Source organism: Rattus rattus, chromosome 13 (assembly GCF_011064425.1).
Source record: "Rattus rattus isolate New Zealand chromosome 13, Rrattus_CSIRO_v1, whole genome shotgun sequence".
Classification (NCBI taxonomy): domain Eukaryota; kingdom Metazoa; phylum Chordata; class Mammalia; order Rodentia; family Muridae; genus Rattus; species Rattus rattus.
Window position 1 is genome coordinate 28,542,280 of NC_046166.1, and position 72,089 is coordinate 28,614,368.

Consider the following 72,089-nt stretch of genomic DNA (forward strand, 5'->3'; position numbering starts at 1 on the left):
ATGGCACATTCCTTGGCTAATTCTGTTTGTTCCAAGTTGGAAAAGCTTGTAGGAAGTTGACTTTGAAGATAAACACACAGCTAGTGTTGTGCAAAGTGAATGGCTGTTACTTGGCGAATAAGCTTAGTTTTAAGTGGTTCGAAACGGTAAAAAGCATACTTTTCTCTATAGACAAAACATGTGTTTCCCAGTCTGAATCACACATTCTTTGGCGAATTCTGTTCGTTCCAAGCGGGAAAATCTTATAGGAAGTTGACTTTGAACATAAACACACAGCTAGTGTTTTGCAAAGTGAATTGCTGTAACTTGGCAAGTAAGCTTAGTTTTAAGTGGTTTGAAACAGTAAAAATTACATTTCTCTATAGACATAACATGGATATCCCAGTCTGAATCGCACATTCTTTGGCTAATTCTGTTCATTCCAAGCGGGAAAATCTTATAGGAAGTTGACTTTGAACATAAACAGACAGCTAGTGTTTTGCAGAGTGAATTGCTGTTACTTGGTGAATAAGCTTAGTTTTAAGTGGTTGGAAATGGTAAAAAGCATACTTTTCTCTAGAGACATAACATGCATTTCCCAGTCTGAATCGCACACACTTTGGCTAATTCTGTTAGCTCCAAGTGGGAACATATTGTAGGAAGTTGACTTTGAAGATAAACACACAGATATTGTTTTGCAAGGGAATTGCTGTAACTGGGCGAGTAAGCTTAGTTTTAAGTGGTTCGAAACAGTAAAAATTACATTTCTCTATAGACATAACATGGATATCCCAGTCTGAATCGCACATTCTTTGGCTAATTCTGTTCATTCCAAGTGGGAAAATCTTGTAGGAAGTTGACTTTGAAGATAAACACACAGCTACTGTTTCGCCAAGTGAATTGCTGTTTACATGGCGAATAATCTTAGTTTTAAGTGGTTTGAAACGGTAAAAAACATACTTTTTTTATATAGACAAAATATGCATTTCCCAGTCTGAATCGCACTTTATTTGGTGATTCCTGTTCCTTCCAAGCGTGAAAAGCTTGTAGGAAGTTGAATTTGAAGATAAACAGAAAGCTAGTGTTTTGCAAAGTGAATTGCTGTTACTTGGCAAATAATCTTAGTTTTGTGTGGTTCTAGACGGAATAAAGCATACATTTTATATACAAAACATTGTTTCCAAGTGAATCTCACATTCTTTGGTAATTCTTTTTTGTTCCAAGCAGGAAAATCTTGTAGGAAGTTGATTTTTGAAGAAAAACACAGCTAGTGTTTTGCAAAGTGAATTGCTGTTACTTGGCTAATAAGCTTAGTTTTAAGTGGTAGTATACAGAAAATAGCATACTTTTCTATATAGACAAAACATGTGTTTCCCAGTCTGAATCGCACATTCTTTGGCGAATTCTGTTCGCTCCAAGGGGTAAAAGCTTGTAGGAAGTTGACTTTGAAGGTAAACACACAGCTAGTGTTTCGCAAAGTGAATTGCTGTTACTTGTGAACAAGCTTAGTTTTAAGTGGTTCTAGATGGTAAAAAGCATACTTTTCTCTATAGACATAACATGCGTTTCCCAGTCTGAATCTCACACTCTTTGGCGAATTCTGTTCGTTCCAAGCGGGAAAAGCTGGTAGGTAATTGACTTTGAAGATAAACACACAGCTAGTGTTTTTGCAAAGTGAATTGCTGTTACTTGACAAAAAGCTTAGGTTAGTTTTAATTGTGGTTCTAGACTGAATAAAGTATACATTTGTATATAGACAACACATGCGTTTCACAGTCTGAATGGAACATTACTTGGAGAATTATGTTCCTTCCACGTTGGAAAAGCTTGTAGGAAGTTGACATTGAAGATAAACACACAGCTAGTGTTTTGCAAAGTGAATTGCTGTTACTTGGCGAACAATCTTAGTTTTAGATTGTTCTACATTTAAAAGCATACTTTTCTATGTAGACAAAACATGCGTTTCCCAGTCTGAATCGCACATCCTTTGGCGAATTCTGTTCGCTAAAAGCCGGAAAAGCTTGTAGGAAGTTGACATTGAAGATAAACACACAGCTAGTGTTTCCCAAAGTGAATTGCTGTTACTTGGCGAATAAGTTTAGTTTTAAGTGGTCTTGAAGGTAAAGAGCATACTTTTCTATATAGACAAAACATGCGTTTCCCAGTCTGAGTAGCACTTTATTTTGGGATTTCTGTTCGTTCCAAGTGGGAAGAGCTTGTAGGAAGTTGATTTTGAAGATAAACACACAGCTAGTGTTTTGCAAAGTGAATTACTGTTTTTTGGATAATTTTAGTTTTAAGTGGTTCTAGACGAAAAAAGCATACTTTTTCTATATAGACAAAACATGTGTTTCCCAGTGGGAATCTCACATTCTTTGGTGAATTCTTTTCATTCAAGGTGCGAAGGGATGGGAACCTTGTAGGAAGTTGACTTTGATGAAAAACACACAGCTGGGGTTTTGCAATGTGAATTGCTCTTACTTGGGAATAAGTTTAGTTTTAAGTGGTTCTAGATTGAAAAAGCATACATTTGTATATAGAAAAAACATGAGTTTCCCTGTCTGAATAGCACATACCTTGGCGAATTTTGTTCCTTCCAAGTTGGAAAAGCTTGTAGGAAGTTGACTTTGAAGAGAAACACAGCTAGTGTTTTGCAAAGTGAATTGATGTTACTTGGCAAATAAGCTTAGGTGTAAGTGTTTCTAGATGGTAAAAAGCATCATTTCTATATAGACAAAACATGAGATTCCCAGTGTGAATCTCACATTCTTTGGTGAATTCTTTTTGTTCCAAGTGGGAAAATCTTGTAGGAAGTTGACTTTGAAGATAAACACACAGCTAGTGTTTTGCAAAGTGAATTGCTGTTACTTGGCAAACAAGTTTAGTTTTAGGTGGTTCTAGACTGTAAAGAGCATACTTTTCTATATAGACAAAACTTGCGTTTCCCAGTCTGAATCGCACTTTATTTGGGGATTTCTGTTCGTTCCAAGTGGGAAAAGCTTGTAGGAAGTTGATTTTGAAGATAAACAGACAGCAAGTGTTTTGCAATGGGATTGGTTGTTATTTGGCAAATAAGTTTAGTTTTATTTGGTTCTAGACTGAATAAAGCATACATTTTTATATAGACAAAACATGTGTTTCCCAGTCTGAATGGCACATGAATTCTGTTCCTTCCAAGTTGGAAAATCTTGTAGGAAGTTGACTTTGAGAAAAATCACACAGCTAGTGTTTTGCAAAGTGAATAGCTGTTACTTGACAAATAAGCTTAGGTGTAAGGTAAGGTGTAAGTGGTTCTACATTGCAAAAAAGCATCATTTCTATATAGACAAAACATGCATTTTCCCAGGGGAATCTCACATTCTTTGGTGTATTCTTTTGGTTCCAAGTGGGAAACCTTGTAGGAAGTTGACTTTGAAGAAAAGAGACAGCTAGTGTTTTGCAAAGTGAATTGCTCTTATTTGGCGAATAAGTTTAGTTTTATAAGTGGTCCTAGACAGTAAAAGCATACTTTTCTATATAGACAAAACAAGGCGATTCCCAGTCTGAATCGCATATTTGGCTATTCTGTTCTTTCCAAGTGGGAAAATCTTGAAGGAAGTTGACTTTGAAGATAAACACACAGCTAGTGTTTCGCCAAGTGAATTGCTGTTTACTTGGCTAATAAACTTAGTTTTAAGTGGTTCTTGAAAAACCATACATTTTATATAGACAAAACAAAGTTTCCCAGTCTGAATGCACATTCCTTGGTGAATTCTGTTCCTTCCAAGTTGAAAAATATAGGAAGTTGACTTTGAAGATAAACACACTAGTGTTTTGCAAGTGAATTGCTGTTATGACAAATAAGCTTATTTTAAGTGGTTCTAGATGGTAAAAGCATCATTTCTATATAGACAAAATGTTTCCCAGTGGGAATCTCAGATTCTTTGGAAATTCTTTTTTCGTTCCAAGCTGGGAAAATCTTGTAGGAAGTTGACTTTAAAGATAAACACACAGTTACTGTTTTGCAAAGTGAATTGCTGTTACTTGGCAAATAAGCTTAGTTTTAAGTGGTACTAGACAGAAAAAAGCATACTTTTCTATACAGACAAAACATGCGTTTCCCAGTCTGAATCACACGTTTTAAGGCGAAGTCTGTTGTTTCATAGCAGTACTATTTTGTAGGATGTTGACATTGAAGATAAACAGACAGCTAGTGTTTTGCAATGTGAATTGCTGTTACTTGGCAAATAAGCTTAGTTTTATTTGGTTCTAGACTGAATAAAGCATACATTTTATATAGACAAAACAAAGCGTTTCACAGTCTGAATGGCACATTCCATGGCAAAATTCTGTTCCTTCAAGTTGGAAAAGCTTGTAGGAAGTTGACTTTGAGGAAAACACACAGCTAGTGTTTTGCAAAGTGAATGCTGTTACTTGACAAATAAGCTTAGGTGTAAGGTGAGGTGTAAGTGGTTCTAGATTGTAAAAGCATCATTTCTATATAGACAAAACATGCATTTCCCAGTCTGAATCGCACATTCTTTGGCGAATTCTGTTCGTTCCCAGCGGGAAAAGCTTGTAGGAAGTTTACATTGAAGATAAACACTAGGTTAGTGTTTTGCAAAGTGAATTGGTGTTACTTGGCGAACAAGCTTAGTTTTAGGTGGTTCTAGACGGTAAAAAGCATACTTTTCTATATAGACAAAACGTGCGTTTCCCAGTCTGAATAGCACATTCTTTGGCGAAATCTGTTCGTTCCAAGCGGGAAAAGCTTGTAGGAAGTTGACTTTGAAGATAAACACACAGCTAGTGTTTTGCAAACTGAATCTCTTATACACATCTGATGTGTATAAGCTTAGTTTTACAGGTCTCTTATACACATCTAGATGTGTATATAGGCAAATCATGTGTTTCCCAGTCTGAATCGCACATTCCTTGGTGAATTCTGTTCCTTCCAAGTTGGAAAAGCTTGTAGGAAGTTGACTTTGAAGATAAACATACAGCTATTGTTTTGTCAAGTTAAATACTGTATACTTGGCGAATAAGCTTAGTTTTAAGTGGTAGTATCCGGAAAAAAGCATGCTTTTCTATATAGATAAAACATGCTTTTCCCAGACTGAATCGCACATTCTATGTCGAAATCTGTTCGTTCCAAGCGGGAAAAGCTTGTAAGAAGTTGACTTTGAATATAAACGCACAGCTAGTGTTTTGCAAAGTGAATTGCTGTTTACTTGGTGAATAAGTTTAGTTTTAAGTGGTCTTGAAGGTAAAGAGCATACTTTTCTATATAGACAAAACGGCGTTTCCCAGTCTGAATCGCACTTTATTTGGCGATTTCTGTTCGTTCCAAGTGGGAAAATCTTGTAGGAAGTTGACTTTGAAGATAAACACAGAGCTACTGTTCCGCAAATTGAATTGATGTTACTTTGTGAACAAGTTAGTTTTAAGTGGTTCTAGACAGTAAAAAGCATACTTTTCTATATAGACAAAACTTGCGTTTCCCAGTCTGAATCACACATTCTTTGGCGAATTCTGTTGTTTCGAGGCAGGAAAATCTTGTAGGATGTTGAATTTGAAGATAAACAGACAGCTAGTGTTTTGCAAAGTGAATTGCTGTTAATTGGCAAATAATCGTAGTTTTAATTGGTTCTGAACGGAATAAAGCATACATTTTTATACAGAGAAAACATGCGTTTCCCAGGCTGAACGGCACATTCCTTGGCAAATTCTGTTCCTTACAGTTGGAAAAGCTTGAAGGAAGTTGACTTTGAAGATAAACACACCGCTAATGTTTTGCAAAGTGAATTGCTGTTACTTGACAAATAAGCTTAGGTGTAAGTGGAGGTGTAAGTGGTTCTACCTGGTAAAAAACATCATTTCTATATAGACAAAACATGTGTTTCCCAGTGGGAATCTCACATTCTTTGGTGAATTCTTCATTCAAGGTGCCAAGTGGGAAAACCTTGTAGGAAGTTGACTTTGAAGAAAAGAGACATTAGTGTTTTGCAAAGTGAATTGCTGTTTATTTGGCTTAAAAAGTTTACTTTTAAGTGGTCCTAGATTAAAAGCATACTTTTCTATATAGACAAAACGGGATTCCCAGTCACATTTTTGGCTAATTCTGTTCTTTCCAAGTGGGAAAATCTTGAAGGAAGTTGACTTTGAAGATAAACACACAGCTAGTGTTTCGCCATGAGAATTGCTGTTTACTTGGCTAATAAACTTAGTTTTAAGTGGTTCTAGACGGTAAAAACCATACATTTGTATATAGACAAAACATGAGTTTCCCAGTCTGAATCGCACATTCCTTGGTGAATTCTGTTCCTTCCAAGTTGAAAAAGCTTCTAGGAAGTTGACTTTGAAGATAAACACACTGTAGTGTTTTGCAAGGTGAATTGCTGTTACTTGACAAATAAGCTTAGGTGTAAGTGGTTCTAGATGGTAAACAGCATCATTTCTATATAGACAAAAAATGCGTTTCCCAGTGGGAATCTCAGATTCTTTGGTGAATTCTTTTCGTTCCAAGCTGGGAAAGCTTGTAGGAAGTTGACTTTGAAGACAAACACACAGCTAGTGTTTTGCAAAGTGAATTGCTGTTACTTGGTGAATAAGCTTAGTTTTAAGTGGTACTAGACAGAAAAAAGCATAATTTTCTATATACACAAAACATGCCTTTCCCAGTATGAATCAAACATTCTTTGCAGAATTCCGTTAGTTCCAACTGGGAAAAACTTGTAGGAACTTGAATTTGAATATAAACAGACAGCTAGTGTTTTGCAATGTGAATTGCTGTTACTTGGCAAATAAGCTTAGTTTTATTTGGTTCTAGACTGAATAAAGCATACATTTTTATATAGACAAAACAAGCGCTTCACAGTCTGAATGGCACATTCCATGGCGAATTCTGTTCCTTCAAGTTGGAAAAGCTTGTAGGAAGTTGACTTTGAGGAAAATCACACAGCTAGTGTTTTGCAAAGTGAATAGCTGTTACTTGACAAATAAGCTTAGGTGTAAGGTGAGGTGTAAGTGGTTCTACATTGTAAAAAGCATCATTTCTATATAGACAAATCATGCGTTTCCCAGTGGGAATCTCACTTTCTTTGGTGTATTCTTTTGGTTCCAAACCAGGAAACCTTGTAGGAAGTTGACTTTGAAGAAAAAGAGACAGCTAGTGTTTTGCAAAGTGAATTGCTCTGATTTGGCGCATAACTTTACTTATAAGTGGCCCTAGACGGTAAAGAGCATACTTTTCTATATAGACAAAACGGGCGATTCCCAGTCTGAATCGCAGTATTTGGCGATTTCTGTTCTTTCCAAGTGGAAAAATCTTGAAGGAAGTTGACTTTTGAAGATAAACACACAGCTAGTGTTTTGCCAAGTTAAATACTGTATACTTGGCGAATAAGCTTAGTTTTAAGTGGTTCTAGACGGTAAAAAGCATACATTTGTATATAGAAAAAACATGAGTTTCCCTGTCTGAATAGCACATTCCTTGGCGAATTTTGTTCCTTCCAAGTTGGAAAAGCTTGTAGGAAGTTGACTTTGAAGATAAACACACAGATATTGTTTTGCAAGGGAATTGCTGTAAATGGGCGAGTAAGCTTAGTTTTAAGTGGTTCGAAACAGTAAAAATGACATTTCTCTATAGACATAACATGCAATGTGAATCACATTCTTTGTCTAATTCTATTTCAGTCCAAGTGGGAAATCTTTTGGGAAGTTGACTTTAGAGATAAAAAAGCTACTGTTTTTCTAGTGAATTCTGTTTACATCCGAATAAAGCTGGTTTTAAGTGGTTCTAGGAAGTAAAAGCATACTTTGTATATAGACAAAACACAGCTAGTCTGAATCAGAAAGTGAATTCTGTTCCTTGTTGAAAAAGCTTGTAGGAAGTTGAAGTGTTTTGCAAGGTGAATGCTGTTACTTGACAAATAAGCTTAGTTTTAAGTGGTTCTAGATGGTAAAAAGCATCTTTTCTATATAGACAAAAATCGTTTCCCAGTAGAATCTCAGATTCTTTGGTGAATTCTTTTCATTCAAGCTGGGAAAAATTTTTGGCTAAAATTGCTGTTACTGTTGAACAAATAAGCTTAGTTTTAATTTGGTTTGGTAAAAAGCATCATTTCTATATAGACAAATCATGTGTTTCCCAGTGGGAATCTCACATTCTTTGGTGTATTCTTTTGGTTCCAAACCAGGAAACCTTGTAGGAAGTTGACTTTGAACATAAACACACAGCTAGTGTTTTGCAAACTGAATTGCTGTTACTTGGCAAATAAGCTTAGTTTTATGTGGTTCTAGACTGAATAAAGTATACATTTCTATATAGACAAAACAAGCGCTTCACAGTCTGAATGGCACATTCCATGGTGAATTCTGTTCCTTCCAAGTTGGAAAAGCTTGTAGGAAGTTGACTTTGAGAAAAATCACACAGCTAGTGTTTTGCAAAGTGAATAGCTGTTACTTGACAAATAAGCTTAGGTGTAAGGTGAGGTGTAAGTGGTTCTACATTGTAAAAAGCATCATTTCTATATAGACAAATCATGCGTTTCCCAGTGGGAATCTCACATTCTTTGGTGTATTCTTTTGGTTCCAAACCTGGGAAACCTTGTAGGAAGTTGACTTTGAAGAAAAGAGACAGCTAGTGTTTTGCAAAGTGAATTGCTCTTATTTGGCTAATAAGTTTTAAGTGGTGGTCCTAGACTGTAAAAGCATACTTTTTATATAGATAGACAAAACAGGCGATTCCCAGTCTGAATCGCAGTTTATTTGGTAATTTCTGTTCTTTCAAGTGGAAAATCTTGAAGGAAGTTGACTTTGAAGATAAACACACAGCTAGTGTTTCGCAAAAGAGAATTGCTGTTTACTTGGCTAATAAACTTAGTTTTTATGGTTCTAGACGGTAAAAACCATACATTTGTATATAGACAAAACATGAGTTTCCCAGTCTGAATCGCACATTCTTTGGTGAATTCTGTTCCTTCCAAGTTGAAAAGCTTGTAGGAAGTTGACTTTGAAGATAAACACACTGTAGTGTTTTGCAAGGTGAATTGCTGTTACTTGACAAATAAGCTTAGTTTAAGTGGTTCTAGATGGTAAACAGCATCATTTCTATATAGACAAAACATGCCTTTCCCAGTGAAAAACATTCTTTGGTAATTCTTTCATTCCAAGGGGAAATCTTGTAGGAAGTTGACAGATAAACACACAGCTAGTGTTTTTTGGTGAATTTGTTTTGACAAATCTTGGTTTAGTTTTAAGTGGTTCTGGCATAAACCATACATATAGACAAAACATGAGTTTCCCAGTTGAAGACATTCTTTTGGTGAATTCTGTTTTCCAAGTTTAAAAAGCTTGTAGGAAGTTGTTTTGCAAAGTGAATTGCTGTTACTTGGTGAATAAGCTTAGTTTTAAGTGGTACTAGACAGAAAAAAGCATACTTTTCTATATACACAAAACATGCCTTTCCAGTATGAATCAAACATTCTTTGGTGAATTCTTTTCATTCCAAGCTGGGAAAAACTTGTAGGAACTTGAATTTGAGTATAAACAGACAGCTAGTGTTTTGCAATGTGAATTGCTGTTACTTGGCAAATAAGCTTAGTTTTATTTGGTTCTAGACTGAATAAAGCATACATTTTTATATAGACAAAACAAGCGCTTCACAGTCTGAATGGCACATTCCATGGCGAATTCTGTTCCTTCCAAGTTGGAAAATCTAGTAGGAAGTTGACTTTGAGGAAAATCACACAGCTAGTGTTTTGCAAAGTGAATAGCTTTTACTTGACAAGTAAGCTTAGGTGTAAGGTAAGGTGTAAGTGGTTCTACATTGTAAAAAGCATCATTTCTATATAGACAAAACATGCCTTTCCCAGGGGGAATATCACATTCTTTGGTGTATTCTTTTGGTTCCAAACCGGGAAACCTTGTAGGAAGTTGACTTTGAAGAAAAAGAGACAGCTAGTGTTTTGCAAAGTGAATTGCTCTTATTTGGCGAATAAGTTTACTTATAAGTGGTCCTAGACGGTAAAAAGCATACTTTTCTATATAGACCAAACCTCCATTTCCCAGTCTGAATTGCACATTCTTTGGTGAATTCTGTTAGTTTCCAGGTGGGAAAATCTTGAAGGAAGTTGACTTTGAAGATAAACACACAGCTAGTGTTTCGCCAAGAGAATTGCTGTTTACTTGGCTAATAAACTTAGTTTTAAGTGGTTCTAGACGGTAAAAACCATACATTTGTATATAGACAAAACATGAGTTTCCCAGTCTGAATCGCACATTCCTTGGTGAATTCTGTTCCTTCCAAGTTGAAAAAGCTTGTAGGAAGTTGACTTTGAAGATAAACACACTGTAGTGTTTTGCAAGGTGAATTGCTGTTACTTGACAAATAAGCTTAGGTGTAAGTGGTTCTAGATGGTAAACAGCATCATTTCTATATAGACAAAAAATGCGTTTCCCAGTGGGAATCTCAGATTCTTTGGTGAATTCTTTTCGTTCCAAGCTGGGAAAGCTTGTAGGAAGTTGACTTTGAAGACAAACACACAGCTAGTGTTTTGCAAAGTGAATTGCTGTTACTTGGTGAATAAGCTTAGTTTTAAGTGGTACTAGACAGAAAAAAGCATACTTTTCTATATACACAAAACATGCCTTTCCAGTATGAATCAAACATTCTTTGGTGAATTCTTTTCATTCCAAGCTGGGAAAAACTTGTAGGAACTTGAATTTGAGTATAAACAGACAGCTAGTGTTTTGCAATGTGAATTGCTGTTACTTGGCAAATAAGCTTAGTTTTATTTGGTTCTAGACTGAATAAAGCATACATTTTTATATACACAAAACAAGCGCTTCACAGTCTGAATGGCACGTTCCATGGCGAATTCTGTTCCTTCAAGTTGGAAAAGCTTGTAGGAAGTTGACTTTGAGGAAAATCACACAGCTAGTGTTTTGCAAAGTGAATAGCTGTTACTTGACAAATAAGCTTAGGTGTAAGGTGAGGTGTAAGTGGTTCTACATTGTAAAAAGCATCATTTCTATATAGACAAATCATGCGTTTCCCAGTGGGAATCTCACATTCTTTGGTGTATTCTTTTGGTTCCAAACCAGGAAACCTTGTAGGAAGTTGACTTTGAAGAAAGAGAGACAGCTAGTGTTTTGCAAAGTGAATTGCTCTTATTTGGCCAATAAGTTTACTTATAAGTGGTATTAGACGGTAATGAGCATACTTTTCTATATAGACAAAACGGGCGATTCCCAGTCTGAATCGCAGTTTATTTGGCGATTTCTGTTCTTTCCAAGTGGGAAATCTTGAAGGAAGTTGACTTTGAAGATAAACACACAGCTAGTGTTTCGCAAAGAGAATTGCTGTTTACTTGGCTAATAAACTTAGTTTTAAGTGGTTCTAGACGGTAAAAACCATACATTTGTATATAGACAAAACATGAGTTTCCCAGTCTGAATCGCACATTCCTTGGTGAATTCTGTTCCTTCCAAGTTGGAAAAGCTTGTAGGAAGTTGACATTGAAGATAAACACACAGCTAGTGTTTCGCCCAGTGAATTGCTGTTTACTTGGCGAATAAGCTTAGTTTTAAGTGGTTCTAGACGTTAAAAAGCATACTTTTCTCTATAGACATAACATGCACTTCTCAGTGTGAATCGCACATTCTTTGTCTAATTCTGTTCAGTCCAAGTGGAGAATCTTTTAGGAAGTTGACTTTGGAGATAAACACACAGCTACTGTTTCGCCAAGTGAATTGCTGTTTACATGGCGAATAAGCTTAGTTTTAAGTGGTTCTAGACAGTAAATAGCATACATTCGTATATAGACAAAACATGAGTTTCCCAGTCTGAATCGCAGATTCCTTGGTGAATTCTGTTCCTTCCAAGTTGAAAAAGCTTGTAGGAAGTTGACTTTGAAGATAATCACACTGTAGTGTTTTGCAAGGTGAATTGCTGTTACTTGACAAATAAGCTTAAGTGTAAGTGGTTCTAGATGGTAAACAGCATCATTTCTATATAGACAAAAAATGCGTTTCCCAGTGGGAATCTCAGATTCTTTGGTGAATTCTTTTCATTCCAAGCTGGGAAAAACTTGTAGGAACTTGAATTTGAGTATAAACAGACAGCTAGTGTTTTGCAATGTGAATTGCTGTTACTTGGCAAATAAGCTTAGTTTTATTTGGTTCTAGACTGAATAAAGCATACATTTTTATATAGACAAAACAAGCACTTCACAGTCTGAATGGCACATTCCATGGTGAATTCTGTTCCTTCCAAGTTGGAAAAGCTTGTAGGAAGTTGACTTTGAGAAAAATCACACAGCTAGTGTTTTGCAAAGTGAATAGCTGTTACTTGACAAATAAGCTTAGGTGTAAGGTGAGGTGTAAGTGGTTCTACATTGTAAAAAGCATCATTTCTATATAGACAAATCATGCGTTTCCCAGTGGGAATCTCACATTCTTTGGTGTATTCTTTTGGTTCCAAACCGGGAAACCTTGTAGGAAGTTGACTTTGAAGAAAAAGAGACAGCTAGTGTTTTGCAAAGTGAATTGCTCTTATTTGGCGAATAAGTTTACTTATAAGTGGTCCTAGACGGTAAAGAGCATACTTTTCTATATAGACAAAACGGGCGATTCCCAGTCTGAATCGCAGTATTTGGCGATTTCTGTTCTTTCCAAGTGGGAAAATCTTGAAGGAAGTTGACTTTGAAGATAAACACACAGCTAGTGTTTCGCCAAGAGAATTGCTGTTTACTTGGCTAATAAACTTAGTTTTAAGTGGTTCTAGACGGTAAAAACCATACATTTGTATATAGACAAAACATGAGTTTCCCAGTCTGAATCGCACATTCCTTGGTGAATTCTGTTCCTTCCAAGTTGAAAAAGCTTGTAGGAAGTTGACTTTGAAGATAAACACACTGTAGTGTTTTGCAAGGTGAATTGCTGTTACTTGACAAATAAGCTTAGGTGTAAGTGGTTCTAGATGGTAAACAGCATCATTTCTATATAGACAAAAAATGCGTTTCCCAGTGGGAATCTCAGATTCTTTAATGAATTCTTTTCGTTCCAAGCTTGGAAAGCTTGTAGGAAGTTGACTTTGAAGACAAACACACAGCTAGTGTTTTGCAAAGTGAATTGCTGTTACTTGGTGAATAAGCTTAGTTTTAAGTGGTACTAGACAGAAAAAAGCATACTTTTCTATATACACAAAACATGCCTTTCCAGTATGAATCAAACATTCTTTGGTGAATTCTTTTCATTCCAAGCTGGGAAAAACTTGTAGGAACTTGAATTTGAGTATAAACAGACAGCTAGTGTTTTGCAATGTGAATTGCTGTTACTTGGCAAATAAGCTTAGTTTTATTTGGTTCTAGACTGAATAAAGCATACATTTTTATATAGACAAAACAAGCGCTTCACAGTCTGAATGGCACATTCCATGGCGAATTCTGTTCCTTCCAAGTTGGAAAATCTAGTAGGAAGTTGACTTTGAGGAAAATCACACAGCTAGAGTTTTGCAAAGTGAATAGCTTTTACTTGACAAATAAGCTTAGGTGTAAGGTAAGGTGTAAGTGGTTCTACATTGTAAAAAGCATCATTTCTATATAGACAAAACATGCCTTTCCCAGGGGGAATCTCACATTCTTTGGTGTATTCTTTTGGTTCCAAACCGGGAAACCTTGTAGGAAGTTGACTTTGAAGAAAAAGAGACAGCTAGTGTTTTGCAAAGTGAATTGCTCTTATTTGGCGAATAAGTTTACTTATAAGTGGTCCTAGACGGTAAAGAGCATACTTTTCTATATAGACAAAATGGGCGATTCCCAGTCTGAATTGCAGTTTATTTGGCGATTTCTGTTCTTTCCAAGTGGGAAAATCTTGAAGGAAGTTGACTTTGAAGATAAACACACAGCTAGTGTTTCGCCATGAGAATTGCTGTTTACTTGGCTAATAAACTTAGTTTTAAGTGGTTCTAGACGGTAAAAACCATACATTTGTATATAGACAAAACATGAGTTTCCCAGTCTGAATCGCACATTCCTTGGTGAATTCTGTTCCTTCCAAGTTGGAAAAGCTTGTAGGAAGTTGACTTCGAAGAGAAACACACAGCTAGTGTTTTGCAAAGTGAATTGCTGTTACTTGACAAATAAGTTTAGGTGTAAGTGGTTCTAGATGGTAAAAAGCATCATTTCTATATAGACCAACCATTAGTTTCCCAGTGGGATACTCACTTTCTTTGGTTAATTCTTTTCGTTCCAAGCGGGAAAACCATGTAGGAAGTTGACTTTGAAGAAAAACCCAGAGCTAGTGTTTGGCAAAGTGAATTGCTGTTACTTGGAGAATAAGCTTAGTTTTAAGTGACAAACAGTAAAAACACTTTTTCTCTATAGCATGCATTTCCCAGTCTGAATTGCAGAATTGTGAATTTTGTTCATTCTGTGGGAAAACTTGTAGGAATTTGACTTTAAAATAAGTGTTAAAGTGAATTGGTACTTGACAGAAAAAAGTTTAGTTTTAGGTGGTTCTAGACTGTAAAAGCATACTTTTTATATAGACAAAACATGCCTTTCCCAGTATGAATCAAACATTCTTTGGTGAATTCTTTTGTTTCCAAGCTGGGAAAAACTTGTAGGAACTTGAATTTGAGTATAAACAGACAGCTAGTGTTTTGCAATGTGAATTGCTGTTACTTGGCAAATAAGCTTAGTTTTATTTGGTTCTAGACTGAATAAAGCATACATTTTTATATAGACAAAACAAGCGTTTCACAGTCTGAATGCACATTCCATGGCTTAATTTTGTTCCTTCAAGTTGGAAAAGCTTGTAGGAAGTTGACTTGAAGAGAAACACAGCTAGTGTTTTGCAAAGTGAATTGATGTTACTTGACAAATAAGCTTAAGTGTAAGTGGAGGTGTAAGTGGTTCTACATTGTAAAAAGCATCCTTTCTATATAGACAACACATGTGTTTCCCAGTGGGAATCTCACATTCTTTGGTGAATTCTTTTCATTCAAGGTGCGAAGGGATGGGAACCTTGTAGGAAGTTGACTTTGAAGAAATAGAGACAGCTAGTGTTTTGCAAAGTGAATTGCTCTTATTTGGCCAATAAGTTTACTTATAAGTGGTATTAGACAGTAATGAGCATACTTTTCTATATAGACAAAACGTTTCCCAGTCTGATTCCCAGTCTGAATTCTGTTCATTCAAGTGGGAAAAAGTTTATTTGATTTTGAAGATAAATTTCTGTTTTTCCAAGTGGGAAATCAGTTTTGAAGGAAGTTGACTTTGAAGATAAACACACAGTTTCCCAGTCTAGTTTTTCGGGATTTCTGTTCCTTCCAAGTGGGAAGAATTGCTGTTTATTTTTGGCTAATAAACTTAGTTTTAAGTTTTGGTTCTAGACTGTTCAAGCAGGAAAAAAAACCATACATTTGTATATAGACTTGGAAAAAACATGAGTTTCCCAGTCTGAATAAAGTATACATTTTTTATAGAGAAATTCCTTTGGTGAAATTGGAGAATTTGTTCCTTCCAAGTTGGAAAAGCTTGTAGGAAGTTGACTTTGAAGATAAACACACAGCTAGTGTTTTGCAAAGTGAATTGCTCTTACTTGTCGAATAAGCTTAGTGTTAAGTGGTTCGAAAAGGGAAAAAGCATACTTTTCTCTATAGACTTAACATGCATTTCTCAGTCTGAATCGCACATTCTTTGTCTAATTCTGTTCAGTCCAAGGGGAGAATCTTTTAGGAAGTTGACTTTGGAGATAAACACACAGCTACTGTTTCGCCAAGTGAATTGCTGTTTACATGGCGAATAAGCTTAGTTTTAAGTGGTTCTAGACAGTAAATAGCATACATTCGTATATAGACAAAACATGAGTTTCCCAGTCTGAATCGCAGATTCCTTGGTGAATTCTGTTCCTTCCAAGTTGAAAAAGCTTGTAGGAAGTTGACTTTGAAGATAATCACACTGTAGTGTTTTGCAAGGTGAATTGCTGTTACTTGACAAATAAGCTTAAGTGTAAGTGGTTCTAGATGGTAAACAGCATCATTTCTATATAGACAAAAAATGCGTTTCCCAGTGGGAATCTCAGATTCTTTGGTGAATTCTTTTCATTCCAAGCTGGGAATGCTTGTAGGAAGTTGTCTTTGAAGACAAACACAACGCTAGTGTTTTGCAAAGTGAATTGCTGTTACTTGGTGAATAAGCTTAAGTTTTAAGTGGTTAGACAAAAAAGCATAATTTCTATATACACAAAACATGCCTTTCCAGGATGAATCAAACATTCTTTGGTGAATTCTTTTCATTCCAAGCTGGGAAAAACTTGTAGGAACTTGAATTTGAGTATAAAGGGACAGCTAGTGTTTTGCAATGTGAATTGCTGTTACTTGGCAAATAAGCTTAGTTTTATTTGGTTCTAGACTGAATAAAGCATACATTTTTATATAGACAAAACAAGCACTTCACAGTCTGAATGGCACATTCCATGGTGAATTCTGTTCCTTCCAAGTTGGAAAATCTTGTAGGAAGTTGACTTTGAGAAAATCACACAGCTAGTGTTTTGCAAAGTGAATAGCTGTTACTTGACAAATAAGCTTAGGTGTAAGGTGAGGTGTAAGTGGTTCTACATTGTAAAAAGCATCATTTCTATATAGACAAATCATGCGTTTCCCAGTGGGAATCTCACATTCTTTGGTGTATTCTTTTGGTTCCAAACCAGGAAACCTTGTAGGAAGTTGACTTTGAAGAAATAGAGACAGCTAGTGTTTTGCAAAGTGAATTGCTCTTATTTGGCCAATAAGTTTACTTATAAGTGGTATTAGACGGTAAAGAGCATACTTTTCTATATAGACAAAACGGGCGATTCCCAGTCTGAATCGCAGTATTTGGCGATTTCTGTTCTTTCCAAGTGGAAAAATCTTGAAGGAAGTTGACTTTGAAGATAAACACACAGCTAGTGTTTCGCCAAGAGAATTGCTGTTTACTTGGCTAATAAACTTAGTTTTAAGTGGTTCTAGACGGTAAAAACCATACATTTGTATATAGACAAAACATGAGTTTCCCAGTCTGAATCGCACATTCCTTGGTGAATTCTGTTCCTTCCAATTTGGAAAAGCTTGTAGGAAGTTGACTTCGAAGAGAAACACACAGCTAGTGTTTTGCACAGTGAATTGCTATTACTTGACAAATAAGCTTAGGTGTAAGTGGTTCTAGATGGTATAAAGCATCATTTCTATATACACCAACCATGCGTTTCCCAGTAGGATACTCACTTTCTTTGGTGAATTCTTTTCGTTCCAAGCGGGAAAACCATGTAGGAAGTTGATTTGAAGAAAAACACACAGCTAGTGATTGCAAAGTGAATTGCTGTTACTTGGTGAATAAGCTTAGTTTTAAGTGGTACTAGACAGAAAAAAGCATACTTTTCTAACATATTTCCAGTCAAAATTCATTGGCTAATTCTTTTTTCAAGTGGGAAAATAGGAAGTTCTTTGAAGATAAAACATTCTGAATTGCTGTTACTTGCAAATCTTTTAAGTTCTAGACAGAAAAAGCATACTTTTCTATACAGACAAAACATGCGTTTCCCAGTCTGAATCACACATTCTTTGGCGAATTCTGTTGTTTCGAAGCAGGAAAATCTTGTAGGATGTTGAATTTGAAGATAAACAGACAGCTAGTGTTTTGCAAAGTGAATTGCTGTTATTGGCAAATAAGCTTAGTTTTATTTGGTTCTAGACTGAATAAAGCATACATTTTTATATAGACAAAACAAGTGCTTCACAGTCTGAATGGCACATTCCATGGCGAATTCTGTTCCTTCCAATTGAAAAGCTTGAAGGAAGTTGACTTTGAAGATAAACACACCGCTAATGTTTTGCAAAGTGAATTGCTGTTACTTGACAAATAAACTTAGGTGTAAGTGGAGGTGTAAGTGGTTCTACCTGGTAAAAAACATCATTTCTATATAGACAAAACATGCGTTTCCCAGTGGGAATCTCACATTCTTTGGGGAAATCTGTTCGTTCCAAGAGGGAAAATCTTGTTGGAAGTTGACTTTGAACATAAACAGACAGCTAGTGTTTTGCAGAGTGAATTGCTGTTACTTGGTGAATAAGCTTAGTTTTAAGTGGTTAGAAACGGTAAAAGTATACATTTTTATACAGAGAAAACATGCATTTCCCAGTCTGAATTGCAGTTTATTTGGCTAATTCTGTTAGCTTTCCAAGTGGAAAAATCTTGAAGGAAGTTGACTTTGAAGATAAACACACAGCTAGTGTTTGCCAAAGAATAAATGCTGTTTACTTGGCTAATAAACTTAGTTTTAAGTGGTTCTAGAAGGTAAAATGCATACTTTTCTATATAGACCGAACGTGCCTTTCCCAGTCGGAATTTCACATTCTTTGGCGAAATCCGTTTATTCCAAGCTGGCAAAGTTTGTAGGAAGATGACTTTGAAGATAAAAACACAGCTAGTGTTTCGCAAAATGAATTGCTGTTACTTGACGTATAAGCTTAGTTTTAAGTGGTTCTAGACGGTAAAAAAGCATACTTTTCTATATAGACAAAACTTCCGTTTCCCAGGCTGAATCACACATTCTTTGGCCAATTCTGTTCCTTCCAAGTGGGCAAAGCTTATAGGAAGTTGACTTTGAAAATAAAGACACAGCTAGTGATTCGCAAAGTGAATTGCTGTTACTTCACGAAGAAGCTTACTTTTAAGTGGCTCTAGACGGTAAAAAGCATACTTTTCTATATAGACAAAACTTGCATTTCTCAGTCTGAATCGCACATTTTTTGGCAAATTCTATTCCTTCAAAGCGGGAAAAGCTTGTAGGAAGTCGGCTTTGAAGATAAACACACAGCTAGCACTTCACAAAGTGAATTGCTGTTACATGGCGAATAAGCTTAGTTTTAAGTGGTTCTAGATGGTAAAAAGCATACTTTTCTGTATAGACAAAACGTGCGTTTCCCAGTCTGAATCGCACAGTTTTTGGGGAATTCTGTTCGTTCCATGCTGGCGAAGCTTGTAGGAAGATGACTTTGGAGATAAACACAAAGCTAGTGTTTCACAGAGTGAATTGCTGTTACATGGCGAATAAGCTTAGTTTTAAGTGGTTCTAAACGGTAAAAAGCATCCTTTTCTGTATATACAAAACGTGCGTTTCCCAGTCTGAATAGAACATTCTTCGGCGAATTCTGTTGGTTCATAGCAGGAAAAGCTTGTAGGTAGATGATAAGCATAGTTTTAAGTGGCTCTAGGCGGTAAAAAGCATACTTTTCTATATAGACCAAACCTCCATTTCCCAGTCTGAATTGCACACTCTTTGGCGAATTCTGTTCGTTCCAAGCGGGAGAAGCTTGTAGGAAGTTGACTTTGAAAATAAACACACAGCTAGGGATTCGCAAAGTGAATTGCTGATACTTGACGAATAAGATTAGTTTTTTTAAGTGGTTCTAAATGGTACAAAGCATACATTTCAATATAGACAAAATGTGCGTCTCCCAGTCTGAATCGCACATTCTTTGGCCAATTCTGTTCTTTCCAAGTGGGAAAAGCTTGTAGGAAGTTGACGTGGAACATAAACACACAGCTAGTGATTCGCAAAGTGAATTGCTGTTTTGACGATAAGCTTAGTTTTTAAAAGTGGTTCTAAACGGTAAAAAGCATACTTTTCTGTATAGACAAAACATGTTTTTCCCAGTCTGAATCGCACATTCTCTGGCGAAATCTTTTGGTTCCAAGCTGGAAAAGCTTGTAGGAAGTTGACTTTGAAGATAAACACACAGCTAGTGATTTGAAAAGTGAATTGCTGTTACATGGCAAATAAGATTAGTTTTAAGTGGCTCTAGATGGTAAAAAGCATACTTTTCTATACAGACAAAACGTGCGTTTCCCAGGCTGAATCACACATTCTTTGGCCAACTCTGTTCCTTCCAAGGGGGAAAAGCCTGTAGGAAGTTGACTTTGAATATTAACACACAGCTACTGATTCACAAATTATATTGCTGTTGTTACATTGTTTAGTTTTAGTTGGTTTTTAAAAAGCATGGTTCTAAACGGTAAAAAGTTTCCCAGTCTACTTTTTTTTTTTTTTTGTTCATTTTTAGGAAGATGACTTTGGAGATAAACACAAACTAGGGCCAGAGTGAATTGCACTTTACAAACAAGCTTGTTTGTACCACTGATTCTAAATAAACCCCTCCTACTTTTCTATATAGACAAAACATGCGTTTTCCAGTCTGAATCACACATTCTTTGGCGAATTCTGTTCTTTCCAAGCAGGAAAAGCTAGTAGGAAGTTGACTTTGAAGATGAACACACATCTAGTGATTTGAAAAGTGAATTGCTGTTACTTGGCGAATAAGATTAGTTTTAAGTGGCTCTAGACGGTTAAAAGCATACTTTTCTATATAGACAAAACATGCGTTTCCCAGTCTTAATCGCACATTCTTTGCCGAATTCTGTCCTTCTAAGCAGGAAAAGCTTGTAGGAAGTTGACTTTGAAGATAAACACACAGCTAGTGATTAGAAAAGTGAATTGCTGTTACTTGGCGAATAAGATTAGTTTTAAGAGGCTGTAGACAGTAAAAAGTATACTTTTCTATATAGACAAAATGCCCGTTTCCCAGTCTTAATCGCACATTCTCTGGCGAATTCTATTCGTTCCAAGCTGGAAAAGCTTGTAGGAAGTTTACTTTGAAGATAAACACACAGCTAGTGATTTGAAAAGTGAATTGCTGTTACTTGGCAAATAAGATTAGGTTTAAGTGGCTGTAGACGGTAAAAAGCATACTTTTTTATATAGATAAAACATGCGTTTCCCAGTCTGAATCGCACATTTTTTGGCGAATTCTGTTCTTCCAAGCGGGAAAAGCTTGTAGGAAGTCGGCTTTGAAGATAAACACACAGCTAGTGATTAGAAAAGTGAATTGCTGTTACTTGGCGAATAAGCTTAGTTTTAAGTGGGGCCCAACACACTTTCCACCCCTGCACACAAGGACAAGGCAGAGGCAGGCAGATCTCTCTGTGTCCAAGGGCACATGGTCTGCATAGTGAGTTCTGAGAAGTCCAGGGCCACATATATAGCAGGACCCTGACTATAAAGAAGACAGAACTGTCCAGCTGTCTCCCAACACTCGGCCTTAGGAGCAGAAGGTGCCCCATCAAGTCCCCTTACTGTGCACCCTTCCATTTATGTCCTTTCCAGTTAAGCAGAGGCACTTGTAGAAGGACTGAGATTGACCCCAGGACCTTGTCCATGGGAGACAAGCACTGACACAGAGCTGCATGCACAGCCCAAGCAGGCAAGACTGTAAGGGATATCTCTGTCTATGAGAGCATCCGAGCTACCCACAGTGATTCTTTGTTTACATAACACAGTGGTTTGTGTTTGCCACACAGGCCAGGGGGCTTCTGACATTGTTTTGTTTGTTCCTGCCAAGGTCTCACTGGGTAGCCCTACTGGCCTACTGGGTAGCCTAGGCTGGTCTCAAATTCCTATTGATCCTCCTGCCTCATTCTACCAAATGCTTTGATTCCACACATGAACCACCATGCCCAGCTCCCTTAACATATAGAACCTCACTGTCTGAGTAAACAGACTCTCGGGATGAGACGTCTCCCCCTGAATATATTACGTTTCTTTTAAACACCTTCCGGACACGTCCAGAGAATTGAGTGACCATCAGAGGAACCTGACAGAGGCCACTGCAGGCATCTCCACCGACCCACTGCACATCGAGGAGGCGGGGTCAGAACCACCCTTTCACATCCACAGAGGCAGCCACGCAGTCCATGCTGAGTGCCTGAAGAACAATGACCTTTACAAAGCAGCACTGGGACAGATCAAGGAGTGCAGGTGACTCCACTGTTCCTCCCAAGGGCGCCTGTAGGAAGGACAAACTGAATTCTAAACGATTGGTGGGCACCGACCCCTGTACTTCAATAGGATCCCCGTTCAGGTCCCAACACCCACAGGGCAGCTTACAGGGACCTGTGATTCAGTTTGCTGGCAATCCAGTGCCCCCGTCTGGCCGCTGTGAGCACTGCACACATTTGTATGCTAACAAAGACCTAAACCTCCCAAATGCCTGCCTCTAATCTTGGCTGTGCTTTCTTTCCACAGAAGCCTGTGGCCCAGGGAGATCTTTGGATGCAGCTCTGAGGACGAGGTCCAGACACTCCTGAATATTTATTTCCGGCACCAAACACTGGGACAGACAGGAACCTCGAGTCCCCCACGTTTTCTAAGCTTGAAATGCTGCCATGCTGGAACGACCTCATCAGTGTCTTCTCAGGCTTCACAAAGCTTGGACAGAGCATTCCCCTCTAGTTTCCTGTAGCGCATTTTCTAAAGAAGATGACTCAACTTCCAATGTGACAATACTCTCCAAACCGAGAAAGCCTAGGACCTCCTGAGAGAGACTCTACCCATCCTGATGTGTGGCTACTGTTGACCAAGCAAAGGCACCCAATACTGGAGACAGGACCTTGGTTCCCTTACCACAGCTGAGCACACAGAATGGCGCCATCCCTTCAAGAGACACTTTAGGATTGGCAGAAATGCAATGCTTTTCTTCACAGGGAAACCATTTTTTATTCTGAACGTTGTACATTCGTTCCCTTCCTTTCCCTTCCTTTCGGTTGCCTTTTCTTTCTTTCATATTCTCTCTCTATATATATATATATGTATATATTATACATGTATATATATACATATATATATATGTATCCTTGTGTGTGTGTCTTCCTCTCTCTCCTCTTGAGATGTGTTTGTTTCTTTCTTTCATTTAGTTCCAAAAGGAAAGAGAGAGAAAGAAGCTGTCCACTGAAACCTGTCAGATGGTCAAAGCTGACAGCCTGTGTGCTTGAAAAAGGAATTGTAAATGAGTTACAATTTCATGGACACGGTATCTAAACCATTCTTTTATGAAGTACCTTTCTTAAGGTGCTAGGCTGCTGTTTCTGAAAACCCTGGATCTCTCTGTGCCAGGAAAGATTCAGATGGAATCGTTTTAAGGATCATGGCTGCTTTTTATACAGAGGTTGCTTTAATAGGCATCGTTTATACCACAGAAGACGAGTGTTCATTTGCATTGCCCTTGCCATCTTGTAGAAAAGCAAGTTATTCACAAAAACCCCAAGTCTTTTCATCTGTGTTCGTGAGTCTTTAGTAACCCTGTGGAGAGCCACAAGTAGAGATACACAGGGAAAACATGAGATGCCGCTTTAAGGATGATGACCTATTTTATCTGTAATGAGTCTTTCTCTCTTTTTAAGATTTATTCATTTATTAGATATAAGTACACTGTTGCCATCTTCAGACACAGCAGAAGAGGGCATCAGATCCCATTACAGATGGTTGTGAGACACCTCATGGCTGCTAGGATTTGAACTCAGGACATCTGGAAGAGCAGTCAGTGCTCTTAACCACTGAGCCATCTCCCCAGCCCACTAAAGTGTCTTTCTTCAAAGCAGCTCAGGAGCTCAGGAGCTCAGGAGCCACCCTGAACTAAACAGTGAGTTCCAGGACAGCCAGGGATACACAGTGAGACCCTGTGCCAAACAAAGAAACAAAAACCAAAACAACAAAGCAACCTTAAAAAACCCATCCCAAACCAAACAAACAAACAAAAATAGACTTTACAACTTTTATTTTGTCTTTTTTTTTTCCTTCCCCAGGGCCTTGTGCTCTACGACTGAGCTAAGTCCCCAACCCTAAAAATAGACTTTAAAAATGTCAGAGGAACCCCTCCTCTAGGATGTGGCTGAGCTGAAGCACGCAGGCGGGAGACTCTGCAGAATCCACGGCCCTGAGCATCTGAGCGCTCTTCAAGTCTCCGATTAAATTTTTAAAATGGCCTCCAGTAAAACTACATTGCAAAAAATGGGAAAAAAGCAGAATGGAAAGATTAAAAGAGTTGAAGAGGCTGAGCCTGAAGAATTTGTGGTAGAAAAAGTACTGAACCGTCGTGTAGTGAACTATTTCGTGAAGTGGAAGGGGTTTACAGATGCCGATAATACTTGGGTACCAGGAGAAAATTTAGATTGTCCAGAATTAATTGAAGCACTTCTTCATTCTCGAAAAGCTGGTAAAGAAAACGATGGTCCAAAAAGGAAATCTTTATCTGATAGTGAATCCGATGAGAGCAAATCGAAGAAGAGAGATGCTGCTGACAAGCAAAGGAGGCGAATATGAAGTGGCCTCAGATTGTCATCGCCTTCTATGAGGAGAGGCTGCCTTGGCTTTCTTGTCCCGAAATGAAGTACAATAATTGTTTGCATATATGTATATACATATATATATACACAAATATTATATGTATATATACATAATCTGGATCTTGGGTTTTGAATTACTAGTGTGGAACAAATAGCATCCTGATGAAAATCAAGTCTGATATGCTAGTTTTGAAAGTATTGGCAGGAGGTTCCCGGGGCAAAGGTGGCTCTGCAGCACAATTTAGGCCTTGGAGGAGCTGCTGTTGTCACCCTCTACAGAATGGGTTTTCCCGAAGCTGCCAGCTCCTTCAGAACGCACCAGATTTCAGCTGCTCCCACCAGCTCTGCAGGGGATGGATTCAAGGCAAATCTCATTTTTAAGGAAATCGAGAAGAAGCTTGAAGAGGAAGGGGAAGAGTTCGTGAAGAAAATCGGTGGCATTTTTGCCTTCAAAGTGAAGGATGGCCCTGGGGGCAAAGAAGCTACGTGGGTGGTGGACGTGAAGAACGGCAAAGGATCGGTGCTTCCGGATTCAGATAAGAAGGCTGACTGCACAATCACCATGGCTGACTCAGACTTGCTGGCTTGGATGACTGGTAAAATGAACCCTCAGTCGGCCTTCTTTCAAGGTAAACTGAAAATTGCCGGTAACATGGGCCTGGCCATGAAACTGCAAAGCCTGCAGCTTCAGCCGGACAAAGCTAAGCTGTGAAGAGTCCCTTTGGCAACCTCAGGACATCAAGATGAGATGTGTGGATACGTAGAAATCCATGTCTCCCTGTCAGGACTTAGACTGACACTTCCCGAATAGCATGAGATAGATTTCTTGCTAGGTGGCTGTGGCCAATTGTATTTCCCCCAAGCCGGGGGTGCAAAGGGCCTCCCAGGCTACACTGCTGCTTTGAGGACTTGCATTCTACTGTGCTTCATGAAGCTACTATGTTAATGATGGTTTGGGGTAAACTTGAGTTTCAGAATAAAGTTCAGAATAGTAAAATCTAAAGACTGTGTAAACAGAGCCCTTGTTTTGCTTAGAAGTACATTTAAGGATTGTTGTGTTGGACACTCGGTGCGACAGTTTCCCCTTAGGGGGACTGGAGAAGAAACATATTTCCAGAGTTGACCAGGAATTAGTGCCTCACACTTAATTACCTGCATCAGTTTCTCACTAATAGTTCTTAAAATAAAATTCTCTACTGAGTGTTTTAAAAAAAAAAAAAAAAAGAAAGTATTGACAGTAGTTCGGATATTTTTGGTTTTCGTTCTGCGCCAAAAGGCACTGATTCCTTTGAGCGAGTGAGAGCTCTCTGTAGTTGCTTCCTGTAACAGTAGAGTACCTGACACCATGTTGTATTTCCTCGGCTTGAAAAACAGCTTTTCTTAAATGCTGGGGAGATTTTACAGTCATGACTCAAGTCAGAACTTATTTTTAACTTGGACACAGAAGGACCATTCTGGGTTTGTGTGTGTGTGTGTGTGTGTGTTGTGTGTGTGTGTGTTTGTATGCAGTGTATGCATAAAACACTTACATAACCTGTCTGTTTTAGCTTGTTTTTAATACTCAAAAGAGCTGAACATGAAAACACAGGTTGATGAGAGACCATCACCGTGAACATTTTCCTGAAACCATAACCTTTCAGATTAAGCAGAGTCTGTAATGTATTGGATAGTTTAAAACCAACCCCATCAGAATTGATGTATTATCAAGTAAATACAGTAGTTTATTTTCATACTAACTCCACCTTCAGAAAACGGAATTAAACAAAGTAGTAGCATGATTTAACAACAAGGCTTGGCCGAGTGTGGTGGTGCGCACCTTTAATGCCAGAACTCTAGAGGCAGGTGGAGCTGTGATTTAAGAGGCCAGCTGATCTACAGAGGCAGGTCCGGGTCAGCCGGTCTGTGTAAAGGTTCATCTGGATGAACCATTCCTTTGTAGGAAGTTAAGATCTGTACTAAAAGGTTATGATTCATGGAATCTGTTTGGTGTGGAAGTAGAATCATGGTTAGAGCTGATGTTGGCCATTAAGTCCTGCTGTGGTTTAGTCCCTGGAAGCTCTGGTTGGTTGGCGTTGTTGTTCATATGGGGTCTCAAGTCCCTTCAAGCTCTTTCAGTCCTTTCTCTGATTCCTTCAACCGGGGTCCCGTTCTCAGTTCACAGGTTTGTTGCTGGCATTCACCTATGTATCTGCCGTATTCTGTCTGTGTCAATAAATAGTTTTATATCCCTTTAAAAAAAAATGTCAGAAGAGAAATGGAAATGACACGATGTTCACAGAATTAATTTTTAGCTTCCCAAAGGTTTCTCATTCTCCTCTTTATGTTCTTTTCAGTCCTTCTTCACTACACGTAACTTCAGAACTGAGAAGCAAAACTCATCTTGTTTTCATAGATGGGTTTTCATAGATGTCTATGCCCATCCCTGAATATTGACTGGCATAGCTCTCTGACTACCAAGCCCGAGTGTGATTTCTTAGATATTAAAGATTCTCTCCTCCCGGAAGCTATTTAGAAACAAGTTCATGTAACACTTAATCCCTGTGTACATAGCAGAGGAGTGATTCACTAATTATATAAGCTTTGGACTTTCCAGGAACACCTAAGGAATTTAGACATCCTAGGGAACTATATTTTCTTTTCTTTTTTAATATTTTATTTTATTTTTTTTATTACAGTACACTGTAGCTGTTTTCAGACACACCAGAAGAGGGCATCAGATCTCATTACAGATGGTTGTGAGCCACCATGTGGTTGCTGGGATTTGAACTCAGGACCTCTGGAAGAGCAGTCAGTGCTCTTAACCACTGAGCCATCTCTCCAGCCCGGGAGCTATATTTTCTTTGCACCGGGTCAGATTCGAACACTTTCCTGTATATGTGAATATTTCTAAGTTGACGACTCAGATCTTAAAGTCTTGAAAGTCTTGAGAGTCATAGTTTTCGTACCTACGAGGCAAAGGATTTTCTATATTTAGGTATCTAAACTTTGATACGTTTTTTTTTTTTTTTTTTTTTTTTTTTTTTTTTTATGGGGGACTTTAGTGACAGCTAAATCCCCAACCCCGGTTTTCTGGGAAGGACAGATTTCAAGGACAGTTATGACTATGGAAAGAATTCCTAACACCCCAGTGTAGTGGTACACACCTGTAATGTCAGACCTTCAGGGACGGAGGCAGAAGGACCACAGATTCGAGGCCAGCAAGGATTCATAGCAAGATTCAGCCTTAAAACCTAAATCACTGGCACCACATAACTGTATACATTATAATCTTGATTGAAGGAGGAGTAGGAGAGGGAAGAGAGGAAGGAGGAGAAAAAGAAGGAGGAGGAGGAGGTTAGGAAGTAGAAGAAGGAGAGGGGTTGGGAATTTAGCTCAGCGGTAGAGCGCTTGCCTAGCGATCACAAGGGCCTGGGTTCGGTCCTCAGCTCAGGAGCTCATGAGTAACCCAGGCCTGTAACTTTTTTTATTTTTTTATAGTTATTTTTACTTATTTCATGAATGGGGTACACTGGCTCTGTCTACAGACACACCAGAAGAGGGCATCAGATCCCGTTTCGGATGGCTGAGAGCGACCTTGTCAGTGCTGGGAATTGAACTCGGGACCTGTGGTGGAACAGTCTTCACCGATGAGCCATGTCTCCAGCCCAAGACTGTAATGTTCAATCCTCTCTTCTTGAGTACCAAAAAAAATCAGTCCTGGCCATGGTAGGGCCCTCCTGTAATTGCTACACAAAGTCTACACAGATGAGGGAATTCACTGAGCGTGGTGTTTCCTTGCCACCGAAAATGCCCCTTAAAGCCATCAGAATTTTCTCTTTTCTAAAAAACTAAACTGTAGAGAAAATACAACTCCATTCCCTGTTCTGACTCCAGCCCTGGTTCCGTGCACCATCCCACTGCCGCTCTCTGTGACCATCACCATGCAGGTCTGTCTCTGGGCACCAGGGCACCATCCCACTGCCGCTCTCCATCTGATCTCTCCCTAGTGATTCTCATGCGTGTCTCTACCTTGGTCCTACACTTCCTACTTCATGCATTGCCATCCTAGTGTGAGGGAAAAGGTAAACAGTACTTGGTCTGAGGAATCGTGACCTTTCACCCTAACTTCCTCTTCCCTCTGTCCCATGACCCCTCTGCTCCACCTTCACTGAGGAAAAGGTCACAACATTTCCTACTTAATATGGCTGCTCTGAGCCAGACGTGCTAGGGCAGACTGGAGTCCCAGCAGCCCTCACTGAAGCCTAGAGAGCTGGGGATGCCAGGACATCCTCACCCATGTAGTCAGATGGAGGCAGCTGGAGCAACACAAGGCCTTGTCTCTAAATGGCTGTTGGGCTAAGGTAAATTGTTGTTCACTTAAATTATTTTGACACTTTAGACATGACAGCCGCAACTGACCTTTGATTTGATGGGTCCTATGTGGAGCTTATAGTTATGGAAGTCCCTAAGATTATCAAACCTCACAGCACCCGGAGCATAACAGGGGATGTGGGCAGCTTGACCCTGGGTTAAATCAAGCCAGTTTTTTCAGGGTGAGCAACAATATAAAATGATTGGAAGGCACGGAACAAAATGGCTGCAGCTGAGCTAGGGAAGCGGCCTTCACTGCGTCTCTAGACTCCATCCGAGTCTGCACTCATGTGCACAGGCCACACAGACACACACACATATACACAGTGAAAAGTATTTTATTATAAATTCCAATACACAGAGAATAAAACCAAGGGCACAGCATACACCAGTAGTTTATAAACATGTGAGTATATGTGTACATCACAGAAACATGCGTATCCAGCAATCCAGGCTTCTGGGGGCATCAGGTCCTCTTGATGCTAAACAAGGAAATAAATTACAAAAGACATCTTTAGGCCACTTCAGGCAGCGATGACCCTCAGAAAACTGCAATTATACCATGCACGACAAGAAATAAGAAAAAATATCACACATCCAACCCAGCCTCTCATACTGGCTTCTCCCAAGAGTCCTTAGCCTTTGATGGGCAGAGCTTCCCTACAGAGAGGGGCTGTCTCTGTGGAATAGATGGCGCCTTGGGAAGGACACACAGCTAGAGAGGATGGTCTGAGCCAACCTGAAATTTAAATTCAGCTACGGTTGACCCTTAATGGGAAACCAGCACTGTACAGCTGGAAGGGATCACAGCTAAGTGAACAGAGCCACACAGATCCAGTTAGGAACGTGGCGTTCAGATGAAGCCTCGTGTACCCACATTACAGAAGTGGGTCCCTGCTCCCTGGAAATGACATGAAGGTCAAGGGTCACTCAGACTGAGGAGACTCTGGGTACTGGGCAGAGCCTTTCTTGAGCATTGATTCCAAATTGCTTTACAGGTTTTTTTTTTCCCTCTTTTCCCCCCTCCCATTCCCCACCCACCCCACACCCTGAGGTGATGAGAGAGCCCAGGGCTTCCTGCTTGCTAGGCAAGTGCTCTACCACTGAGGCAAATCCACATCCCCTCCTTCCTAACCTTGTATCTTCTGGGGAGGAGTGGGTGTGGCCCCATTGCAGGATGCCCAGCCTTCTAGACCTGATCCACAGCACTGCTTAAGACTGCTCTGTGCCTGAAATTCCATTTCTAGGAAGTTGGAGGGTCCGTGGCTAGAGAGATGGCTCAGCTGGCTAAGAGCACTCACTGCTCTTCCATAGGTCCTGAGTTCAAATCCCAGCAACCCCAGGGTGGCTCCTAACCGGCTGAAATGATACCCGATGCCCTCTTCTGGTATATCTGAAGACATCACAGTATACTTATATATAATAAATAAGTAAATCGTTACAAAAAAAAAGTTGGAGGGAGAGTCAAAAGTTCCCCCACAACCTTAACATTTCAGTGGGTTCATGGCCAGCCCAGGGTGCTTTGGCTGGGTTATTATCTTGACAAAGGATCTCTGCATAGCAGTGCCTGTTCTGCCACTGCCTATGTAGACCGGGCTGGTTTCCAACTCAGAGATCCTCCTGCCTCTGCCTCGAATGCAGGGATTAAAGGCTTGGATTACCACATCCAGGCTCGGTCCATGCTATGAATGTCTGGCACTGAAACAAACAAGCTGGACAGTAAGGGTACAAGTCTTTCAACTCAGTACTCTGGAGACAGAAGAAGAAAGATCTCTGAGTTCAAAGTCAGCTTGGTCCACACAGCACTCCAGGAAAGCCAGGGCTACACAGAGAAACCCTGGGTCAATAAAACAGACAGAGTTACATCTTGAGACTTTTCTGTAGCATAGAAAAAATAGTGAGGAAATCCTTTACTGTTCAAACAGGGCCCATAACATGGGGGTATTCGTTATTCGTGCACACAGTTAATCTCAGCACCCAGAAACTCTGAGAAGAGGACCTCAATGTTAGGGCAAAGGCAGCCTAGTCCACACACTGAGTTCCAGGATAGTCAGGGCTTTGTTGAGGCCCTGACTCAAAACAAGAAAAAACAAGACTTACGTTAACAATTACATTTGAATGCTTATACACACTAGGTCACTAAAACTTATATAACCTCATAGGTGAAGTCAGGTCCTTTGTATTTAACTCACAGTGTGAGAACCCAGGATCCAAATGTCACTGGTTTAGGCACAGCCACACCTTGGTGGGAAGCCTCACACGGCTTTGTCCAGGGTCTCATCCCCTCCCTAATAAGACTAGCATTCAGTCCTTAGGCCTCTTTAAAAAACAAAATCTTTCCGAAAAAAAAAAAAAAAAAAAAAAAAAAAAAAAACAAAAATCACTACAAAGTTCCTTTCTAGAAACAACAGCAGGATTAAGTTTCAAACTTGTTACCTCCAATAGCGAAGACTTCCAGAAAGAACCACCTCCATTAAACTCAGGAGCAACTCCCAGCATTCAACTCACAGCTCTTACTGGCTCCTGAGAACTCACATCATTCTCACAAACAGAAACCCCATTGAATAATCCCAAGGACTTAATTTATCTCAGGATAAGATCACAAGACTCCTCTCGGATCCTTGTCAACCTCTTGGAGAGGTGAACCTGGAGTTTCAAATCAAGTTACACTCTTAAGACCGAGGCACAGGCGGGCAAACATGAGGGCGAGTGGTGGTTACAGAACCAAAATGGGAAGCTAACCCACATCAGTGCAGCAAACGCCGAATCCCAGCCCTCGAACTCACCGTCTCTCCTCTGGGCTATGCTGGACTCCGCCCCTGCTTCAGTCTTCTTGGAATGGGGTCTTCTCGTGTTCCCGCTGTGGCTCCATTACCACGGGACCAGGAGGCATCACCTCCTCACATTCTATCCACAGAGACTCCAACTTGAGGGTATCTTCATGCTCACATTGAGTTTCCTCCTCAGCTGTTCTGAGAGCAACCAGGCCTCTGCAGCTTTGTACTTCTGGCCTTTACATTGCTCCGTGCGACAGTGACACCATGGCCTGCCGAATCCATAGTCTTCATCCTGGCCCCTCATTATCTCAGCTGACTTCGACTCATGGGGGCTGCTCCTCTGGCTTTCCTGCTCTGCCTTCATTTTAGCCAGCTTGGCCTTCAAACGATCCCGTTGCTCTCTCATTTGACTATAAGCCATTAAGAGCAGCCAAGCTGCAGGCTGGACGCTTTGGTGGTTCGCGATCTCCTCCGCTAGGTGCACTGGTCGAGCCCTTGGAAGTTCAGTCTTCCGACATGCCTCTGGACAAGGACACAAGGAAGCCAAACTCTCAGCCACAAGGAAACAGGGATGGTCTCTATTCCAGTCCCCAGCATGGTTCTCCTTTCCATCAGAACCCTCATCTGCATGACCTTCAGAGTCAGCATTCCCAGCAGCCTTCTCTGGGCCCTCACTGAGAGCCTGGGCTGTGCTGCAGTCTTATCTTCCGGTAGCCTGCTGCTCCATTGTCTCTGTGTCATTCCCTCCTAAGGAGAACTGAAAGATCTGCCCCAGCAACATTTTACTCTAGAGAGAAGGAAGAGGTCTCTGGTCTTCTTGAAGGCTGGGCGTCTAAGAGAGGATAAGGAAGGACCTGCCAGTGGCTCTCTGTCTGTGTCTGTGTCTGTCTTATAAAGCCACCATGAACTCAGAGGCCACGCCCTACCCAAATTGCTTAATCTTATCTTATTATCCAAAGTATGTCCCTGTGAAGACAGACAAATCCACCCAGTCAATCTATTAAAATAAACTGGGGTGTGTGTGGGGGTGTGGTTTTACACACCTCTAAGCCGCCTGGCCGACACAACCTGTTTTTAAAATTTCAAAGGCATTCCAGGAAGTTGTCCAAAGTGCCTTTAATCCCAGAGATCTGTAAGCAGAGGCAGGCAGATCTCTGTGAGTTTAGGCCAGCATGAGTGAGTTTGCAGGACAGCCAGGGCTACTCAGAGAAACTGTCTCAAAAAAGAACAAAACAACATAAAGTGAACAATTAATAGTAATCACATGACTGAGGATTTGTGGCCACCATATTGCTCAGCAGTAACGGGCTGCTGCCAAGTCTGACAACCAGAGTTCAATCCCCTGGTCCCACACAGAGGACGGAGAGGAGCGAGCCCCAATAGCTGTTCTCTAACTTCCACATATCTACTGTGACACACACACCCATTAATCCACAGGAAGACAATAACAGTTAAAAGATTCAGGATTAGGGTTGGGGATTTAGCTCAGTGGTAGAGCGCTTGCCTAGGAAGCACAAGGCCCTGGGTTCGGTCCCCAGCTCCGAAAAAAAAGAACCAAAAAAATAAAAAAATAAAAAATAAAAAAAATTTAAAAAAAGATTCAGGATTGTGTCCCTGCAATTGTTCAGTGGGACAGACATTATACGTAGTTAGCCACAGTTAAGTTCTGTTGAAAAATATTAAATGGACATGAATAACTCTCATATGGACATAGAGTAACATTGTTACTCTATTTTTAGTTTTTGTTTCTCTGTCAATTGTTTTCTTTGACAATGTATCCCTGATTGGCCTGGAACTTCACTGGTAGACCAGGTTAGCCTAGGACTCCCAGACTCCACCTGTGGTGATTAAAGGTCTTTGCCACCACACCTGCAAACAATTCATTAAATTTCCTCAGAGCTGAGTTCATAAAGGAAAGACCAGGAGGGCAGAGCCCAACACACTTTCCATCCCAGCACACAACCAACAAGGCAGAGGCAGGCAGATCTCTGTGAGTCTGAGGGCACATGGTCTGCATAGTGAGTTCTGAGAAGTCAGGGCCACATATATAGCAGGACCCTGACTATAAAGAAGACAGAGCTGTCCATGTGTCTGCCGACACTCGGCCTTAGGAGCAGAAGGTGCCCCATCAAGTCCTCTCACTGTGCATTTGTGTCCTTTCCAGTTGAGCAGAGGCACTTGTAGAAGGACTGAGATTGACCCCAGGACCTTGTCCATGGGAGACGAGCACTGACACTGAGCTGCATGCACAGCCCAAGCAGGCAAGACTGTAAGGGACATCTCTTTCTCACTGTCTCACTGTCTGAGTAAACAGACTCTGGGGATGAGACGTCTCCCCCTGAATATATTACGTTTCTTTTAAACACCTTCGGAACTCATCCAGAGAATTGAGTGACCATCAGAGGAACCTGACAGAGGCCACTGCAGGCATCTCCACGGACCCACTGCACATCGAGGAGGCGTGGTCAGAACCACCCTTCACATCCACAGAGGCAGCCATGCAGTCCATGCTGAGTGCCTGAAGAACAATGACCTTGGCAAAGCAGCACTGTGACAGATCAAGGAGTGCAGGTGACTCCACTGTTCCTCCCAAGGGCGCCTGTAGGAAGGACAAACTGAATTCTGAGCGACTGGTGGGTGCTGACCCTGTTCTTCAATAGGATCCCTGTTCAGGTCCCAACACCCCACAGGGCAGGTTACAGGGATCTGTGATTCTTGTGCTGGCAAGTCTTTCATCTGTGTTCCTTTAGTGCCCCTTCTGCCGCTGTGAGCACTGCACACATTTGTATGTTAACAAAGACCTAAACCTCCCAAATGCCTGCCTCTAATCTTGGCTGTGCTTTCTTTCCACAGAAGCCTGTGGCCCAGGGAGATCTTTGGACGCAGCTCTGAGGACGAGGTCCAGACACTCCTGAATATTTATTTCCGGCACCAAACACTGGGACAGACAGGAACCTCGAGTCCCCCACGTTTTCTAAGCTTGAAATGCTGCCATGCTGGAACGACGTCATCAGTGTCTTCTCAGGCTTCACAAAGCTTGGACAGAGCATTCCCCTCTAGTTTCCTGTAGGGCATTTTCTAAAGAAGATGACTCAACTTCCAATGTGACAATACTCTCCAAACCGAGGCAGCCTAGGACCTCCTGAGACAGACTCTACCCATCCTGATGCGTGGCTACTGTTGACCAAGCAAAGGCACCCAATACTGGAGACAGGACTTTGGTTCCCTTACCACAGCTGAGCACACAGAATGGCGCCATCCCTTCAAGAGACACTTTAGGATTGGCAGAAGTGCAATGTTTTTCTTCACAGGAAAACAAATTTTTATTCTGAACGTTGTACATTCATTCCCTTCCTTTCCCTTCCTTTGGGTTGTCTTTTCTTTCATTCATATTCTCTCTCTCTCTCTCTCTCTCTCTCTCTCTCTCTCTCTTTGTGTGTGTGTGTGTCTTCCTCTCTCTCCTCTTGAGATGTGTTTGTTTCTTTGTTTTATTTAGTTGCAAAAGGAAAGAGAGAGAAAGAAGCTGTCCACTGAAACCTGTCAGATGATCAAAAGCTGACAGCCTGTGTGCTTGAAAAGGGAATTGTAAATGAGTTACAATTTCATGGACACGGTATCTAAACCAGGCTTTCATGAAGTACCTTACTTAAGGTGCTAGGCTGCTGTTTCTGAAAACCCTGGATCTCTCTGTTCCAGGAAAGATTCCGATGGAATCGTTTTCAGGATCATGGCTGCTTTTTACACAGAGGTTGCTTTAATAGGCATCATTTATACCACAGAAGATGAGTGTTCGTTTGCACTACCTTTGCCATCTTGTAGAAAAGCAAGTTATTCACAAAAACCCCAAGTCGTGTCATCTGTGTGCATGAGTCTTTAGTAGCCCTGTGGAGAGCCACAAGTAGAGAAACACAGGGAAAACATGAGTTGCCGCTTTAAGGATGATGACCTATTTTATCTGTAATGGGTCTTTCTCTCTTTTTAAGATTTATTCATTTATTAGATATAAGTACACTGTAGCCATCTTCAGACACAGCAGAGGAGGGCATCAGATCCCATTACAGACGGTTGTGAGACACCTCATGGTTGCTAGGATTTGGACTCAGGACCTCTGGAAGAGCAGTCGGTGCTCTTAACCACTGAGCCATCTCTCCAGCCCGACTTTACAACTTTTATTTTGTCTTTTTTTTCCTTCCCCAGAGCTGAGGATCGAACCCAGGGCCTTGTGCTTGCTAGGCATGTGCTCTACGACCGAGCTAAATCCCCAACCCTAAAAATAGACTTTAAAAATGTTAGAGGAACCCCTCCTCTAGGATGTGGCTGAGCTGAAGCACGCAGGTGGGAGACTCTGCAGAATCCGAGGCCCTGAGCATCTGAGTGTGCTTCAAGTCTCCTATTTAATTTTAAAAATGGCCTCCAATAAAACTACATTGCAAAAAATGGGGAAAAAAAAACAGAATGGAAAGAGTAAAAGAGTTGAAGAGGCAGAGCCTGAAGAATTTGTGGTAGAAAAAGTACTGAACCATTGTGTAGTGAACTATTTCGTGAAGTGGAAGGGGTTTACAGATGCCGATAATACTTGGGTACCAGGAGAAAATTTAGATTGTCCAGAATTAATTGAAGCACTTCTTCATTCTCGAAAAGCTGGTAAAGAAAACGATGGTCCAAAAAGGAAATCTTTATCTGATAGTGAATCCGATGAGAGCAAATCGAAGAAGAGAGATGCTGCTGACAAGCAAAGGAAGGTTCGAATATGAAGTGGCCTCAGATTGTCATCGCTTGTTTCTATGAGGAGAGGCTGCCTTGAGATTTTTTATGGAAATGAAGTACAATAATTGTTTGCATATATATATATACATATATATATACACAAATATTATATGTATATATACATAATCTGGATCTTGGTTTTGAATTACTAGTGTGGAACAAATAGCATCCTGATGAAAATCAAGTCTGATATGCTAGTTTTGAAAGTATTGACAGTAGTTGGGAGATTTTTGGTTTTCGTTCTGCGTCAAAAGGCACTGATTCCTTTGAGCGAGTGAGAGCTCTCTGTAGTTGCTTCCTGTAACAGTAGAGTACTTGACACCATGTTGGATTTCCTCAGCTTGAAGAACAGCTTTTCTTAAACGCTGGGGAGATTTTACAGTCATGACTCAAGTTAGAACTTATTTTTAACTGGGACACAGAAGGACCATTCTGGGTTTCTCTCTCTCTCTGTGTGTGTGTGTGTGTGTGTGTGTGTGTGTGTGTGTGTGTGTGTGTGTGTGTTTGTATGCAGTGTATGCATAAAACACTTACATAACCTGTCTGTTTTAGCTTGTTTTTAATACTCAAAAGAGCTGAACGCGAAAACACAGGTTGATGAGAGGCCATCACCGTGAACATTTTTCTGAAACCATAACCTTTCGGCTTAAGCAGAGTCTGTAATGTATTGGATACTTTAAAAGCAAGCCCATCAGAATTGATGTATTATCAAGTAAATACAGTAGTTTATTTTCATACCAACTCCACCTTCAGAAAACGGAATTAAACAAAGTAGTAGCTTGATTTAACAACAAGGCTTGGCCGAGTGTGGTGGTGCGCACCTTTAATGCCAGAACTCTAGAGGCCGGTGGAGCTGTGATTTAAGAGGCCAGCTGATCTACAGAGGCAGGTCCGGGTTAGCCGCTCTGTGTAAAGGTTTCTAGCAAATGTAAAGCTTAGTCTCCTTGTGGGTCCCCCAACATGTGGAGCAGGGGCTATCTGTAAGCTGTTGCCTGTGAAAACCTGTCCCCACCTGGCCTTAGGGGGAGAAGATGTGCTAAACCTGAAGAGAGTTGATGTGCCTGGGTGGGAGGACAACCCAAGGGCCCCAATTCAGCTCAGGGAAGGAGAGAGACTCTGTGAGGGGAGAATAGGTAGGGGGCAGCATACAAGTCATTAAATGAACAAACAAAAAAATGTAAAATGATGACGATGACAATGATGATGATGATGATGGTTTAAAAATCCACCAAAACAATCAAACCAAAACCAAAGTCCTCTTCCTGGAAATAGGCAACAATCAAAAAATGACAGCACCCAAAATTAACTCGTCCTGACTGTGTAATTGTTGAATCTGTACTTTAGGCTCACACAGCGTAAAGCTGTTATAAACACGTACACCTTGCTTACAGACCCAGCAGGAATAGTGGTGAAACTTACTTATTTTCCATGTAAGAAGGTCTCACAGTTTCATGTCTTTTTCTTAAAATTTGTAAATATTCAACTATTTAAATTTAGTTGTAAGCATCAGATTGTTTGAAGAACAGAAACTGTCTTTTGTATGAAATACAGCAATGAACTTTCATGTTGTACTAAGGATAGCAAGCCATAAAAATGGAAGAATCCCAGGTGCCCTTGTACCTGTAAATTGCTGTGAATACACATGGCTAACTTCAGTAAGGTCTCAAGTTTCTGGCAATGAGAATCAGACACACTTGGCAAGCTCAAAGGCCAAGGAAGGATCATTCAGTACCTTTGCCTAATGTTAGTAAGCATAGTTAATCCCAGAGCATTATTTTTACTATTTATGTCTGGGCCATAGCTCCACAGACTTCTGAAAGGTGAAATCAGATCATGGCCCAAGTAAAAATAAAACAATGATATTTGCTCTAGAGTCACTGCAGCTCCCTGGCAAGTTAGGAGTGTTAGTGTGTTAGACAAGTTAAAAGTAGGTTAGGCTAATACTTGAATATTTGACATGGAATAAGAATGGCAATATCTGGCAAAAGTGAAAGTGCTGGATTATTTTTTGTTTGAGAAGGTAAATGATTTCTTGTATATACAAGACGGAGGGTAATGTTCAACATCGATAGCCTATTGTAGGTGAGTGTTGGACTTGTCAATTTGAACTGTTATTTGTGAAGGATATTTTTGGTAAGTATTATTTAATACATACATGCATTTGATAAAGCACATTTTACCACCATTATAACTTGTTTAGCTATTAATTCACAGGGTATGTTCAGAGGTGAAATCAGTGGGAATATTTGTAATGCCAAACTACAGCCCATCTGATATATGAGGATGTTAACTTCCAACAGAAGCTCTTCACCTGTGTCTTTAAGATGGGTTTGTCAGACTTTTACCTGCCATGCCTCTAATCAAGAGGTCACGTGTCCATAGTTCTAGGAAACAGTCATCATCATGTAATCTTAAGGACAGAAAGCACATATGCATCTCTAGAGGGATGCTTAATGTTGGTGACGTGAAAGCCTTCCTTACCTTCAAGACAGATGCTGTTACAAGCACGCATTCTTTATTCCATTCAATGAGTTGTTCACTGTCAATCCTCTCTCTGAGGCACCAGTGTGAATTTTCAGGTAGAATTTCGAATATGTGATCTGATTCTCGTCCTTTCCCTGCAATTATGGATAACATGTCCTGTGTGGGATAAGGATGTAGTATTAGAGATCCACACCTGAAGCACAAATATGTCTTTTATTGTGAACCTGAGCAAGGATAGTTTTGGCTGCACAGCTATAACTGAGAGGAATAAAGTAGTCATTGAACTTTTTCCTGTTTTAGCTTCCAAATACATTTTCTTCCCTAATCCATTTTTTCCCCAATTTGTAACATCATGGTTTTGTTGGACTTCTGTTCCCCAAAGCATTTTGGTGAATGGTCCTCTATTACTTTGTGTTTCCTTCTATCAATATCTTTCTCAAGCCTGGCATCTTAAGTAAATGTTGGCATATTTCCCTTCCAGAGATCAACTCACTATCTTACTTACTGTTCGTCCTGGCCTCTATTATGAATCCTAACTTTTGTGTTTTGAAGAAATATTTTTTCACCATATTTCTGAGACTTTTATATCCTTATTCTGTGACTTCTTATTTTCAACTATGTCTACAGATGCTTTCACATTTAAAAGCCCAAGCATATTTCTATCATTCTTCCATAATTTACTCTGTAAACATGACTACCATGCATAGGTTTACTCCATTTTAAATTGATTACACGAATACAAACAAGGTTACCAGAAAATTCTGCTCTAAAATACCTAAGAAATTGGCAGTAATGCTCATGTGTCTGACAGGATAAATTTGTTCACAAACAGCATAAATTCCTATCACAGCTATAGTGCTAAAAGAGATGTTGGATACTAAAGATATGTTTACAAAGAAGTTTAATAACTCATTTAAAATAGATTAAGCCATATTAGATGGCATTTAAATATAGTCCACTAGGATAAATGATGTTAATATATATAAAAAACAGTGTGCTCATCTAATTCATTGATAATTTAAAAGAAAAGCCTACAGATATTTTTAAGTATTGAGTAATTTCAGAGGCAATGATATTAAGGGAGATTCCAGAGAAATGTGGAGTCATAAAGAAGCTGCAAGACTTTACAGTTGGGTAATTAGTGGGGCACTTCCATAGAATTATTTCCTCCAACATGCTGGTGGGTTTGAATCTTTGATGCAGTCAGTGCAAAACATGGGAATGGTATTTCTTCTCTTTTTCTTTCAATTACATTATTCAAAATACAGTGGAACTTATTTCTGTTTTAAAATGATCTTACTCTCATAGATCGGTTATCTAAACATTCCTCAGTTTGATTAAATAGCTTACTGAGAACAAAGGTGCTACAGAAAGCCAAAATGATACTCACACGTATTGGAGCAGGCAGCTTTCTGTCGACATAAATGCTTGTAAGATTTTTGCCAAATAAGCATTTCTTTTTTGGTGATGTTGGATCAGAATATATCAGAATATATATACATATATATATATGCATATATATATATATATATATATATACAGAATATATAAAGCATTTCTGTTTCTCTGCATATAAGAAAGAAGCGGAATCATTTTTGAAACTGAACTCTCTTTAACCTTGTATATCCTTTGCATTTATCACACCAAATCAAAAAGAGATATGTGTTAAAGTACTAGAAGCATAGAAAACATCAAGTAGACACATAATAGTCAAAGGCTAACTGAACATAGAAATAAAAATACAAAAAGCTATGAATGAAAAAGACAAAGTCACACATAACGTTAACTACATTAGACTAATACCTGAATTTTCAATGGATATTCTAAAATATAGTGGGCCTGCATCAACGTTCTCCATGTTTTCAAAGAATACAGATACTAGCCTAGACTTTATTACTGAGCAAAAGCATCATTCATATCAACAAAAGAGGAGAAACATTACATAGTTTAAGCACCACTAAGCCATTTCTCATCATCAATCTTGGTCTACAAAAGGCAAACAGCAGGCTGAAGATAACGTACATATACACAAGAGGACAGAAATGATAAATAACCCTGTAGTCATTCAAAAAAGAGGGGGAAAAGTATGTGTCAACAAAAAAATAACAAAGACCCATAAATACTGCTCATTAATAACTCTAAGCATTAACTGTCTCATACCAATAATATACAGACTATCAGTTTGGGTCAGAAAACAGGTTTCATCTTTCTCCTGCATTCAAAAAATACACTTGTTTTAGATAAAATCGCATACTCGTGTTTGCCATGCAATTGCCTATATTTCTTTGTCTAGGTTTCAGATTCCATTTAGTTTTCCATGTTCATTGGTGTTGCCTTGTTCAGTTAATGTTTAGGAAGTGATGTTGGTGAGGCTTTATGGGTGAGGTCAAGGGAACATGGCAGAAGACTGGGAGGAAAGAAATTTAAAAAATCACTTCTACAATATTGTTTCTCCTAATAACATCAAGAGTGTTATAAATTTTATCAAGCTTTCAAAGGATAGAATCAAAATGTTACTACAGGATGGTCTAGAATTTTTACTGTTTAAATCTCACTGATTCATGAACATGTGGGAATCTTTCCATTATCTGATATCTGTTCAATTTATAAGACATTTTGTTTTGTTTTGGGTTGAATTTTTTTTCATTTTTTTCTTTTGTTTTTGGTTTTGTTTTTTTAATCATAAAAGCCTTTTATTTCTCGGTTAGAATTTTCCCAAGAAACTTAATACTTTTAAAAGTTACTGTTAATGACATGTTTTCATTGATTTACTTTTCAGTAATTCAGTGATTTTTACAAAGAAGGAGTACTCACTTTGTGTGTTAATTTTGTATGTTGCTACTTTTGAAAGAATTTACAAGATATCTGATTATTCTTATGGAATATTTAGGCTCACTTATGTTTACTATCATATGATTTTCAAAAAGACATACTTTGAATTCTTCATTTCTAATATATGTCCCCTTGGTCACATGCAGTTTTAATATTATCTTAATTGTTTACATATGCTGTATGAAACAAGAGTAAATTGAGTATGACCAAGGATCAGCAAAGGAAGCCATTGGTACCATAATATTTCATAAATAACTTGATGAGGGGCAGCACACACTATAAGGAAATTCTAGGTGATAGAATCATTATCATCCTTGCAGACATAAGGCACTCACTGTTAAATATTCTTCAATTAACTCAATATGGTAAGCATTCTTATTGCTAGAAATTTCAACTTTTGATGTTTTAGACTATTGTCAATTAAGGCTAATTGTAGATGTGGAAAGAAGAAAACTAAAGTAGTCAAAAAGAAGGAATTATATATTTATATAACATTCATATCATATTACTTTAGGAAAATAAATTTATCTTGTCAGAGAGGAGTGAAAATGTGTGACTTGGACAAGTCAAAGGACCTGCACGGATGATCCTAAAGAGAAATAACAAGATACCAAATGTTGAACTTTAAAAGCATATTTAGGAATAACTTTTTTTTTCTGAGAAACCAAATGAAAGACCCAGAACCATGTTCAATTCTATGGTAAAGAAAATACATTTAAGTCTAATCAAAGAACAGTTGTTTTGAACTGAGCTGTTAGTGTCACTTATTGAACCTATTCTGCTATCTTGCCATACTGGTTATCATCGTACTTTATAGGTATTACAGGTGGGTACAACTATCAATTGCTTCCCTAACGTGTCAACTTGCCTACTGTTTTATCTACCTTAGAACTTTGACTTAAACCTAGAGGCTTCTAAGACATATCCAGGTAGATTGCTGAGATTCCTTGTAAGATTTATTTGGCAACTGGCACTCAAGCCACCAACCTTGAGAGAAATCCAAGTGCTACCTGACAAATCCATATTTTGGGGGAAAGCCACAGGAAATACTTTAACAATTGGTAGAATTTCTCTCACCAGGATTGAAATCATGGCTGGAGCTAGAAATCTAGTCCGATTTATGTAGCTAGTTTGGTCATAAACTTTAAAATTGATGACATTAATTTAATAAATTAGCGATGTTCCTTACAGCATTTGGATATTAGTCTTATATGTACCAACAATTGAGGCTGTCATCCTACATCAAAGAAGCCTCTTTGTACAGAAAATGGAAACCATTACAGGAAACAAAATCTTTGACACAATGAAGAGATAATTGCACTATGAAAAATCCAGCACCAGTGAATATGTGTACATTAGAGCTAAATGCTCTGTAGCTCAGGGACCATTGTAGAAAAGGGCTTACAAATCCTGTAAGACCCAGCATACTTGAAAGTCTGTTTTGAAATTGCCTTTCATAAAAATAGGTGCAAAATCACAATAATAGCAACGTCAATGCAGTGTTAAGGCAATGGTCAAAATTTCACTTGTCGGGGTTGGGGATTTAGCTCAGTGGTAGAGAGCTTGCCTAGGAAGCTCAAGGCCCTGGGTTCGGTCCCAAGCTCCTAAAAAGAACCAAAAAAAAAAATTCACTTGTCAAAAGTTATAGGCAGCTAATTATGACTGACAGAATATTAATTTTTCCAGAAATGACCTGCATATGGATTGTCTAATAGACACTGTATATCATGGAAGCCATATTCACAAACAGAAAAAAATGATCTTAAGTAATATTCATATTTGTAAAGATATAAACATATATATATATATATAAACATGTACAAAACAATATTTAAATGAGTATGAAAGTGCAGTGACTGTGATGGACTTAAGGGAGAAAAGTCAGGCTACAGTGCTATAATTCAATTTTTGATAAAAATTTAAAATAATACTAGTAATAAATGAAAACATTGTAAACTTATAGTAATGGGAGTTCAGGAAAGACCAAGAACAGTAAATATGGAAATTATCAATTTCTTTACTGGAGGTTTTCTCTAAGATTTCCATTTCTCAAATTTGTATTACAGACACTTTTGAGATAGACAAACCATGAATAAAGAATATTTCATGTTGAGGCCTCAGGTGATGAAGAGAGATATAACAAATATGCTGTATGCTTCTGTGCATTTCTCAGTGTACGTAATGCATGCGTGTGTGTGTGTGTGTGTGTGTGTGTAAAGCACGTGCAGATCACATCACTGGTGATATATATTTAGAGCTTAATTAGAGCTTTGAGCTTATTAACATATGAGGAGCCTCCAGTATTTGTCTTTCTCTCTGTCTCTTTTTTTTCGGGGGGGGTCTCTTTTGATCATTACTGAACAATATGTCACAAATATCTGTCCAATAAGCTTCTGTTACTGTCTCTGACTGCCATCATTATTCAGGTAGAAACTTCTCGTTTAGAGATGATTGTGCTACAATGCCTAGTTTTGTTTGCTTTTTAATGTATGTTTTGATGACCCAAATTCATGTTACAAAGTCTAAATCTCAATTGATTTAGACACTGGATTATCTTTTCAGGTCATTTTTTTATATTTTAAAACCACGATCCACCTCTAATTTCATCATGTGGGATGATTAATTTTGATTGTTAATGGAATTTTATTTATAACTTTCTATGGCACGTGATTCTATGCAGAATTCTGAGGGATTATTCAGTGTCATTAGCTTCTGGCCACACATTGGTAACTGAGGTGGGAAAACTAGTACTATAACTGGGCTGTAGAGGCAGAGACTGAAAATTTTTCCAAAGACTGTGTAGGACCATGAACAAGGCACATTGGAGTGTAAGCAATAACCCAATTTAATAACATTTGTTATAATAGCAAACAATATGAAATATGCAGCATAAAATAAGTACAATGAGTGAAAATTATTTGTAACTAATACGGTGAAATATAAAACTAACATAGGATCTTGGAATAATTCTTCTAATATGACTAAATGGGAGGTAGAAGGGAACATTAAAATACAATGACCTTAGACCTTCTTAATTCATCCACTACCACTTATATGTGGTAGCTGCTCTGTTTTGTCCTGATAAATGAAACATAAAATGTCATCATCAGACAAATATTCTCAGATGATAGATTCACATCACTTAAAATAAGGGTAATATTTGGGTATATTTTCTTAACTCTAAAGAAAGAATTAGTTCAGTTAAAAATGTATTTGAATTTGTGTGCTACCACCTGATAATCAGGTGAGTTTAACCTCTTTATCTTACCTCTCATAGGTTTCGTAATGGATCCTGTGCAAATATTTTTACCAATGATAAGATTTTGACAAATATTGTTTCTCATAGGAAATTAAACAAACATTAGTATTTTCGTGCTAGGAAACCAAAGCATGTTGATAGTGGTGCAGGGCTTAATCTTGCAGAATGTTTAATCAATTTTTAAATCAAATCATTGTTTCTAAATGATCTTATCAAAAATAATAATTTCATATGCAAGGAATTCTCTAACTTAAAGACCATGGGAAGAAAGGGGGGAAAATATAGCAGACAATATTGGTGGATTCTCTAAATAAAGAATGTGTCATACATACCTGAATGTATCCAGATGTATTTCAGTATATGAGTGTATATATATGTGTGTATATAAATATATATGCATATATATTTATATATATATGATGTTTAAATATTATATATATATATAATGTTTAAAAACTTTTCCCATACTCTAATAATCATTTTGTGTCTCAAAGCTTCTCTGATATACACAAATTTATGACATCATGAAATGATTTGATCAAATGATTCCATTCATTTGATGAATAAATAAATCTTGTCTTACATGTACGACCTTCTTCCTGCAGTGCAGCATATGAAATATTTTGTCATAATAGGAGATTTTCCAGAATAATTTATTGATTCTTTATATTTCTTTAAGTCTTCAGACCTTTTATCAATGTGTTTACTAAATATATCATCATTTCCAAATATTTGATCATAGTTGTCAATCATGATTTGTATAAGAGACTTCTGTAACACCACAAGGCAAAAACAAGATTGTCATTTCACATAGTTTACAAAATAAATTTAAAAATGAAAAGAAATACCAGGAGGAAAATTACAGATAAGAACCCATGAAATGAAGTTTCTGAAATGGAAACTCTAAGTCTTTTGCATCTTTACACAACTTGTTAAAATTTCATGCATATTGCAAAGAACAGAACTACTTAACCAAAGCAACATTTCAGAACTGATACAATGCAAAAAAACCTCTGAGTGTACAAAATTAATGACTGTTGTGTGTTAATTTTTTGTGTGTGGGTGGGGGTAGCTGTTTATTGTGATGATTTGAATGGGATGCCTCCCTAGTTCCAGGCATCACAATACCCTCTCGTTGACAATTTTCTGGTGCCTTGGTCTGCCTGCTAAAGAGTGCCACTGCTTAGAATTTGTAGTTACAAAAGGTAGGTGCCCATTTTCAATGTACTTTCTCTGCTACATTCTTGCTTCCCAAGATAAGAACCATCAGGTCTCAGCTTCCTGTTTGTTTTTTCTTCTTTTCTGCAGTCGTGCTCCTCTGTCATGACACCGAAGTGCTATACTCGTTCAGCATTTGTAGGTCCCAAATAACCACCTACTTCAATAAGTTTCCCTGGTCATGTTGTTTTATTCTTTATTGTTTATTTCATTCATTTGCATTTCAAACGTTGCCCCCCTTCCCAGATCCCTTCCACAAATCCTATATCTCCTCCCCTGCCTCTATTGCAGTTTTCTCTCACCTGACCACACACTCCTGCCTCAACAACCTAGCATTTCCCTACCCTGGGCCATCAAGCCCCTCAGGACTAAGCAGCTCCCCTCCTAGTGAGGACAAATAAGACAATCCTCTGCTACATATCCAGCTGGAGCCATGGTTCCCCCATGTGCACTCTTTGGTTGGTCTTTTAAATCCTGATGTTTTATTAAGGCAATAGAAATGGGACTGAGAGAAGAAGTTGGTGGGAAGAGGGAGTCTTAATGGAGAAAATGCCTCCGTCAGATGGACCCATTGCATAGTGAAGCCTAAGGGATATTGTCCTGATTAACCTTGGAATTTGTAGGGCCCAGATCTCCAGGATGGTGCCACCCTTGAGTTATTGGTCAGAAAAAGAAAGATATGAGATACAAGGCAGGAGGCAGTGCTCCTACTAGGCTTCTGCCTCACTTCTTGCCTCCCTGTTTTATTTTTGGCTCTGATATTTCTCAGTATTTAACTGGTAACTGCAAGTATATTGTGGAGTGTAACCTGTCTTCCATTAGTTGCTTTTCATCAGTGTTTTGTCACAGCAATTGTAGAAAATTATGACACTTCCTAAATTGAACAACACTGGTCAGTTACTTTTCTCCTGAGATGATGACTTAGGTTAAGCAAACTCTATTCATCACATATGTTTCTTCTCACCATGCACCTAAGTTTATTTTTGAGCAGTCCTGCACAGGATAGTCTTATTTTATATGCAGATTGTACAGGATAGTTTTGCTTTTTTGTTTTCATACCTGACCATACAAAAGAATATATTTGGAAAGAACTGTCCATAAAGGAAGAATCTTTAATAGTTATTAAGAGTAAAAATACATTTTAGTGTTTCATTTGGACTAAACATGCAGTTTGATATAGTCTTGGATTTTAGGTTTCCAGTACCTTGGTAATTAGAAATTAACTAAAAAAACTACGTTTCTAGTTCAAGCCAAGTACAGTCCTGAGCAAGAATCTTATTCAAGCTATCCCTTGGGCTATCATCCTCCATTGTGAGTAACATCATGATATCTTCTTTCCTGTGGACCTAATACCTGGGAGCTACTAGTTAACATGTACCTTGCTTTCTGTCATATTTATATTTTCTTTATTTTTTTCCTTTTCAAAATATGTGTCCTTTATTAATTCTCTGAAATTTCTAATCATGCTCCCAAGTACCTCTCATTTCATTTTTCAAACCTTCCATATATCCCTTGGAAACAATCCCCCCTCACTAAATTTCAAAAATTAAAATTAAATAAAAATTTAAACTTAATTTAAAAAAAATCAAACTAAATTTTTAAAAAAAAAATAAAAATACAGTGTGTGAGATGTGTGGTCACACATTATACCCTCTTGTCCAAAAAGATTTTCTTGCAAATGTATAATGAAATAAGTCTGGTTTAAGCTCTCTGTGTTTTACTATACTCTCAATACTGGAATCTCCTGGAGATGCCTCTCCTTCTATATCCTGGTATCTTGCTGTAGCCTTTAGTCATTGTGATCCTTCAGCTTTGAGTCTGCAGGATCTCCCCCATCATATGCTCCAGCAGCAGAGTCCAGGGCATGCATATATATATATATCTGATATATATATCAGATATGCAGCTTGATCTTCAGGTAGGTCCCCTACCGGTTCGTATGCAGACTGGCTCTGACTCTGTAGTCTACAACTGGATTGCTTTCTTTTATCTGGGCTGCTTTGTATGGCTTCAGAGGAAGGTGATTCACTTATTCCTGTTGTGAATTGATGTATGCGAGTGGGTTGGTGTCAATGGAAGGTCTGCACTACTGAGGTAAAGAAGAATGAAGGGAAAAACAGGTTGCAAAGATGGGACTTGGTGGAAGGGACTGCAATCAGGATATAAACTAAATAAATTAGTGAAGAATATTGATGTATGTGTGTTTATAATAAAATTAACAGTTACAGTATACCTGAGGATCATAAAACTCTATTTGAAATAGGTTAGTGCTAAAATAAAGGAAAGCATAAAAAATAATATACACCAATTATTCATCATTACATATGTATATACATATACACGTACAAATACATGCACATGTACAAGTACACTTTACACATATATGTACACACACAAACTCACACTCATACACACATTCACACACATACATATATGTATACACACACACACACACACACATATATATATATATATATATATATGCAATGTGTTTAATATGACCACCAATTCACATGATGTGAATATTTAGTAATATCATGGTCTCATCACTGTGAAACACAACTATTCTATACTCCAAAGTAGGGCTACAATGGAAAAAACAAACATAACCTAGGTAATCCGGATCTATTAAAATTTCACTCTAGTCTTCTTGGATTACCATTATATGTACAGATTATTGTTGGCTAAAACGTCAATATCTAAATCAATATCTAAGAAGAAAGAAACGATTAAACTTACTTACTTTAAACTACATTAAAAATCTCCCTACCCAAATCTTCCTGAAATAGATCAATACATATTCTACTCCACTCCATAAGAATGCAATACTAGGGTTTCCTTTTAGAGAAATCGTCTTTGTAAAGTATTCCCAATTACTGAATAATAAAAATTAGACTTTTGTTCCCAAAGGCAAATTTCAGATCCCCTTACCTTTCTTAAGATGTCACTCCCTCATAATGAATCTCTCGAAGTCTGACCCCACAGTTCATGTAGAGCTATGCGCAGAGACATCCTGTAACTGTCTAAATTATTCATGGAAGAATCTTTTATTATTACTAATACACATATGAGATGTTTTAATAGTATAAAGTTTGGTTCTGGGATCTGTTGCAAAAGGCTAAACAAAGAAAAAGGAGAATTTTAGGTTAGACCATCTTGAAAATAATGTAAGTTAGAAATCTAACTACAAAGAACAAATAGGGTAAATGTTTTGTAGACCAACTCATGGTATAATCAGAATTCAAAAGAATTAAGAATATATGGCTAGAGCATTACACAAAATATTTTCTGCAAATCACTTTTCTGTACAGAATCATGGAAAAACATTTTTCAAATTATTTAGGAATTTCAGTGTACTAGATGTATGACTGCTACCTACGGAAGCCTGAGGAACATGTCAGGATCCCTGGTAACAGAATGAGTGAATATTGTTGCAAACCATGTATGTTCTGTGTGTGAAAACATCCAGTGTTATCAAACAGCAAACCATCTTTCTTGCCACCATGGGGACACATTTAATATCTAATGTATTATGAATCGACGACACACCCTTATAACAATCTAGAACATAAGGAGCAAAATCACACTCCTGACTCTACTCAGTGCCCTGGTATTAGAATGAATGAAAATTTTTGAAGACCATGTGTGTTCTGTGTATGAAAACATCCAGTGTTATTAAACAGCAACCTATCTTTCCATCCATCATGGAGTGGAGACACATTTAATATCTAATGTAGTATGAATCCATGTAACACTCTTGTGACAATCTAGAACATAAGGAGCAGAAAGCACACTAGTGATCCTGCACAATGCAATTATAAAATCTTCGCTACAGCTTTTTTTACAGAGATGCAGGGCTCCTGGGTTGCAATGGGAGCTCAAAGCTCTGGTTAAGAATGAAATCATTCTGTGTATCACACAGAAAAATGATTCAAAAAAGTCAAAGCTGTACCTGATCGAGACTTCTCTAGGTAGCTATAGTTGAGAAAGAAGAATTCAGTACGAGATTCCTGGTCTAATCAATGACATCTATTGACCATGTGAAGGATTCACAATACCACGGTAACAATTCTAGGATGCAAGTCACCCACAGGCATTGCACACACTTACTTCTTATAATTTGTCTCACACAGGAACTAAACCAATACTCTAAACTGACCTGAACACGGGGTGTTACATAGACTGTCTTCTAAATCATGACATTTATAAAGGAGAAGGCTCCAAGGTAAGATTACCGACATGATTCAACACGCTAGCTTGAGAAACGGGAATGTTTAAAAAGTGACAATACATGTCTGACCTAAGGAAACCTCTTGGCATAGAACATCATTCCAGCTTATAATCCTGTAAACACAAGCCTACGTACCTTAGAAAAGCATTGCTTCTATATTGGTGCAGGTCCCCATGTGTTGACTGCCTTTGAATGGCATTAATTTTTCCAGCCAGAGTTCCTTCATCTGGGATGCTAAGCCAATTTTCATAATAATCCAAGGTTAGTAAGCTTCCATCGATGGTAATAATGAAATCCTTTCTTTTATTAAAAATAAAACAAGAATAGTAATGGTCAATGTACATTGTAGAAAATACTTAAAAAACATTTTTATTTAAAATTAGCAGTTTAGACCAGTGATTCTCAACTTGTGGGTCATAATCTTTATGGGGTCACATATATTTTCCATATCAGATATTCCATCCATTTTTCTTTATAATCACATCAGGAGCAAAATTTGAATTATGAAGAGAGGCAAAATGAAGTAATGGTTAAGAGTCACAAAGCCATGAGAAAATATATTAGTGTTACAGGATTGGGAGGCTGAGAATCATTGGTTGAGAGTGTACTTCCCTAAAAGATTCCCAAACTGCCATGGCTCCAGAATCTTGGCTCAAAAGTGGAACCTATATATGCAGGATCTTATTTTTTTTCTTCCCTAAGACTAGAATCAAAGAAGCAGAGTCCTAGTTGCTATAGCAATGAAGTAAACCTAACGTTTGTTCAAATTGCCTCTCCTGGCTTCTAGACTACACCACTCCTTGCAATCATAGATCTCCACTCCACATCCCAGCTCAAAGCTCTCTCTGCATAAAGGAAATCAGCTCCTACATGGAATATCCAGACAGAAGCCCATCAAAAGTGCCCTCTGAGAGGCTCCATCCAGCAGCTGACTGGAATAGGATATGAAGAGCCATAGCCAATCATTGGATTTTATGGATCAATCAGGGACTTGTAAGGAAGAAATGGGGGAAGGATTCCACACCCTAAAGGAGATAGGAACTCCATAGGAAAAGCTACAGAATCAACTACTCAGGACCACTAGGGGCTACCAAAGGCTGAATTACCATCTAAAAAGCCTACAGAAGCTGTACTATGACCTACTGCACATTTATAGCAAACGTAAAGCTTAGTCTCCATGTGTGTCCCCCAACATGTGGAGCAGGGCTATCTGCAAGCTCTTGACTTAAAACTCCTCCTCAACTGGCCTTAGGGGAGAAGATGGTCTAACCCTGAACATAGTTGAGCTGCCAACGTAGTAGGATAAACCAGGGGCCCGTAACTGGCTCAGAGAAGGAAAAAGACTTTGTGAGCAAAGAAGGGGGGAGGGAGGTTGTCAGCATAGGAGACATAAAAATAACAAATAAATAAATGTAAAATAAAAATGATGATGGTTATAAAAATGATGATGATTTTAACTAATAAAATAAATGAACAAAACAAAGAAACAAAGACCATAGTCTTCTTCTTGGAAATAGGCAACTGTCAAAAAAGGGCAGCACCAGAAATTACCTGATCCTAATTGTATAATTTGGTGAATGTGTAGAGTACACACAGAGTAAAGCTGTAATATACATGTAAACCTCTACTTACAGACCACCTGGAATAGTGATGAAGTTTCTTATATGTTTTCCAAGTGAGAACATCTCAGTTTCATATCTTTTGTTAAAATTGGTAAATATTCAACAAGATAAATTAAGTTGTAAGCATCAGTTTCTTTAAAGAGCAGAAACTGTCTTTGTTCATAAAATACCACAAATAACTTTAATGTTGTACTAAGGGTAGCAAGTCATAAAATTGGAAGAATCCCAGGTGCTCTTGTACCTGTAAATTTCTTTGAATGCACATGGCTACCTTCAGTCACTGATCTTAACTTTCTCCCCATGATGTGGTCCTAAGTTTCTGGCAATTTTAACCAGACACACTTGGCAAGCTTAAGAGGCAAGGAGGAATCATTGGGTACCTTTGCCCAATGTTACTAAACATAGTTAAGCGCAGAACATTATGTTTTCTCTTGATGTCTGTGCCATAGGTCCACAGTCTTCTGGGAGGTGAATTCAGATCAAGGCCCAAACAGAAATAAAACAAGGATATTTGCTGTAGTGTCACTGCAGCTCCCTGAGAAATTAAGAGTGCTAGACAGGTTAAATGTAGCTTAGGTTAATTCTGGACTACTTGACATGGAATTAGAATGTCAATATCCGGCAAAAGTGAAAGTGCTGGATTGTTTTTTGATTGACAAGGAAAACAATTTTGTTTATCTACTGGGCAGAGGGCAATATCAAACATCGACAGCCTATTGTGGGTCAGTGGAGGACTAGCCATTTTGAACTGTTATTTGTGAGGGATAATTTTTGGTAAGTATTATTGAAGACATGAATTTTGTAAAACACACTTTTATCACTATTACTACTTGTCCTGCTATTATTTTACAATATACAGCCCAAGGTGAATCAGTGGGAATATATGTAATGCCAAACTAAAGCCGATCTGTTATATGCTTATTTTACCTTCCAACAGAAGCTTTGTGTCTTTGGGATGAATCTTGTGACATTCTAATCTTTGTCAGACTTTTACCTACCAAGCATCTTATCAAAAGATCATGAGTCCATGGTTCTAGGAAAGAGAGATGGTATAACAAGCACCCGTTCTTCATTGCAATTAATATATCGTTCGGTGTCTATCTTATCCCACAGGGACCAGTGTGAATATTCAGATAAAGTGAAATTGCTGGTTAGTTTTTTGATTCGGAATGAAAACAATTCCATGTAGGGAGGGCAATATCCAACATCGAACACCAATTCTTTCTTGTTTTTTTCTCAAATGGCTGCTGAATTTATTTCCTTAATCAATAATGGTCCTGGCAAAAATTAGTTAACCAACACTGAGATATTTGTAATGAAATTTTAAAAACCCATGATACCTTGATAGAAATTAGAGTTTACACAAACAAAAAGAATTTTTCGATATTGCCAGCAAATATAGAATGAGTGTCGCACAACTGACAGGTGCAGCAATGCATTTATACATTTTCATTTGACACCTGACCACGTTTCCAGTCTCCATAACATCTTCTCTCCAGATTAAAAAAAACAGTATGCTGATTTCTATAACAAAGCTTTTTTTTTCATACAAAAATCAAATGATGGCCAACAAGTCACCACAGGGCCATAGGTAGAGGCTAATGAAAAATCGCACAAAACAGGTGCTGAAATAAATACTAACTAGGAGTAGACTGGAGCCCTCCTGTGAGTTTGTTGCTCACTTTAGAGTGTGGAATCTGTCTTCAGAGCCACCGGGGACCTCCCTGGGGCCACTCATCCCACAGTGAAATCCGCTTGCCTAAGAGTCAGGCCTCCCAGACCGCTGGGAAAATTTGTCTGGGTTAGAGGCAAACACGAGGTGTGGTCAATTACAGTTATTCTGTCCTTCCTTCCGCTCAGTTCTGTCAGAATCCTTAAGCAGCCCTTTAAGATGATATGGACAGGTGAAAGTTCTGCATAAGAGCATCTATATTGCTTTTCCTGGCAGAGGTGTGGGTATCCCAGCACAAGCTAGCAACTGAAGTCACTGTGGAAGGTGACTTTCCTGGATGGTCAGTGTGGAAAAGGACTCTGGTGTGAGAAGAGTCCTGTGCAACCTCAGGGTCACCTCTGAGAAGAGGCCCTTGCTGCTCCCTGGCAATGAGTGGGTGGCCTGCGCTGCCCAGGCTTGTGGCAGGCTGCATGATAACCTCCATTTGCAACTAAACTGGGTTATCCTGACTCACATTGACAGACCCCGAGCTGGAAAAGCAAAGGAGTACACACAGGGCAGGTACAGGGAACCCCAGCGAGAGCCTTTTTGGACAGTCAGAGAATATGAGGCAGCTCCCCACTGAACAATCTGCACCAAAAGGTGTGGAAGGCACGAGCAAGAGTAGCCAGGGACCCTGCAGGGCTGGTGACACCACGAGCGTCCACAAGGCAGGGGCAGAAGTGACCTGGTTTGGTTCCCACCCTTTGATAAGAAAGAGATCCTGATTCTACTGTGATTTAAACAACAACAACAACAACAACAACAACAACAACAATGCAAAAAGTTTTTTGGTTTAAAAAGAAGCCATTAAAGGGTGAAAATAGTTATTTTTATCAAAGACAATTAATTTTCAAATAAGCTGACACTATCTGGAAATGCCTGTATTCCCTGCAAGCCCTCCACCCCCGAGTGTCCACAGCTTCACCCTCCCAGGACCTGAGCCTGACACTGAGTCAGACGTTTGCAAGAGTGAGCGTCTTTGAGAGCCTTTACAGAACGCTGCCGGGCAGGACAGGCAGTGGACTCTCGCTTACACTATGATGCACCGGGCCGGGGCAGTTCGGATGCATCTCCTTCTGGTCTTTGCTGGGCGAGGGTTTCCGCTGGTCCTTGGCTGCTATCACCTCAAGGACACCTTCACAGGGCAGTGGGCCTGTTCCCCCTCACCTCTCAGGCTTCTCCTCCTCCTCCTGGAGCTGCTGCTCAGACTTGGCTCGCTGCATCTGGAGCAACTGGAGCTGCACTCAGAGCTCTACGATGGCCTCCCCTTCTTCACCGACTGCTTGGTTTAAGTGATTGATTGTTCTTTATTTCTAACTCTTCATTCTGCCTCTCTAAGTCTTCCAGAATGATCTGCAGCTCCTCCTCATCCTTGCTTTCGCACTCGCTGTCAGAAGAGTGCTTCTCTGTCTCGCTGTAGCCATGCTGGTGACTGGATCTCCGCAATCTCAGCTCGGAGGCAGTGGATCTTTTCTTTCTCTGAGGTGATCTGACTACGCAGAAACTGCTCCATGGCCAGGAGTTCCTCCTGCTCAGTCAGGATCTCATTCTCCTGGGCAGGGAGGATATTTATGACCTCCTCATTTTCGTCCATTTCTTCTTTGGCAACATCCTCGTTCGAAAGGCTGGCTATCTCCTGGGAAATCTTGGTCTCACACTCTTGTCTTTTAGCTTCCCTCAGCTTTCTCTTGAGGGCAGTCAGAATCCTCTGTACTTCCCATAATCTTTCTTCCTTAGATAAGTCCTATATTCCGCGCTGCAGATCTCGATGTAAACAGTTCAAAAGGAACTCCTGTCTCCTGATGTCTTCCTTGATGCCTGTGTGGGTCTCTGGCAGTGTAGGCATTGTGGCCATGTTGGACTAACGCAAAGACCTTGTTACTTGCTTCCGGACCACGGTGCTAAAGAGCTCTTGCACGTGTGTGAAAAGCACATACAGGACCCGATTGCTGATCTGGACGGTTGGGCTCAGCACTAGAGAGATGTTCTGGATGTTCATCTTGGTTTCTATCTCCTTCGCAATGATGTGGTCCATGTGCACAATGAGCCAGGAAAGCAGAAGGTGGTTATACTCCGGCAGTTAGGGAACTGCTGCACTTTTTCCGTCTCCGTGGTCCTCTGACAAGCCTCTTCAAATCAGGGCATAAGCTCTCTGGTAAGCAAATTCTCTGGAAGGTCTCGCAAATACTGCTTCAGCAAGCTGACTACAGTGTTAGGTTCATATTCTTCCAAGTTTGGAGACTCCTCTGGGTCATAGGCTGCTCATCTACCTTTGATTTGATTCCTGACACTCGGTAGATGCCTTCACACTTCATGCCATGCTTCTCCATGTAGTCCATGCACTCTCGGAAGACAGCTGGCAGCTTCCGACTGAGGCACCCCTCTGACTCCTGAGTTGGCTTCTTTTTGTTTTGTTTTTTTTTTTGTTTTTTGTTTTTTTTTTTTTTTGTTTTTTTTTTTTTTTTTTTTTTTGTTTTTTTTTGTTTTTTTTTTTTTTTTGTTTTTTTTTTTTTTGTTTTGTTTAAATCCATTTCATTCTAGCTTCAGTACATGTTATGGTTTATAAAGTTTATTAATGACTTAGTTTTTTTTTTTGGGACTTGGGACTTCCATCTGAGGCACCTCTGACTCCTGAGTTGGCTTCTTCTTTTTCTTCTTTTCCTTCCACTCTTTAACAACATTGGCTTCTGTCAAGTCTTTACATTTCTTTTCTTTATGCTTTTCCTATTTGTGCTTTTCCTCTTTATGCTTTTCTTCTTTGGGCTTTTCTTTTATTTTAACATCCTTTTCCTTCTTTTTAGAGAAGCTGGGCTTTTTGAACACATGGATTCCCTTGGACCTCTTCATCTTGGAAGGACTTTCAGCTTCATCTCCAGAGCTGTCTTCCTAGAAGGCAGCTTAGCATTCAGTCCTTTTCTCCTTTTTCTTAAAATTTCCTTTTTTCTTTCCAAGGTCTCTGTCATCATCTGACACGATATCAGGAGGATCGTGGAGGATGTCATCGGGAGGTGAAGGTTCACCTGTCCGGTACAATCCAGGAAATTTTGTAGGGCTGATCTCCTCAGAGCTGGGAGTCCGGGTCAGCCCACCGCCTTGCTTGGCCTGGCAGTGTTTACTAGGGCTGCTGGTGGGGGGCAGGAAGGAGCTGAAGCCCTGAGGAGGAAGGGAAGTGGTCTTCTGTTACCTATCCATTCCACCAGTGCCTGCAGCCGAGCGACATCTGCTCAGATGAAGCCGCTGCCTCCTGTGCTGTCCCCCTGGCTGGATACAGGAACACCATTCCCACCCCACCCAGCCTTTGCCTGTTTACACCAATTCTTGATCAGTGGTGGACTAGCCATTTTGAGCTGTTATTTCTGAAGGACATTTTTTCGTAAGTCTTATTGAAACATGTGTTTTGTGAAACACACTTTTACCACTATTGTAACTTGTTCCACTATTACTTCACATGGTATGGTCAGAGGTGAAATCAGTAGGACCTTTTTTAATGCCAAACTAAAGCCCATCTGATATATGAGGATGTTAACTTCAAACAGAAGCTCTTCACCTGTATCTTTGTGATGAGTCTTTGAGGTTTTCAGACTTTTAAATGTTATGCCTCTTATCAAGACGTCATGTGTCCATAGCTCCAGGAAACAGACATCGTCATGTAATCTCAAGGACAGAAAGGACATATGCATCTCTAGAGGGATGTTAATGTTGGTGATGTAAAACTCTTCCTTACCTTTAAGACAGATGCTGTTATAAGCATGCATTCTTCACTCCAGTCACTGTGTTGTTCACTGTCAAGCCTACACCTCAGGGACCAGTGTGATTCTTTAGGTAGAATTTCGAATATGTGATCTGATTCTGGTCCTTTCTCTGCAATTATGGATAACGTATCCTGTGTGGGATAAGGATAAGCTTGTATTAATAGAGATCCACATCTGAAGCACAAATATGTCTTTTATTGTGATCCTGAGCAAGGACAGTTTAGGGTGCACAGCAATAACTGAGAGGAATGAAGAAGTCATTGAACTTTTTTCTGTTTTAGCTTCCAAATACATTTTCTTCTCTAATCCATTTTTCCCCAATTTGTAACATCACAGTTTTGTTTGGACTCCTGTTCCCCAAAGCATTCTGGTGAATGGTCCCTTATTACTTTCTGTTTCCTTCTATGAATATCTTTCTCAAGCATGGCATTCTAAGTAAATATTGGGATATTTCCCTTCTAGAGATCAAATCAGTATTTTACTTACTGTCTCTATTGGCCTCTATTATGTATCCTAAGTTTTTATGTTTATAAATATTATTTCCCTACTTCTAAGACTTCAATTACCTTTTCTCTGACTTCTTTTTTTTTTCTTCTTTCTTTTTTCCAGAGCTGGGAATTGCTGTTACTTGGCAAATAAGCTTAGTTTTAAGTGGTTCTAGACGATAGAAATTATACTTTTCTATATAGACAAAACATGCGTTCCCATTTTGAATTGCACATTCTTTGGCGAATTCTTTTCCTTCCAAGCGGGAAAAGCTTGTAGGAAGTTGACTTTGAAGATAAACACACAGCTAGTGTTTTGCAAAGTGAATTGCTGTTACTTGGCAAGTAAGCTTGGTTTTAAGTGGCTCTAGACGGTAAAAAGCATACTTTTCTATATAGACAAAACATGCCTTTCCCATTTTGAATTGCACATTCTTTGGCGAATTCTGTTCGTTCCAAGCGGGAAAAGCTTGTAGGAAGTTGACTTTGAAGATAAACACACAGCTACTGTTTCGCGAAGTGAATTGCTGTTACATGGCGAATAAGCTTAGTTTTAAGTGGTTCTAGAAGGTAAAAAGCATACTTTTCTATACAGAAAAAACATGTGTTTCCCATTTTATATTGCACATTCTTTGGCGAATTCTGTTCCCCAAGCACTCCATGCTTCAAGGCAATGCTGAATGACATGTGATGTTTTTTCTCCTGCAAGTGTGGTGGCATGTAGAATGCCAGAACATGTGTCTATAGATATATGCACATACTGTAATTTTCCAAAAGTAGAATTATGAGTAACATCCATTTGCCAGCTTTGCAATGGCTGTATTCCTCTTGGGTTGACCCCGATGTGAGGAACTGGGAGGAACTGGCAGCACTGTTGGCACTGGGTGACTATATCACGTGCCTCTTTTCTAGTTATAGAGAAGCGGCATTGTAAAGTTTCTGAGGTGACATGGAAATTGCCATGAAAGATTTTAGCAGCCTCTAGAGGAGAGGCCAGGGCCACAGCTATCATTTTTGTGGCTTTGTCAGCCAAATCCTTCCCTGAACTCATTGGACCATGGAGTCCAGAATTGGCCCGTATATGGGTAATATATACAGGGAATCTCCTATTTATTAAAATAATTTGGATTTTTTTGGAAAATCTCTGCTACCTTGCTAGTTGTTTTAATTATGCCGGCGGTTTCAAGAATACTAACAGCATTGACCACATAGGAGGAATCTGAAACAATATTTAGAGGAACCTGGAATTTTTCAAGGACCTCCATGACCACTAGGCATTCTACCACTTGGGGTGAGGTTTCAAATTATTGTCATGAGAACACTTGGGAATTTACCAAATATGCTCCCACCCCTGTTTTTTACCCATCCGTATAAACTGTTATCCCTTCTTTTAACGGTCTGTGGGATGTGACGCGAGGGAAAACCACAGGTTGTGATCTAGCAAAACATAATAGGGGGTGTTTAGGATAATGATTATCTATCTGTCCAGCAAAGGAAGTAACTAACACTGCCCAAGCATTTGAGGTAGCAGCTAATGTTGAATGGCTGTATATGGCACTATCAAAGTTTTGGGTTCTTTTCCAAAATGAGTAGTAGCTGCCTTTAACCCGCGCAGTGCAAGCTGAGCAACCGCATTGGGATACCAGTCAATAATCTTAGCAGGAGATGCATTGGGATGGATCCATAATAAAGGCCCATTCTGCCACAAGACAGCTGTTGGTAATTGCATAGTTTTGAAAACACATAAATCAAAGGGCTTGGTTTCATCAATGCACTGCAATTGAGCATCCCGTAAGGCACTTTCTACAACTTGTAAGGCCTGGTTTGCTGCTGGTGTCAATGCTCTCGGAGGGGAGATATGAGGGTCCCCTTCCAAAATGTCAAATAAAGGTTTCAACACAGCAGAGGAAATCTTTAAAAATGGTCTCAGCCAATTTATATCTCCCAATAACTTTTGGAAATCATTTAAGGTATGCAAATGATCTCTGCGAATCTCTAATTTCTGGGGAACTATTTTTTCAGGATAAATGACCGATCCCAGAAATGAGCCAATTCCTGCAATTTGAACCTTTTCTGCAGCGACTTGTAGTCCCCATCGTCCCAATGTTTTGATTAAGATGGGATATGAGGTCTGTAAGGTTGTTAAATCCTTATCACACATTAGAATATCATCCATGTAATGAGCCAGAAGCAAAGATGGAAACTGCTTCCTTATAGGTTCAAGGGCTAGTTGTACTTATAGTTGACAAATAGTGGGGCTATTGACCATTCCTTGAGGCAGAACCTTCCACTGAAATCTCTTATCAGGTTCAAGATGATTAGTAGCTTGTATAGTAAATGCAAACCTCTGTCTGTCTTGTGGACACAAGGGGATGGAAAAGAAACAATCCTTAATGGCTATAATTATTATCTTCCATTGCTTAGGTAAGGCAGAGAGTAAGGGTAGGCCTCGTTGGATCGAGCCAAATAAACGCATCTGTGCATTAATGGCTCTCAAATCATGGAGAAGTCTCCATTTTCCTGATTTTTTCTTTATTACAAAAATAGGAGTATTCCATGGTGAAATGGACAGTTCTAAATGACCAAGCTGCAATTGTTCATTAACCAATTTAGTGACAGCTTCTAATTTTTCAGAGGATAGATGCCATTGAGGAACCCATATTGCTTCCTCCGTGAGCCAGGGTATGGGCATAGAACCCTCAATGGCGCCTAGGAAAAGCCCAGGCCTTGTTTATGGGGGTTTGCGATTGGTTCCATGGGCGTGAGACAGCCCTGTTCTAATCGCCCTAGGCCTTTCCCTTCCTTATAGCCCATCCTTGACATCCTGTGGGCCACTTGTGGGGGGTGTTTGTTGGATAAGATCAGTCCCATGGTCTCCCCCAAAGATTAACAGGCAGGGGAAGTGCACAGGAAACAAATTGTCCCTCTCGGCCATCGGCAGTCGTCCAAGTTAGAGTGGCAGAGCTGATCGTAGGGCACGACTGGTAGCCTAAGCCTTGTAGCGAGTGAGGAGATTTCGTGCTAGGCCGTGATGGAGGCCACCATTTTGAGGAAATTATACTTTTATCAGCCCCAGTATCCAGTATGCCTTTGAATTTCTTTCCATTAATTTCTAAGCTCAATTTTTAGCGGTTGTTAAGATGAACCACCAAATATGCCAAATCATTACCAGTGGACCCCATGGGCCTCTTGGTATCCTGTATTGTGGTTTGGGAGCACGGAAGGAGTAATAACTGTGCTATTCTATCTCCTTCACTTATGGAAAAAACCCATCGGGACTTGAACAAAGAATCTGAATATCAAGAGAGTACTGAGCTTCAACAAGGCCTGGATGGAATATCAGTCCTTGTAGGGCGAGAGATCCTCTCCCAAGGACAAGGCCTATGGTTGACAGGGGTAAAGGCCCCACAGTCTGAGCAGGAATTGGCTGAATGCCCATCTGGGGCATTAGAAAGAAGTCGGAGGCAGCACACAGGTCCAATTTTGTGTCACCTCTTGGGGAGTCTCCTCTGTCAGGGTCATGGCTTTCTGAAAGCCGTTCCCATATCTTTGAGAGCCCTGGGACTGGGGGCCCAAGGATCCGTTTTTTAACACCTCATTAGGCTGAACTTCTAAAGGAGGGAGCAGTTTGCCCTTAATATCCCTCACTGAGCAGCACTGATCAGGCCTATGGTAGCCCTTGCCACATTGGACACAGATAGTTGCAGGCCTCCTGTCTCCCTTGGTTATCCTACAGTCTCTTTTTAAATGGCCCACTTTTCCACATTGAAAACATGATCTTGTATCTGTCCCTTTAAAGGGGCGTCGCTGGGAATGGAGAATGGTGGCCGCCAGGCCTGCGTTAGTAAGGGGCCCGCCGATTTCTCTGCAGACTCTGAGCCAATCCTGTAACCCTGTATTTTTTCTGGGGGCTATGGCTGCTTGGCATTCCTGGGTGGCTTGCTCAAAAACGAGCTGTTCTATAAGCGGTGCCACTTGCTCAGCATCACCAAATATTCGTCCTGCATTCTCTGTCATTCTGGCTGCGAAGTCTGAGTATGGTTCTTGGGGCCCCTGGATGATTTGGGTAAGTTGATTATCGGCCCCTCCTTTCCTAGTGAGTGCCTTCCAGGCCTTAATGGCCGAGCTGGAGACTTGAACATAAGCGCCCCAATGGTAATTAGCTTGGTCCACTGCAAAGCGGCCCTGTCCTGTCAAGAGTTCAAACATCCATTCCTGCTGCTCAGGCGTTAAAGCCGTGGCATTAGCTCTGGCTGTTTTGAGCTGCCTCATACCAAAGCGCCTTCCATTCCATATATTGGCCCATGTTAACGAGGGCCGCCTTTGCAATCATCTGCCAATCGGCGGGTGTCAAATAATTTAGGGCCAGCCTTTCAAGAATGGTTAGGGTGAAATTGGCTGTGACTCCGTACTTTCTGACAGACTCCGCCAGCTCTTTTATTTGGTAATATTCGACTGGGGCATGAACCCGCTCACCCTCCTGTGTCTCAAAGACTGGGAACGTCATGCGCAGCTTCCTTCTCACTCTTTTGGGGACTAAAGAGAATGCGCAAGAGCGCACCTCATATGGAGGGGGCACCGTTGGCGACTGCCGTGGCAGAAGCTTTCTATTACCTCCCTTTCGTTCCTCACGGTGATATCTCTCTTCCTCATATCTAGGTGCTTCCTCATCTAACTCGGCCCCCTCCTCTGAATCTAAGATTCCATTCTCAGAGCTATCAGAACTGTCGTGGTTCAGCGCTTCTAGCTCTTTCACAGGCTATAGGCTGGCTCCCCCTCCCGGTTGCTGTGCAGAGAGGGAAGTGCCAGAATCTGAAAGCTTTAACACTCCCTTGTCTGCGGACTTACCGGGAGGGCTCTTTTTCTTTCTCAGGACGTACTTTCTCTTGCGTGCGCCTAACCTCTCACTACGTTCGGTTTCTGATATGCTGTCTTGGACTACCTCGAGAACAGTCTGTCCTCCTACAACTGCTGCCTTACACACTTCCTCTGCTAAGCAATTTTTGACTAGTTTCCATGTGGCTTTAGTTCCTAGCCGCAAATCTTTCTCCGCCAATTTTCTGTCCAGGTCCCTTCCAAGTTCGTCCCATGAGGCGATTGTAAATGAGCCTGAACAGGCAAACCAGGGAGCCACCCTGTCCACCTCCTTCACAAAGTTTTTAAGTGTTCTTCCTCCAATTTTAATGTCCCTCTGCTTTAACACTGTTTCCAAGGCCATGACCACAGACTGTGAGGATCCCATGATGGGCCAGGAACGCCGGCAGCTTATCTACATCCGTCTGACAAGGCGTGAGGTGAAAGGGTAGAGACAGACATGCTGCTCTCTAATGTACGGGAGTCTTACGCGCACTTCCCGGATGGTGCTATCGCGTCCCTGCCCCCCAACAGTAAAGGGCAGCTGTGCGACGCTCACTTATTTACGAGAGACTGAGACGCACCTCCAGCTGCTGTCACGTATTCTTATATAGACCAACCACACCAAAATCTTCCTTTTAGCAGCGGAAACGGTGAAAACAGAACATAACAATAAGAAAGAGTAGGGTGGCTCTGAGAACAAATGCCATGGCCTCGACAAATCCTTCCCAAGGCTGCGGCAACCCCAGACCAAAGTCCAAGAACGTATTTTACCTGCAGTTCTGAATCCTCTTTGTCACCAAGGGGTCTCCGGAGGTGCTGACGATGGCGAGTTCTTTTTCCCGGGTTTCTGGCACCAATTGTCCCACGCTACTTCTCGCCGGCAAAAATGACGCAGGACACAAAGAATCCTCCTGCAGAAAAGCTTTAATGCATCTTGAGAGAGAGAGCATAAGCTTACAATACGGAGACCCCGAGTGAGGGAAAAACCATCCCTTATATAGGAAACTATCCTCGCCTAGGATGTGTCCCTCTGGCTGGTCGCTGCCAAACATGCCAGATGATGTACCACAGCATACGTGTCCCCCTGAGTGAGGTATTTACCAGGCGCTTGCGTATTGCCCTTTTACTAGGTGCATCCTGCCGGATATCGGCGCCATCAAACAATGGAGAATGTGAGGGTGGCCCTCCACACTTCTACCAAAAAGGCATGTTCACCATCTGCCCTAGGGTTTCAGGGAATTTCTTCACCCCTCTCTAGGGCTCCAGAAAGTGTTCTCCATGCTCAAAGTGATTTGTGATTATGCAAATTAGACTTCAAAAATATAAAAACTTTTTTTTTGTATTTCCAAAGGTCTGAGGGAAAGTCCAAATAGAAAAAACAATCATTTAGACCTTGTGCCATTAGCCCAAGTATATCAGAAACATTCCATGTCTTCTAAAGCGTCTAAAAATCAATCTGGCTCTAGCACTCTTCCTGAGAAACATTTACCATCAGCAATACAATCTCCAGGACGAGCAAAATCAAAAAGGGGTATCCAGAAACTTTACCATCTACCCAAAGGTCTTTAGGCTGTTCAGTAACTTCTCCAAGAGCTCGGTTAACCCAGAGAACAAAAGAACTAAAGCCATCTTCCCAGAGTGTTTTCCCAAGATCAAAGTATTTCTTCTTTTCTTTTATACCAAGACAGAAGGGCAGCGTCCTTCTTCCCATCTCTGATCTATTCATCCTATTTGTTCTCCCTCCCAAATGGCTCTTTACTCTGAATTAGGGGCCAATTAATAAACCATAGATATATGGAAGGAATATCTGAGAGGCAGTTGCTGTCAAGACGACACTTGAGATGTCACAGAAGAAGCTAGGGCTCTTCAGGATACAAGTGATTTTTCAGGGAGGGCCTAATGATGATGTCACTGAGAACTGCCATGACCTACCTGCTGAACAGCTTTCCCTACATTGACCAGATTCAAAGGTGGCCTTTCCGGGAGTGTCTCCTGTGACACAGTGGAAACCTTTACGTACTCCATCTCTCTAAAGGTAAAGACTTCTTCTGCTTCATTAGTGATTACATGCTCTGAATGGAGAAAGTTAGTCAGGGGCTTGGCATGGGTAGATAAGATCTAGTAACAAGGAGAGAATGAGATTCTTCTGGAGATTAATTTTATTCCCAGGTCAAATCCTTTGACAGAAAGTGCAATTCCCTAACTTTTCTCTGTTTCCCAGTGCAGGTATTTTCCTACAGACCTTTAATTGAGTGAATATTGTGCTACATTTTCTGATTGTACATTCATTGAGAGGGGTCATTATATATGTTCCTGCATGTGTACTCAAAAATTTAATTTTTCCAATTCCATTTTTTGCAATGAATTTGGCTACAAACGGGGCACAGCTTTAGAGTGAATATAACAGTGTAAATATTGTGTACTCTCTTCAAATGATAAACTCCCAAATCCTTATTTTATCCATAAATTACCAGACTTCAGTAAAGCAAAGGACAGCGTGGACTATAGAATGTGGTTCTGTAGTTCTATTAGATATCAGTTCTCTAATATCTACCTTCCATTGTTACCAGGGAAAGACTTGAGGGTTTTTGATGTTTTACCATGATTCTTTCTTCAGGCCAAACATAAGTTTCTGGGTGATGGGCAGCAAGAGGAATGGCTTTATGTCCACGGAAAATTCAGCTTCAATAGGTTATAAGAACAGGAGGGAGTCTATTTGGCATTGTCAATAGTGGATCCTATATTCTTGAACTAGTTACACAGAATGCATGTAAATATTCCATCACAAATAGTAGGAACCACCAAGAGTGTATATTTATACACATGATAGATAGATTGATATAACAGGCACCAAAACTAGATAGGATTGATTGAAGCTAAGAAGAGCATGGTGCCAGGAACTGGATATAGGTCTTTCATGAGAGACACACGCAGAGCATGTCAAATACAGAAGTGAATGCTAGTGGCAAACCAGAGAACAAAAAATGGACCTCTTGTTTGTAGATGTTAAGCAAGGATTACAAGAGCTTAATGGGCTCTCAACACCATAAGAACAACAATTTCAACTAACCAGAGCTTTCTGGTACCAAACCAATATGCAAAGACTGTGTATGGACAGACCTATGACTCCAGCTGCATAGGTAGCAGAGGATGGCCCTGTTGGGATCAATGGAATGAGAACCCCTTGGTCCTCCCTAGTTTTTACTGCTAGTTCAAGGGACTGTCCAGGCACAGTAAGGGTGGTTTTTGAAGAAGGGTAAGGGGACTGTTAGGAATCTTATGTACAGGAAACTGGGAAAGGAAATAACATTTGAAATGTAAATATAAAAATATCCAATTAGAAAAAGCAATAAAAATTTCTAAAAAATAAAAAAAAAATGAGACAAAAAAAGGAAAGGTAAGTGCCCGCTAATCACACCTATTGACTCACAAATCTAAAAGGTCACTGTCAGGGAATGGCAGTCAGAGTAATACTAATTGAAAGTCTGAGATGATGAAGTCTCAACTAGAAGCTCTTCTCTCTCCCAGATATCAGTGTCAGACACAATGTGCAGCCTGTAGTTTCTTCATCCCACACATAAGTGTTGCCTTTTATTTTTGATGTTGAAAAATAAATCGAGGCTTGGATTTGAGAAGCATCACTGATCATAGTATTCTGCTAATGCAGTTTATCCAAGATTCTTAAATACACAACTGCCGACAGATCCCAGAACATAAATATACTTATAACTGATGTGTGTGTGTGTGTGTGTGTGTGTGTGTGTGTGTGTGTGTGTGTGTGTGTGTGTGTGTGTGTGTGTGTGTGTGTGTGTGTGTGTGTGTGTGTGTGTGTGTGTGTGTGTGTGTGTGTGTGTGTGTGTGTGTGTGTGTGTGTGTGTGTGTGTGTGTGTGTGTGTGTGTGTGTGTGTGTGTGTGTGTGTGTGTGTGTGTGTGTGTGTGTGTGTGTGTGTGTGTGTGTTAATGTGTGTGTGTGTGTGTGTGTGTGTGTGTGTGTGTGTGTGTGTGTGTGTGTGTGTGTGTGTGTGTGTGTGTGTGTGTGTGTGTGTGTGTGTGTGTGTGTGTGTGTGTGTGTGTGTGTGTGTGTGTGTGTGTGTGTGTGTTGTGTGTGTATTGTGTGTTTTGTGTGTGTGTGTGTGTGTGTGTGTATGTGTGTGTGTGTGTGTGTGTGTGTGTGTGTGTGTGTGTGTGTGTGTGTGTGTGTGTGTCCCTGTGTGTGTCCCTGGTACCTTCACAATCTAGTGGAAGACAATGAGTCCCTGGCCTTGGAATTGCAGATGGCTGTGAGCTGTCTTGGGGTACTGGGAACTGAGCAAGTTCCTCTCCAAGATCAGCAGGTTTCCTTAGGTACTGAGCCATTCATCCAACCCTATTTTAAGTTTAATAAAGTGTATTCAGCACCACTAGAAGGTTAACAAGAACCTAAAATCAGTCCCCTTGTACTGCTCTCTTTCTCCACTCCCTAGAGACAAACATTTGTAATTATCCATCCCATTTGCCTCCATAATGTTAAATGTTTTGATTAGTCAGTTTTTAACATTATCAATGAACTGACAACTAGCTTTAAAAGAAAAAAAAATTATGCCAGCAAAAATCAGCCAAAATTTTCAGTATGGCATCTCCACAGTCTTCATTCTGAATTCTTAAGATTCATTTCTGCTCCCTTGCCCTAACCCCTCTCCTTGCCACACAGTGGCTCCTCTTCGATTTTCATGTCACATGTGATGATCACTCCCATCCCCTCTGCCTTAAGGGCTCTTTTTAACCCTTTCATGGTCCCCTTCCCAGTCTCATTACACACACACCCAACCTAGGTTCCCCATGGAGAGGAGGCAAGCAGACTTTGTATGAGGACTGTAACAGGATATCACTACGAAGGTAAAGTGAACTGCACAATTGCTTCTTTACTTTTTTCTTATAAATTTTAAATTATATTTCAAGAAAGTATAACTTTATTTTTTAGAGCATTAAAACATGTAATAATAAAGAAACTGACTGACAGAATCTATTTGCCAATCTCACTTTATGGAAGTCTATAAATGAGAAGTCTATGACAGGAAACAAACTAACATTGATATAGAGACACTGAACTTATACAGTCAGCACAGGAAACACATGTGTCCCAGTGTTTATGAAACACCGCAACCGTCAAAAAAGCACACATGTGCTGAACATGAAGCAGCATTACCTGACCCTGCTTTTTTTCTTTCTTTAAAATGGTACTAGGGACTGAAATCTGCATCCTGTGCCTGCTTGTGCCTGCAGGCTGTCACCTGGCACTGCCCATTGTTTCCCTTTAGTTGAGAATTATAAAACGTATGTTCAATGCTCAGTGATGTTTTCTAAATTCTCATGTGAGAATCACTGCTTCCCTGCAAGGGCTCACCCGAGGCCCATATGCACACAGCATTCTGCTCACGCACGCTGCTCCAGTCCTCACAGGCAGCTTTCTCCACCCAGCACCCCACAGTCACATACTTTTCAAACACAAATCTGACATAATGGTGACATATTAGTATAGGTAAAAACATTAACTCAGGCTTAGAGAGATGGCTCAGCAGTTAATAGCACTGACTGCTCCTCAAGAGGTCCTTCAAGTCACAGCAACCTCATGGTGGCTCCCCACCACCTGTAATAGGATCTGATGCCCTATTCTGGTGTGTCTGAAGACAGCTACAGTGTAGTGATATACATGAAATAAATATATATGTCCTTAAAAATCATTAACTCAATCTCTATGCTCTCCACAGCAGAACTTTAGGCCAATAAAAATATTAAGAGCTAATGTAGTCTAATACCCTTACTTTGATAATTTTCTGTGGACTTCACTGTCTGAATGGCCTACTTGGTGTACAGCTTGGATTGGATTCAGACAACTAGATTCCCAGTTCATGCCTTAATGTTTTCAAGATCTAATCACCACATTTACCTTTACTAAATCATCTGCGTAAGGATTCTTGTTCTTTTAATTTAAAATTCAGCATCTCATAGCCCTGTAACTCTAATATGCCAGTAAAATCGTAAAATAATAAAATATATATAAAATATATTAAATACAATATATAACGTACATATTTTTTCTTTCACTATGATTGGGTTGGCACTCACTTCTAACCAATGTCCCACTGCATCTACTATACAGCAAACAAAGAGATAAGGTGTTTTATGGACTAGACTGGTGTCTGGGATAATTGTTTTGTAATCATATTAGTTAACGAGAACTGTGTCAGTACTGATGTATGACCTAACTACAGATATATCTAAGGTAAGTGTAAACATCCCATACATGCTTTTTGAGGGTCTACAATTTCTTCCCAGAGGAAATGGTTTTCTCCTGCATTGTTATCAAAGTGACCCCAGTCCATCTTGAGATATCAGATGAGGGTATGGCAGGAACTGATGATACAAAAGACGACCACAGGTAAAAGAACACCATGGTGTCAGAGTAACCTTGTTCTGTAGAAAGAGGAGAGAAGAGAAAAAGGAAAGAAAAGATTACTAGATTGAATTTCAGTTCCTTAGTAAAGATAGATTCTTCATAACGCCATAGAGAAATCAAACTGTTAAAATAAACATTCTTAAAAGAATCATTGTCAAACAATGGTTAATAACAAATATGACTTCTCTGATGTGACACAACAATCATTGAACTAACCGTATACAAAGTTATACAAATGTTTACTGGGGGTCTAAAACATTTCAGTGTACTCTTTGGATGTCTAAACACGAAATTTCTACTTCTACCACTAGGTCACAGCTTAGGGTAAAATATGGCGGGGAAACACAATGCCGAAAAAACAGTGGAGCCTGCACCACTTTGTCTCCAAGAGCACCTGGGGTGTTTTTTACTTTAGAGCCTCCTTCACACACTGGATCATCAATGGTTACCCTTCAGTGTCCCGCGCTATCATCTCACCAGCAAGAACGCATGCGGACACCAGGATCCTTCTGCAGCAAAGCTTTTACTGTACAGCTCTCTTGAACAGGGACAGGGGGACCTCAAGCGCTCGCCTTATATAGACAGCAGGGTGAGGTTATTCTAATTGTCCTTCAGGGATTGGCGGAGCATGAGTTATCTTATCAGCATGGTGCTGCTCCCTCATTAGCATATTACCAGCCAACTGATGCCAGGTGCAAAGCCTGCGCATGCACAGTACCATTTTTCACCACAGGAGGGCGCCCTACATTCTCCCCCTTTTTTGTTTAATAAAATGATTGGTCTAGATCTGGGTGTCATGTCAATCTTGTCATTGCTCCTGTCTTAGGTCGATCTCATCCAAACTCACCCTTATCCGTCGTAGAGTTACCCTATCGCCACCGGGCCTCATGTCTTAGGTTGGTCCGAGCTCGAGGAAAGTTGCCCGTCTCCGGATACAATGAGTCCACATGACAGTGACAAAAATGATCTGGGGCGAACTCTTAATCTTTCACAGAGGCCAGTCATATGTTGGGAGAAGCACCCTTTTTAACGGTGGTCATAGCCTGGTAAACAACCGCTTTGTGTCTGGCACGTTCCCTTTTTTGAAATGAATATTAGAAATAAATGGATAAATAATATATAACGAAATAAGCAGAAAAGAGAAATGAATTTGGTAGGGGTACAAATATAAATTGACTTTAATATGTAAAGCACAAATATAGGCCATCAATTTTGAAATTTTGTAACTTTTGAAAAATGAAAAGTTATAATACTAAAGCATTCAAAAATGAATAAATTGAAAAAAAAAAAAAGAAATAAATGGATAACCCCCGGAATGGATGCATTTATTCTGAGCGTCATATAGTAGAGTATCTACCTATGAAGCATTGAGGCAGGCTTTCTTACACGGAAATGAGTGGAAAAAAAAATGACTGCCGTCCTCGTCAAGGGAGGATCTCAAGTCTCCCATGGCCGAGCAACCAACACCTCAAGGATCGTGTCCCCCGTGATCTTTACACACCCATGGGGCAAGAGAATGGAACTAAACCAATGAGCTCTCTCTTGCACATCAGGACAGCGAACCCCAAGACGGCCTTCGCAACCGTAGATGGACCATGCACACCACAACCCACGTAGAATATATACTATAAAAAGAAATGCAAGAATAACATTCGAAATGTATATAAGAAATACTCAAGTTAATAATAAAAAAAAAAAAGAAAAGAAAGAGGGCCTGGAGGATTATCAAGGACAGCTGTGATGTGAGACTGGAACACCATCCTGTGGCATGCACCTGGCACCCCGCTGGCACCAGTTTGGCCGAGTAATGCACCTTTTACCAACCGAGGATTAATTCCTGCTGGGCTGGCAGAGATTTGGGATAGAGTCACCATACAACACAATCTATATTCATAATTGTAATCACTCTTTCTTGAGTCTCTTGCAAAGCCTTGCAATGGCTACATCATTGTTCCTGTACACAGTGCCATTACTGCTTCAGACCTGATAACTTTGTCTTAGGAACTGGACTGTGCTTCTTTGTCACTGCCCCTGGCTTCTACTCGTGAGATGCCGGTATCATTCCTTTCTATCCCCAATTGTGATGGCAACTGTGTCTGTAAATATTACTAAATGTTTGCTTGCCAGACAAAAAAAAAAAAAAAAGAAAAGAAATGCAATAATATATACACTATGTGCCTATGGGAAATGAGACGTCAGACAATTCTGAAGGTTAGGGGTACAGGGAGAATCTATGCATTAAAATGCAGTCATGCATGCTGGGTCTAGGAGTTGCTATGCAGGGTAGGGAGGCTCAAGGGGTGTAGACTATGAAAGAACCTGGACAGGGCCTAGGACGGTTTTTCAATTTGTTCTTTGTTGTCAAGTGAGGCCCTTTACCAGTTGACTTCATAACCACGTTCTATGTGAGGAGAGAGGAAGAATGCACGTCAAGGCTTGGGTTATGGGAAAATGCTGTATGATCTCCACTCTCTAGGTTTATCAATTCAATTCATAAATTGATGTGGGAGGTGAATAAATGGAGATTCTTCACGACGTTTTATTATCTCAAAGAGTGGACCTTAATTTTTCTCTCCTAATAACTTGATGAAAAATGGAAAACATAATCATTGAAGGATTTTAGTATTTTCTCATTTTATATTTTCAGGAGGAATCACTTTTTTTAAAAAAAAAATAGATCATTGGGTTTGATAACATTGGGGAATAGCCCAACGTGAGAGTATTATTCAAATTGCATCTCATAGCCTGGGATTGGTATTCACATAGAGGTCACAATCAAGGAGAAGTAGACATAAAATAGGAAAGCAAGACCTCATATAAATTATAGGATTCAATTATATTATAAACAATATCCAAGGTGCAATGTTTATTTTGTAAGGAATATGGTGCCTAACTCCAAAAGTTCAACCAGCACTTTCATCAAACTGTAACAAATGGGAAATATTGATACGTAGTAAGAGGCTTTGGAGTGTGTTTTATGCAATAAAATAACAAATTAAAATACAAAAAAAGAAAAAATAGATCATTCTTGCACACCCCGACCTCCACGGCTTCCAGCTCTCCCTAGGGTCCTCTTCATTCTCCCATCCGCACGGGGCAGGCCTCCTAAGGAGAGCAAACAAATGC

At 39.7% G+C, this 72,089-nt stretch overlaps 2 protein-coding genes and 2 pseudogenes across 2 annotated transcripts; 2 read left to right on the top strand and 2 right to left on the bottom strand.

The window, feature by feature from the left end:
• Positions 1 to 23,726: 23,726 nt before the first annotated feature.
• On the top strand, positions 23,727 to 24,342 carry LOC116914994 (annotated as a pseudogene).
• A 46-nt stretch (positions 24,343 to 24,388) lies between these two features.
• LOC116914798 (non-specific lipid-transfer protein-like) lies at positions 24,389 to 25,182 on the top strand. Its single transcript, XM_032919248.1, has one exon. The coding sequence runs from the start codon at positions 24,460 to 24,462 to the stop codon at positions 24,889 to 24,891; it is 432 nt and encodes a 143-aa protein (XP_032775139.1). The 5' UTR covers positions 24,389 to 24,459; the 3' UTR covers positions 24,892 to 25,182.
• A 29,240-nt stretch (positions 25,183 to 54,422) lies between these two features.
• Positions 54,423 to 61,109, bottom strand: LOC116914995 (annotated as a pseudogene).
• Positions 61,072 to 64,552, bottom strand: LOC116914996 (igE-binding protein-like). Its single transcript, XM_032919401.1, is given in 4 exon segments — positions 61,072 to 61,928; positions 61,930 to 62,394; positions 63,299 to 63,438; positions 64,460 to 64,552. Coding segments are annotated over 4 exon segments (1,509 nt in total). The 3' UTR covers positions 61,072 to 61,117.
• Positions 64,553 to 72,089: the final 7,537 nt, after the last annotated feature.

What these genes read in the sequence shown, in the direction of transcription:
- LOC116914798 (XM_032919248.1), top strand. Translation starts at nt 24,460, where the DNA reads ATGGGTTTTCCCGAAGCTGCCAGCTCCTTCAGAACGCACCAGATTTCA.